At 42.5% G+C, this 72,089-nt stretch overlaps 1 protein-coding gene across 1 annotated transcript; it reads right to left on the bottom strand.

Moving 5' to 3' along the window:
• Positions 1–43,566: 43,566 nt before the first annotated feature.
• Positions 43,567–50,872, bottom strand: LOC134579169 (keratin, type II cytoskeletal cochleal-like). Its single transcript, XM_063438400.1, has 9 exons — positions 50,361–50,872; positions 49,867–50,075; positions 49,675–49,735; positions 49,481–49,576; positions 46,307–46,471; positions 45,583–45,708; positions 44,399–44,619; positions 43,822–43,856; positions 43,567–43,715 (listed from the first exon to the last, which is right to left on the bottom strand). The coding sequence occupies exons 1-9, from the start codon at positions 50,844–50,846 to the stop codon at positions 43,567–43,569; spliced, it is 1,548 nt and encodes a 515-aa protein (XP_063294470.1). The 5' UTR covers positions 50,847–50,872.
• Positions 50,873–72,089: the final 21,217 nt, after the last annotated feature.

The following is a 72,089-nucleotide window of genomic DNA, read 5'->3' as shown; positions in this document are numbered from 1 at the left end:
ACCAGATATGAGTGGCAATGTGCACTGTAACAGTTCTGGAGAGCACACACTGTAGGCCTGACAGAGCCGCTTGAAGGACACTGACTGGCTGCTATTAGCTTACACTGGAAACCTTTTTTCTTTGTAAAAGCACACTATCGAGACACCAGATATGATTGGGAATGTGCACTGGAACAGTTCTGCAGAGCACACACTGTAGGCCTGACAGAGCCGCTTGAAGGACACTGACTGGCTGCTATTAGCTTACACTGGAAACCTTTTTTCTTTGTAAAAGCACGCTATAGAGACACCAGATATTAGTGGCAATGTGCACTGTAACAGTTCTGGAGAGCACACGCTGAAGGAAGGACTGACAGAGCCGCTAGAAGGACACTGACTGGCTGCTATTAGCTTACACTGGAAACCTTTTTTCTTTGTAAAAGCACGCTATAGAGACACCAGATATGAGTGGCAATGTGCACTGTAACAGTTCTGGAGAGCACACGCTGAAGGAAGGACTGACAGAGCCGCTTGAAGGACACTGACTGGCTGCTATTAGCTTACACTGGAAACCTTTTTTCTTTGTAAAAGCACGCTATAGAGATACCAGATATGATTGGCAATGTGCACTGGAACAGTTCTGGAGAGCACACACTGAAGTAAGGACTGACAGAGCCGCTTGAAGGACACTGACTGGCTGCTATTAGCTTACACTGGAAACCTTTTTTCTATGTAAAAGCACGCTATAGAAATACCAGATATGATTGGAAATGTGCACTGTAACAGTTCTGGAGAGCACACACTGTAGGCCTGACAGAGCCGCTTGAAGGACACTGACTGGCTGCTATTAGCTTACATTGGAAACCTTTTTCCTTTGTAAAAGCACGCTATAGAGACACCAGATATGACTGGCAATGTGCACTGTAACAGTTCTGGAGAGCACACGCTGAAGGAAGGACTGACAGAGCCGCTTGAAGGAAACTGACTGGCTGCTATTAGCTTACACTGGAAAACTTTTTTCTTTGTAAAAGCACGCTATAGAGACACCAGATATGATTGACAATGTGCACTTTAACAGTTCTGGAGAGCACACACTGTAGGCCTGACAGAGCCGCTTGAAGGACACTGACTGGCTGCTATTAGCTTACAATGGAAACCTTTTTTCTTTGTAAAAGCACGCTATAGAGACACCAGATATGATTGGCAATGTGCACTGTAACAGTTCTGCAGAGCACACACTGTAGGCCTGACAGAGCCGCTTGAAGGACACTGACTGGCTGCTATTAGCTTACACTGTTAAACCTTTTTTCTTTGCAAAAGCACGCTATAGAGATACCAGATATGATTGGCAATGTGCACTGGAACAGTTCTGGAGAGCACACACTGTAGGCCTGACAGAGCCGCTTGAAGGACACTGACTGGCTGCTATTAGCTTACACTGGAAACCTTTTTTCTTTGTAAAAGCACGCTATAGAGACACCAGATATGATTGGCAATGTGCACTGTAACAGTTCTGGAGAGCACACGCGGAAGGAAGGACTGACAGAGCCGCTTGAAGGACACTGACTGGCTGCTATTAGCTTACACTGGAATCCTTTTTTCTTTGTAAAAGCACGCTATAGAGACACCAGATATGAGTCGCAATGTGCACTGTAACAGTTCTGGAGAGCTCACACTGTAGGCCTGACAGAGCCGCTTAAAGGACACTGACTGGCTGCTATTAGCTTACACTGGAAAACTTTTTTCTTTGTAAAAGCACGCTATAGAGACACCAGATATGATTGGCAATGTGCACTGGAGCAGTTCTGGAGAGCACACACTGTAGGCCTGACAGAGCCGCTTGAAGGACACTGACTGGCTGCTATTAGCTTACACTGGAAACCTTTTTTCTTTGTAAAAGCACGCTATAGAGACACCAGATATGATTGGCAATGTGCACTGTAACAGTTCTGGAGAGCACACGCGGAAGGAAGGACTGACAGAGCCGCTTGAAGGACACTGACTGGCTGCTATTAGCTTACACTGGAATCCTTTTTTCTTTGTAAAAGCACGCTATAGAGACACCAGATATGAGTCGCAATGTGCACTGTAACAGTTCTGGAGAGCTCACACTGTAGGCCTGACAGAGCCGCTTGAAGGACACTGACTGGCTGCTATTAGCTTACACTGGAAAACTTTTTTCTTTGTAAAAGCACGCTATAGAGACACCAGATATGATTGTCAATGTGCACTGTAACAGTTCTGCAGAGCACACACTGTAGGCCTGACAGAGCCGCTTGAAGGACACTGACTGGCTGCTATTAGCTTACACTGGAAACCTTTTTTCTTTGTAAAAGCACGCTATAGAGATACCAGATATGATTGGCAATGTGCACTGGAGCAGTTCTGGAGAGCACACACTGTAGGCCTGACAGAGCCGCTTGAAGGACACTGACTGGCTGCTATTAGCTTACACTGGAAACCTTTTTTCTTTGTAAAAGCACGCTATAGAAACAACAGATATGAGTGGCAATGTGCACTGTAACAGTTCTGGAGAGCACACACTGTAGGCCTGACAGAGCCGCTTGAAGGACACTGACTGGCTGCTATTAGCTTACACTGGAAAACTTTTTTATTTGTAAAAGCACGCTATAGAGACACCAGATATGATTGGCAATGTGCACTGTAACAGTTCTGCAGAGCACACACTGTAGGCCTGACAGAGCCGCTTGAAGGACACTGACTGGCTGCTATTAGCTTACACTGGAAACCTTTTTTCTTTGTAAAAGCACGCTATAGAGATACCAGATATGATTGGCAATGTGCACTGGAGCAGTTCTGGAGAGCACACACTGTAGGCCTGACAGAGCCGCTTGAAGGACACTGACTGGCTGCTATTAGCTTACACTGGAAACCTTTTTTCTTTGTAAAAGCCACTCTATAGAGATACCAGATATGAGTGGCAATGTGCACTGTAACAGTTCTGGAGAGCACACACTGTAGGCCTGACAGAGCCGCTTGAAGGACACTGACTGGCTGCTATTAGCTTACACTGGAAACCTTTTTTCTTTGTAAAAGCACACTATCGAGACACCAGATATGATTGGCAATGTGCACTGGAACAGTTCTGCAGAGCACACACTGTAGGCCTGACAGAGCCGCTTGAAGGACACTGACTGGCTGCTATTAGCTTACACTGGAAACCTTTTTTCTTTGTAAAAGCACGCTATAGAGACACCAGATATTAGTGGCAATGTGCACTGTAACAGTTCTGGAGAGCACACGCTGAAGGAAGGACTGACAGAGCCGCTAGAAGGACACTGACTGGCTGCTATTAGCTTACACTGGAAACCTTTTTTCTTTGTAAAAGCACGCTATAGAGACACCAGATATGAGTGGCAATGTGCACTGTAACAGTTCTGGAGAGCACACGCTGAAGGAAGGACTGACAGAGCCGCTTGAAGGACACTGACTGGCTGCTATTAGCTTACACTGGAAACCTTTTTTCTTTGTAAAAGCACGCTATAGAGACACCAGATATGAGTCGCAATGTGCACTGTAACAGTTCTGGAGAGCTCACACTGTAGGCCTGACAGAGCCGCTTGAAGGACACTGACTGGCTGCTATTAGCTTACACTGGAAACCTTTTTTCTTTGTAAAAGCACGCTATAGAGACACCAGATATGATTGGCAATGTGCAATGTAACAGTTCTGCAGAGCACACACTGTAGGCCTGACAGAGCCGCTTGAAGGACACTGACTGGCTGCTATTAGCTTACACTGGAAACCTTTTTTCTTTGTAAAAGCACGCTATAGAGACACCAGATATGATTGGCAATGTGCACTGTAACAGTTCTGGAGAGCACACGCTAAAGCAAGGACTGACAGAGCCGCTTGAAGGACACTGACTGACTGCTATTAGCTTACACTGGAAACCTTTTTTCTTTGTAAAAGCACGCTATAGAGACACCAGATATGATTGGCAATGTGCACTGTAACAGTTCTGGAGAGCACACGCGGAAGGAAGGACTGACAGAGCCGCTTGAAGGACACTGACTGGCTGCTATTAGCTTACACTGGAATCCTTTTTTCTTTGTAAAAGCACGCTATAGAGACACCAGATATGAGTCGCAATGTGCACTGTAACAGTTCTGGAGAGCTCACACTGTAGGCCTGACAGAGCCGCTTGAAGGACACTGACTGGCTGCTATTAGCTTACACTGGAAAACTTTTTTCTTTGTAAAAGCACGCTATAGAGACACCAGATATGATTGTCAATGTGCACTGTAACAGTTCTGCAGAGCACACACTGTAGGCCTGACAGAGCCGCTTGAAGGACACTGACTGGCTGCTATTAGCTTACACTGGAAACCTTTTTTCTTTGTAAAAGCACGCTATAGAGATACCAGATATGATTGGCAATGTGCACTGGAGCAGTTCTGGAGAGCACACACTGTAGGCCTGACAGAGCCGCTTGAAGGACACTGACTGGCTGCTATTAGCTTACACTGGAAACCTTTTTTCTTTGTAAAAGCACGCTATAGAAACAACAGATATGAGTGGCAATGTGCACTGTAACAGTTCTGGAGAGCACACACTGTAGGCCTGACAGAGCCGCTTGAAGGACACTGACTGGCTGCTATTAGCTTACACTGGAAAACTTTTTTATTTGTAAAAGCACGCTATAGAGACACCAGATATGATTGGCAATGTGCACTGTAACAGTTCTGCAGAGCACACACTGTAGGCCTGACAGAGCCGCTTGAAGGACACTGACTGGCTGCTATTAGCTTACACTGGAAACCTTTTTTCTTTGTAAAAGCACGCTATAGAGATACCAGATATGATTGGCAATGTGCACTGGAGCAGTTCTGGAGAGCACACACTGTAGGCCTGACAGAGCCGCTTGAAGGACACTGACTGGCTGCTATTAGCTTACACTGGAAACCTTTTTTCTTTGTAAAAGCACGCTATAGAAACAACAGATATGATTGGCAATGTGCACTGGAACAGTTCTGGAGAGCACACACTGTAGGCCTGACAGAGCCGCTTGAAGGACACTGACTGGCTGCTATTAGTTTACACTGGAAACCTTTTTTCTTTGTAAAAGCACGCTATAGAGATACCAGATATGAGTGGCAATGTGCACTGTAACAGTTCTGGAGAGCACACACTGTAGGCCTGACAGAGCCGTTTGAAGGACACTGACTGGCTGCTATTAGCTTACACTGGAAACCTTTTTTCTTTGTAAAAGCCACTCTATAGAGATACCAGATATGAGTGGCAATGTGCACTGTAACAGTTCTGGAGAGCACACACTGTAGGCCTGACAGAGCCGCTTGAAGGACACTGACTGGCTGCTATTAGCTTACACTGGAAACCTTTTTTCTTTGTAAAAGCACACTATCGAGACACCAGATATGATTGGGAATGTGCACTGGAACAGTTCTGCAGAGCACACACTGTAGGCCTGACAGAGCCGCTTGAAGGACACTGACTGGCTGCTATTAGCTTACACTGGAAACCTTTTTTCTTTGTAAAAGCACGCTATAGAGACACCAGATATTAGTGGCAATGTGCACTGTAACAGTTCTGGAGAGCACACGCTGAAGGAAGGACTGACAGAGCCGCTAGAAGGACACTGACTGGCTGCTATTAGCTTACACTGGAAACCTTTTTTCTTTGTAAAAGCACGCTATAGAGACACCAGATATGAGTGGCAATGTGCACTGTAACAGTTCTGGAGAGCACACGCTGAAGGAAGGACTGACAGAGCCGCTTGAAGGACACTGACTGGCTGCTATTAGCTTACACTGGAAACCTTTTTTCTTTGTAAAAGCACGCTATAGAGATACCAGATATGATTGGCAATGTGCACTGGAACAGTTCTGGAGAGCACACACTGAAGTAAGGACTGACAGAGCCGCTTGAAGGACACTGACTGGCTGCTATTAGCTTACACTGGAAACCTTTTTTCTTTGTAAAAGCACGCTATAGAGATACCAGATATGATTGGAAATGTGCACTGTAACAGTTCTGGAGAGCACACACTGTAGGCCTGACAGAGCCGCTTGAAGGACACTGACTGGCTGCTATTAGCTTACATTGGAAACCTTTTTCCTTTGTAAAAGCACGCTATAGAGACACCAGATATGACTGGCAATGTGCACTGTAACAGTTCTGGAGAGCACACGCTGAAGGAAGGACTGACAGAGCCGCTTGAAGGAAACTGACTGGCTGCTATTAGCTTACACTGGAAAACTTTTTTCTTTGTAAAAGCACGCTATAGAGACACCAGATATGATTGACAATGTGCACTTTAACAGTTCTGGAGAGCACACACTGTAGGCCTGACAGAGCCGCTTGAAGGACACTGACTGGCTGCTATTAGCTTACAATGGAAACCTTTTTTCTTTGTAAAAGCACGCTATAGAGACACCAGATATGATTGGCAATGTGCACTGTAACAGTTCTGCAGAGCACACACTGTAGGCCTGACAGAGCCGCTTGAAGGACACTGACTGGCTGCTATTAGCTTACACTGTTAAACCTTTTTTCTTTGCAAAAGCACGCTATAGAAATACCAGATATGATTGGCAATGTGCACTGGAACAGTTCTGGAGAGCACACACTGTAGGCCTGACAGAGCCGCTTGAAGGACACTGACTGGCTGCTATTAGCTTACAATGGAAACCTTTTTTCTTTGTAAAAGCACGCTATAGAGACACCAGATATGATTGGCAATGTGCACTGTAACAGTTCTGGAGAGCACACGCGGAAGGAAGGACTGACAGAGCCGCTTGAAGGACACTGACTGGCTGCTATTAGCTTACACTGGAATCCTTTTTTCTTTGTAAAAGCACGCTATAGAGACACCAGATATGAGTCGCAATGTGCACTGTAACAGTTCTGGAGAGCTCACACTGTAGGCCTGACAGAGCCGCTTAAAGGACACTGACTGGCTGCTATTAGCTTACACTGGAAAACTTTTTTCTTTGTAAAAGCACGCTATAGAGACACCAGATATGATTGGCAATGTGCACTGTAACAGTTCTGCAGAGCACACACTGTAGGCCTGACAGAGCCGCTTGAAGGACACTGACTGGCTGCTATTAGCTTACACTGGAAACCTTTTTTCTTTGTAAAAGCACGCTATAGAGATACCAGATATGATTGGCAATGTGCACTGGAGCAGTTCTGGAGAGCACACACTGTAGGCCTGACAGAGCCGCTTGAAGGACACTGACTGGCTGCTATTAGCTTACACTGGAAACCTTTTTTCTTTGTAAAAGCACGCTATAGAGACACCAGATATGATTGGCAATGTGCACTGTAACAGTTCTGGAGAGCACACGCGGAAGGAAGGACTGACAGAGCCGCTTGAAGGACACTGACTGGCTGCTATTAGCTTACACTGGAATCCTTTTTTCTTTGTAAAAGCACGCTATAGAGACACCAGATATGAGTCGCAATGTGCACTGTAACAGTTCTGGAGAGCTCACACTGTAGGCCTGACAGAGCCGCTTGAAGGACACTGACTGGCTGCTATTAGCTTACACTGGAAAACGTTTTTCTTTGTAAAAGCACGCTATAGAGACACCAGATATGATTGTCAATGTGCACTGTAACAGTTCTGCAGAGCACACACTGTAGGCCTGACAGAGCCGCTTGAAGGACACTGACTGGCTGCTATTAGCTTACACTGGAAACCTTTTTTCTTTGTAAAAGCACGCTATAGAGATACCAGATATGATTGGCAATGTGCACTGGAGCAGTTCTGGAGAGCACACACTGTAGGCCTGACAGAGCCGCTTGAAGGACACTGACTGGCTGCTATTAGCTTACACTGGAAACCTTTTTTCTTTGTAAAAGCACGCTATAGAAACAACAGATATGAGTGGCAATGTGCACTGTAACAGTTCTGGAGAGCACACACTGTAGGCCTGACAGAGCCGCTTGAAGGACACTGACTGGCTGCTATTAGCTTACACTGGAAAACTTTTTTATTTGTAAAAGCACGCTATAGAGACACCAGATATGATTGGCAATGTGCACTGTAACAGTTCTGCAGAGCACACACTGTAGGCCTGACAGAGCCGCTTGAAGGACACTGACTGGCTGCTATTAGCTTACACTGGAAACCTTTTTTCTTTGTAAAAGCACGCTATAGAGATACCAGATATGATTGGCAATGTGCACTGGAGCAGTTCTGGAGAGCACACACTGTAGGCCTGACAGAGCCGCTTGAAGGACACTGACTGGCTGCTATTAGCTTACACTGGAAACCTTTTTTCTTTGTAAAAGCACGCTATAGAAACAACAGATATGATTGGCAATGTGCACTGGAACAGTTCTGGAGAGCACACACTGTAGGCCTGACAGAGCCGCTTGAAGGACACTGACTGGCTGCTATTAGTTTACACTGGAAACCTTTTTTCTTTGTAAAAGCACGCTATAGAGATACCAGATATGAGTGGCAATGTGCACTGTAACAGTTCTGGAGAGCACACACTGTAGGCCTGACAGAGCCGTTTGAAGGACACTGACTGGCTGCTATTAGCTTACACTGGAAACCTTTTTTCTTTGTAAAAGCCACTCTATAGAGATAGCAGATATGAGTGGCAATGTGCACTGTAACAGTTCTGGAGAGCACACACTGTAGGCCTGACAGAGCCGCTTGAAGGACACTGACTGGCTGCTATTAGCTTACACTGGAAACCTTTTTTCTTTGTAAAAGCACACTATCGAGACACCAGATATGATTGGGAATGTGCACTGGAACAGTTCTGCAGAGCACACACTGTAGGCCTGACAGAGCCGCTTGAAGGACACTGACTGGCTGCTATTAGCTTACACTGGAAACCTTTTTTCTTTGTAAAAGCACGCTATAGAGACACCAGATATTAGTGGCAATGTGCACTGTAACAGTTCTGGAGAGCACACGCTGAAGGAAGGACTGACAGAGCCGCTAGAAGGACACTGACTGGCTGCTATTAGCTTACACTGGAAACCTTTTTTCTTTGTAAAAGCACGCTATAGAGACACCAGATATGAGTGGCAATGTGCACTGTAACAGTTCTGGAGAGCACACGCTGAAGGAAGGACTGACAGAGCCGCTTGAAGGACACTGACTGGCTGCTATTAGCTTACACTGGAAACCTTTTTTCTTTGTAAAAGCACGCTATAGAGATACCAGATATGATTGGCAATGTGCACTGGAACAGTTCTGGAGAGCACACACTGAAGTAAGGACTGACAGAGCCGCTTGAAGGACACTGACTGGCTGCTATTAGCTTACACTGGAAACCTTTTTTCTTTGTAAAAGCACGCTATAGAGATACCAGATATGATTGGAAATGTGCACTGTAACAGTTCTGGAGAGCACACACTGTAGGCCTGACAGAGCCGCTTGAAGGACACTGACTGGCTGCTATTAGCTTACATTGGAAACCTTTTTCCTTTGTAAAAGCACGCTATAGAGACACCAGATATGACTGGCAATGTGCACTGTAACAGTTCTGGAGAGCACACGCTGAAGGAAGGACTGACAGAGCCGCTTGAAGGAAACTGACTGGCTGCTATTAGCTTACACTGGAAAACTTTTTTCTTTGTAAAAGCACGCTATAGAGACACCAGATATGATTGACAATGTGCACTTTAACAGTTCTGGAGAGCACACACTGTAGGCCTGACAGAGCCGCTTGAAGGACACTGACTGGCTGCTATTAGCTTACAATGGAAACCTTTTTTCTTTGTAAAAGCACGCTATAGAGACACCAGATATGATTGGCAATGTGCACTGTAACAGTTCTGCAGAGCACACACTGTAGGCCTGACAGAGCCGCTTGAAGGACACTGACTGGCTGCTATTAGCTTACACTGGAAACCTTTTTTCTTTGCAAATGCACGCTATAGAGATACCAGATATGATTGGCAATGTGCACTGGAACAGTTCTGGAGAGCACACACTGTAGGCCTGACAGAGCCGCTTGAAGGACACTGACTGGCTGCTATTAGCTTACACTGGAAACCTTTTTTCTTTGTAAAAGCACGCTATAGAGACACCAGATATGATTGGCAATGTGCACTGTAACAGTTCTGGAGAGCACACGCGGAAGGAAGGACTGACAGAGCCGCTTGAAGGACACTGACTGGCTGCTATTAGCTTACACTGGAATCCTTTTTTCTTTGTAAAAGCACGCTATAGAGACACCAGATATGAGTCGCAATGTGCACTGTAACAGTTCTGGAGAGCTCACACTGTAGGCCTGACAGAGCCGCTTAAAGGACACTGACTGGCTGCTATTAGCTTACACTGGAAAACTTTTTTCTTTGTAAAAGCACGCTATAGAGACACCAGATATGATTGGCAATGTGCACTGTAACAGTTCTGCAGAGCACACACTGTAGGCCTGACAGAGCCGCTTGAAGGACACTGACTGGCTGCTATTAGCTTACACTGGAAACCTTTTTTCTTTGTAAAAGCACGCTATAGAGATACCAGATATGATTGGCAATGTGCACTGGAGCAGTTCTGGAGAGCACACACTGTAGGCCTGACAGAGCCGCTTGAAGGACACTGACTGGCTGCTATTAGCTTACACTGGAAACCTTTTTTCTTTGTAAAAGCACGCTATAGAGACACCAGATATGATTGGCAATGTGAACTGTAACAGTTCTGGAGAGCACACGCGGAAGGAAGGACTGACAGAGCCGCTTGAAGGACACTGACTGGCTGCTATTAGCTTACACTGGAATCCTTTTTTCTTTGTAAAAGCACGCTATAGAGACACCAGATATGAGTCGCAATGTGCACTGTAACAGTTCTGGAGAGCTCACACTGTAGGCCTGACAGAGCCGCTTGAAGGACACTGACTGGCTGCTATTAGCTTACACTGGAAAACTTTTTTCTTTGTAAAAGCACGCTATAGAGACACCAGATATGATTGTCAATGTGCACTGTAACAGTTCTGCAGAGCACACACTGTAGGCCTGACAGAGCCGCTTGAAGGACACTGACTGGCTGCTATTAGTTACACTGGAAACCTTTTTTCTTTGTAAAAGCACGCTATAGAGATACCAGATATGATTGGCAATGTGCACTGGAGCAGTTCTGGAGAGCACACACTGTAGGCCTGACAGAGCCGCTTGAAGGACACTGACTGGCTGCTATTAGCTTACACTGGAAACCTTTTTTCTTTGTAAAAGCACGCTATAGAAACAACAGATATGAGTGGCAATGTGCACTGTAACAGTTCTGGAGAGCACACACTGTAGGCCTGACAGAGCCGCTTGAAGGACACTGACTGGCTGCTATTAGCTTACACTGGAAACCTTTTTTCTTTGTAAAAGCACGCTATAGAAACAACAGATATGATTGGCAATGTGCACTGAAACAGTTCTGGAGAGCACACACTGTAGGCCTGACAGAGCCGCTTGAAGGACACTGACTGGCTGCTATTAGTTTACACTGGAAACCTTTTTTCTTTGTAAAAGCACGCTATAGAGATACCAGATATGAGTGGCAATGTGCACTGTAACAGTTCTGGAGAGCACACACTGTAGGCCTGACAGAGCCGCTTGAAGGACACTGACTGGCTGCAATTAGCTTACACTGGAAACCTTTTTTCTTTGTAAAAGCCACTCTATAGAGATACCAGATATGAGTGGCAATGTGCACTGTAACAGTTCTGGAGAGCACACACTGTAGGCCTGACAGAGCCGCTTGAAGGACACTGACTGGCTGCTATTAGCTTACACTGGAAACCTTTTTTCTTTGTAAAAGCACACTATCGAGACACCAGATATGATTGGCAATGTGCACTGGAACAGTTCTGCAGAGCACACACTGTAGGCCTGACAGAGCCGCTTGAAGGACACTGACTGGCTGCTATTAGCTTACACTGGAAACCTTTTTTCTTTGTAAAAGCACGCTATAGAGACACCAGATATTAGTGGCAATGTGCACTGTAACAGTTCTGGAGAGCACACGCTGAAGGAAGGACTGACAGAGCCGCTAGAAGGACACTGACTGGCTGCTATTAGCTTACACTGGAAACCTTTTTTCTTTGTAAAAGCACGCTATAGAGACACCAGATATGAGTGGCAATGTGCACTGTAACAGTTCTGGAGAGCACACGCTGAAGGAAGGACTGACAGAGCCGCTTGAAGGACACTGACTGGCTGCTATTAGCTTACACTGGAAACCTTTTTTCTTTGTAAAAGCACGCTATAGAGACACCAGATATGAGTCGCAATGTGCACTGTAACAGTTCTGGAGAGCTCACACTGTAGGCCTGACAGAGCCGCTTGAAGGACACTGACTGGCTGCTATTAGCTTACACTGGAAAACTTTTTTCTTTGTAAAAGCACGCTATAGAGACACCAGATATGATTGGCAATGTGCAATGTAACAGTTCTTCAGAGCACACACTGTAGGCCTGACAGAGCCGCTTGAAGGACACTGACTGGCTGCTATTAGCTTACACTGGAAACCTTTTTTCTTTGTAAAAGCACGCTATAGAGACACCAGATATGATTGGCAATGTGCACTGTAAAAGTTCTGGAGAGCACACGCTAAAGCAAGGACTGACAGAGCCGCTTGAAGGACACTGACTGGCTGCTATTAGCTTACAATGGAAACCTTTTTTCTTTGTAAAAGCACGCTATAGAGACACCAGATATGATTGGCAATGTGCACTGTAACAGTTCTGCAGAGCACACACTGTAGGCCTGACAGAGCCGCTTGAAGGACACTGACTGGCTGCTATTAGCTTACACTGTTAAACCTTTTTTCTTTGCAAAAGCACGCTATAGAGATACCAGATATGATTGGCAATGTGCACTGGAACAGTTCTGGAGAGCACACACTGTAGGCCTGACAGAGCCGCTTGAAGGACACTGACTGGCTGCTATTAGCTTACACTGGAAACCTTTTTTCTTTGTAAAAGCACGCTATAGAGACACCAGATATGATTGGCAATGTGCACTGTAACAGTTCTGGAGAGCACACGCGGAAGGAAGGACTGACAGAGCCGCTTGAAGGACACTGACTGGCTGCTATTAGCTTACACTGGAATCCTTTTTTCTTTGTAAAAGCACGCTATAGAGACACCAGATATGAGTCGCAATGTGCACTGTAACAGTTCTGGAGAGCTCACACTGTAGGCCTGACAGAGCCGCTTAAAGGACACTGACTGGCTGCTATTAGCTTACACTGGAAAACTTTTTTCTTTGTAAAAGCACGCTATAGAGACACCAGATATGATTGGCAATGTGCACTGTAACAGTTCTGCAGAGCACACACTGTAGGCCTGACAGAGCCGCTTGAAGGACACTGACTGGCTGCTATTAGCTTACACTGGAAACCTTTTTTCTTTGTAAAAGCACGCTATAGAAACAACAGATATGAGTGGCAATGTGCACTGTAACAGTTCTGGAGAGCACACACTGTAGGCCTGACAGAGCCGCTTGAAGGACACTGACTGGCTGCTATTAGCTTACACTGGAAAACTTTTTTCTTTGTAAAAGCACGCTATAGAGACACCAGATATGATTGGCAATGTGCAATGTAACAGTTCTTCAGAGCACACACTGTAGGCCTGACAGAGCCGCTTGAAGGACACTGACTGGCTGCTATTAGCTTACACTGGAAACCTTTTTTCTTTGTAAAAGCACGCTATAGAGACACCAGATATGATTGGCAATGTGCACTGTAAAAGTTCTGGAGAGCACACGCTAAAGCAAGGACTGACAGAGCCGCTTGAAGGACACTGACTGGCTGCTATTAGCTTACAATGGAAACCTTTTTTCTTTGTAAAAGCACGCTATAGAGACACCAGATATGATTGGCAATGTGCACTGTAACAGTTCTGCAGAGCACACACTGTAGGCCTGACAGAGCCGCTTGAAGGACACTGACTGGCTGCTATTAGCTTACACTGTTAAACCTTTTTTCTTTGCAAAAGCACGCTATAGAGATACCAGATATGATTGGCAATGTGCACTGGAACAGTTCTGGAGAGCACACACTGTAGGCCTGACAGAGCCGCTTGAAGGACACTGACTGGCTGCTATTAGCTTACACTGGAAACCTTTTTTCTTTGTAAAAGCACGCTATAGAGACACCAGATATGATTGGCAATGTGCACTGTAACAGTTCTGGAGAGCACACGCGGAAGGAAGGACTGACAGAGCCGCTTGAAGGACACTGACTGGCTGCTATTAGCTTACACTGGAATCCTTTTTTCTTTGTAAAAGCACGCTATAGAGACACCAGATATGAGTCGCAATGTGCACTGTAACAGTTCTGGAGAGCTCACACTGTAGGCCTGACAGAGCCGCTTAAAGGACACTGACTGGCTGCTATTAGCTTACACTGGAAAACTTTTTTCTTTGTAAAAGCACGCTATAGAGACACCAGATATGATTGGCAATGTGCACTGTAACAGTTCTGCAGAGCACACACTGTAGGCCTGACAGAGCCGCTTGAAGGACACTGACTGGCTGCTATTAGCTTACACTGGAAACCTTTTTTCTTTGTAAAAGCACGCTATAGAAACAACAGATATGAGTGGCAATGTGCACTGTAACAGTTCTGGAGAGCACACACTGTAGGCCTGACAGAGCCGCTTGAAGGACACTGACTGGCTGCTATTAGCTTACACTGGAAAACTTTTTTATTTGTAAAAGCACGCTATAGAGACACCAGATATGATTGGCAATGTGTACTGTAACAGTTCTGCAGAGCACACACTGTAGGCCTGACAGAGCCGCTTGAAGGACACTGACTGGCTGCTATTAGCTTACACTGGAAACCTTTTTTCTTTGTAAAAGCACGCTATAGAGATACCAGATATGATTGGCAATGTGCACTGGAGCAGTTCTGGAGAGCACACACTGTAGGCCTGACAGAGCCGCTTGAAGGACACTGACTGGCTGCTATTAGCTTACACTGGAAACCTTTTTTCTTTGTAAAAGCACGCTATAGAAACAACAGATATGATTGGCAATGTGCACTGAAACAGTTCTGGAGAGCACACACTGTAGGCCTGACAGAGCCGCTTGAAGGACACTGACTGGCTGCTATTAGTTTACACTGGAAACCTTTTTTCTTTGTAAAAGCACGCTATAGAGATACCAGATATGAGTGGCAATGTGCACTGTAACAGTTCTGGAGAGCACACACTGTAGGCCTGACAGAGCCGCTTGAAGGACACTGACTGGCTGCAATTAGCTTACACTGGAAACCTTTTTTCTTTGTAAAAGCCACTCTATAGAGATACCAGATATGAGTGGCAATGTGCACTGTAACAGTTCTGGAGAGCACACACTGTAGGCCTGACAGAGCCGCTTGAAGGACACTGACTGGCTGCTATTAGCTTACACTGGAAACCTTTTTTCTTTGTAAAAGCACACTATCGAGACACCAGATATGATTGGCAATGTGCACTGGAACAGTTCTGCAGAGCACACACTGTAGGCCTGACAGAGCCGCTTGAAGGACACTGACTGGCTGCTATTAGCTTACACTGGAAACCTTTTTTCTTTGTAAAAGCACGCTATAGAGACACCAGATATTAGTGGCAATGTGCACTGTAACAGTTCTGGAGAGCACACGCTGAAGGAAGGACTGACAGAGCCGCTAGAAGGACACTGACTGGCTGCTATTAGCTTACACTGGAAACCTTTTTTCTTTGTAAAAGCACGCTATAGAGACACCAGATATGAGTGGCAATGTGCACTGTAACAGTTCTGGAGAGCACACGCTGAAGGAAGGACTGACAGAGCCGCTTGAAGGACACTGACTGGCTGCTATTAGCTTACACTGGAAACCTTTTTTCTTTGTAAAAGCACGCTATAGAGACACCAGATATGAGTCGCAATGTGCACTGTAACAGTTCTGGAGAGCTCACACTGTAGGCCTGACAGAGCCGCTTGAAGGACACTGACTGGCTGCTATTAGCTTACACTGGAAAACTTTTTTCTTTGTAAAAGCACGCTATAGAGACACCAGATATGATTGGCAATGTGCAATGTAACAGTTCTTCAGAGCACACACTGTAGGCCTGACAGAGCCGCTTGAAGGACACTGACTGGCTGCTATTAGCTTACACTGGAAACCTTTTTTCTTTGTAAAAGCACGCTATAGAGACACCAGATATGATTGGCAATGTGCACTGTAAAAGTTCTGGAGAGCACACGCTAAAGCAAGGACTGACAGAGCCGCTTGAAGGACACTGACTGACTGCTATTAGCTTACACTGGAAACCTTTTTTCTTTGTAAAAGCACGCTATAGAGACACCAGATATGATTGGCAATGTGCACTGTAACAGTTCTGGAGAGCACACGCGGAAGGAAGGACTGACAGAGCCGCTTGAAGGACACTGACTGGCTGCTATTAGCTTACACTGGAATCCTTTTTTCTTTGTAAAAGCACGCTATAGAGACACCAGATATGAGTCGCAATGTGCACTGTAACAGTTCTGGAGAGCTCACACTGTAGGCCTGACAGAGCCGCTTGAAGGACACTGACTGGCTGCTATTAGCTTACATTGGAAAACTTTTTTCTTTGTAAAAGCACGCTATAGAGACACCAGATATGATTGTCAATGTGCACTGTAACAGTTCTGCAGAGCACACACTGTAGGCCTGACAGAGCCGCTTGAAGGACACTGACTGGCTGCTATTAGCTTACACTGGAAACCTTTTTTCTTTGTAAAAGCACGCTATAGAGATACCAGATATGATTGGCAATGTGCACTGGAGCAGTTCTGGAGAGCACACACTGTAGGCCTGACAGAGCCGCTTGAAGGACACTGACTGGCTGCTATTAGCTTACACTGGAAACCTTTTTTCTTTGTAAAAGCACGCTATAGAGATACCAGATATGAGTGGCAATGTGCACTGTAACAGTTCTGGAGAGCACACACTGTAGGCCTGACAGAGCCGCTTGAAGGACACTGACTGGCTGCAATTAGCTTACACTGGAAACCTTTTTTCTTTGTAAAAGCACGCTATAGAGACACCAGATATGATTGGCAATGTGCACTGTAACAGTTCTGCAGAGCACACACTGTAGGCCTGACAGAGCCGCTTGAAGGACACTGACTGGCTGCTATTAGCTTACACTGGAAACCTTTTTTCTTTGTAAAAGCACGCTATAGAAACAACAGATATGAGTGGCAATGTGCACTGTAACAGTTCTGGAGAGCACACACTGTAGGCCTGACAGAGCCGCTTGAAGGACACTGACTGGCTGCTATTAGCTTACACTGGAAAACTTTTTTCTTTGTAAAAGCACGCTATAGAGACACCAGATATGATTGGCAATGTGCAATGTAACAGTTCTTCAGAGCACACACTGTAGGCCTGACAGAGCCGCTTGAAGGACACTGACTGGCTGCTATTAGCTTACACTGGAAACCTTTTTTCTTTGTAAAAGCACGCTATAGAGACACCAGATATGATTGGCAATGTGCACTGTAAAAGTTCTGGAGAGCACACGCTAAAGCAAGGACTGACAGAGCCGCTTGAAGGACACTGACTGGCTGCTATTAGCTTACAATGGAAACCTTTTTTCTTTGTAAAAGCACGCTATAGAGACACCAGATATGATTGGCAATGTGCACTGTAACAGTTCTGCAGAGCACACACTGTAGGCCTGACAGAGCCGCTTGAAGGACACTGACTGGCTGCTATTAGCTTACACTGTTAAACCTTTTTTCTTTGCAAAAGCACGCTATAGAGATACCAGATATGATTGGCAATGTGCACTGGAACAGTTCTGGAGAGCACACACTGTAGGCCTGACAGAGCCGCTTGAAGGACACTGACTGGCTGCTATTAGCTTACACTGGAAACCTTTTTTCTTTGTAAAAGCACGCTATAGAGACACCAGATATGATTGGCAATGTGCACTGTAACAGTTCTGGAGAGCACACGCGGAAGGAAGGACTGACAGAGCCGCTTGAAGGACACTGACTGGCTGCTATTAGCTTACACTGGAATCCTTTTTTCTTTGTAAAAGCACGCTATAGAGACACCAGATATGAGTCGCAATGTGCACTGTAACAGTTCTGGAGAGCTCACACTGTAGGCCTGACAGAGCCGCTTAAAGGACACTGACTGGCTGCTATTAGCTTACACTGGAAAACTTTTTTCTTTGTAAAAGCACGCTATAGAGACACCAGATATGATTGGCAATGTGCACTGTAACAGTTCTGCAGAGCACACACTGTAGGCCTGACAGAGCCGCTTGAAGGACACTGACTGGCTGCTATTAGCTTACACTGGAAACCTTTTTTCTTTGTAAAAGCACGCTATAGAAACAACAGATATGAGTGGCAATGTGCACTGTAACAGTTCTGGAGAGCACACACTGTAGGCCTGACAGAGCCGCTTGAAGGACACTGACTGGCTGCTATTAGCTTACACTGGAAAACTTTTTTATTTGTAAAAGCACGCTATAGAGACACCAGATATGATTGGCAATGTGTACTGTAACAGTTCTGCAGAGCACACACTGTAGGCCTGACAGAGCCGCTTGAAGGACACTGACTGGCTGCTATTAGCTTACACTGGAAACCTTTTTTCTTTGTAAAAGCACGCTATAGAGATACCAGATATGATTGGCAATGTGCACTGGAGCAGTTCTGGAGAGCACACACTGTAGGCCTGACAGAGCCGCTTGAAGGACACTGACTGGCTGCTATTAGCTTACACTGGAAACCTTTTTTCTTTGTAAAAGCACGCTATAGAAACAACAGATATGATTGGCAATGTGCACTGAAACAGTTCTGGAGAGCACACACTGTAGGCCTGACAGAGCCGCTTGAAGGACACTGACTGGCTGCTATTAGTTTACACTGGAAACCTTTTTTCTTTGTAAAAGCACGCTATAGAGATACCAGATATGAGTGGCAATGTGCACTGTAACAGTTCTGGAGAGCACACACTGTAGGCCTGACAGAGCCGCTTGAAGGACACTGACTGGCTGCAATTAGCTTACACTGGAAACCTTTTTTCTTTGTAAAAGCCACTCTATAGAGATACCAGATATGAGTGGCAATGTGCACTGTAACAGTTCTGGAGAGCACACACTGTAGGCCTGACAGAGCCGCTTGAAGGACACTGACTGGCTGCTATTAGCTTACACTGGAAACCTTTTTTCTTTGTAAAAGCACACTATCGAGACACCAGATATGATTGGCAATGTGCACTGGAACAGTTCTGCAGAGCACACACTGTAGGCCTGACAGAGCCGCTTGAAGGACACTGACTGGCTGCTATTAGCTTACACTGGAAACCTTTTTTCTTTGTAAAAGCACGCTATAGAGACACCAGATATTAGTGGCAATGTGCACTGTAACAGTTCTGGAGAGCACACGCTGAAGGAAGGACTGACAGAGCCGCTAGAAGGACACTGACTGGCTGCTATTAGCTTACACTGGAAACCTTTTTTCTTTGTAAAAGCACGCTATAGAGACACCAGATATGAGTGGCAATGTGCACTGTAACAGTTCTGGAGAGCACACGCTGAAGGAAGGACTGACAGAGCCGCTTGAAGGACACTGACTGGCTGCTATTAGCTTACACTGGAAACCTTTTTTCTTTGTAAAAGCACGCTATAGAGACACCAGATATGAGTCGCAATGTGCACTGTAACAGTTCTGGAGAGCTCACACTGTAGGCCTGACAGAGCCGCTTGAAGGACACTGACTGGCTGCTATTAGCTTACACTGGAAAACTTTTTTCTTTGTAAAAGCACGCTATAGAGACACCAGATATGATTGGCAATGTGCAATGTAACAGTTCTTCAGAGCACACACTGTAGGCCTGACAGAGCCGCTTGAAGGACACTGACTGGCTGCTATTAGCTTACACTGGAAACCTTTTTTCTTTGTAAAAGCACGCTATAGAGACACCAGATATGATTGGCAATGTGCACTGTAAAAGTTCTGGAGAGCACACGCTAAAGCAAGGACTGACAGAGCCGCTTGAAGGACACTGACTGACTGCTATTAGCTTACACTGGAAACCTTTTTTCTTTGTAAAAGCACGCTATAGAGACACCAGATATGATTGGCAATGTGCACTGTAACAGTTCTGGAGAGCACACGCGGAAGGAAGGACTGACAGAGCCGCTTGAAGGACACTGACTGGCTGCTATTAGCTTACACTGGAATCCTTTTTTCTTTGTAAAAGCACGCTATAGAGACACCAGATATGAGTCGCAATGTGCACTGTAACAGTTCTGGAGAGCTCACACTGTAGGCCTGACAGAGCCGCTTGAAGGACACTGACTGGCTGCTATTAGCTTACATTGGAAAACTTTTTTCTTTGTAAAAGCACGCTATAGAGACACCAGATATGATTGTCAATGTGCACTGTAACAGTTCTGCAGAGCACACACTGTAGGCCTGACAGAGCCGCTTGAAGGACACTGACTGGCTGCTATTAGCTTACACTGGAAACCTTTTTTCTTTGTAAAAGCACGCTATAGAGATACCAGATATGATTGGCAATGTGCACTGGAGCAGTTCTGGAGAGCACACACTGTAGGCCTGACAGAGCCGCTTGAAGGACACTGACTGGCTGCTATTAGCTTACACTGGAAACCTTTTTTCTTTGTAAAAGCACGCTATAGAGATACCAGATATGAGTGGCAATGTGCACTGTAACAGTTCTGGAGAGCACACACTGTAGGCCTGACAGAGCCGCTTGAAGGACACTGACTGGCTGCAATTAGCTTACACTGGAAACCTTTTTTCTTTGTAAAAGCCACTCTATAGAGATACCAGATATGAGTGGCAATGTGCACTGTAACAGTTCTGGAGAGCACACACTGTAGGCCTGACAGAGCCGCTTGAAGGACACTGACTGGCTGCTATTAGCTTACACTGGAAACCTTTTTTCTTTGTAAAAGCACACTATCGAGACACCAGATATGATTGGCAATGTGCACTGGAACAGTTCTGCAGAGCACACACTGTAGGCCTGACAGAGCCGCTTGAAGGACACTGACTGGCTGCTATTAGCTTACACTGGAAACCTTTTTTCTTTGTAAAAGCACGCTATAGAGACACCAGATATTAGTGGCAATGTGCACTGTAACAGTTCTGGAGAGCACACGCTGAAGGAAGGACTGACAGAGCCGCTAGAAGGACACTGACTGGCTGCTATTAGCTTACACTGGAAACCTTTTTTCTTTGTAAAAGCACGCTATAGAGACACCAGATATGAGTGGCAATGTGCACTGTAACAGTTCTGGAGAGCACACGCTGAAGGAAGGACTGACAGAGCCGCTTGAAGGACACTGACTGGCTGCTATTAGCTTACACTGGAAACCTTTTTTCTTTGTAAAAGCACGCTATAGAGACACCAGATATGAGTCGCAATGTGCACTGTAACAGTTCTGGAGAGCTCACACTGTAGGCCTGACAGAGCCGCTTGAAGGACACTGACTGGCTGCTATTAGCTTACACTGGAAAACTTTTTTCTTTGTAAAAGCACGCTATAGAGACACCAGATATGATTGGCAATGTGCAATGTAACAGTTCTGCAGAGCACACACTGTAGGCCTGACAGAGCCGCTTGAAGGACACTGACTGGCTGCTATTAGCTTACACTGGAAACCTTTTTTCTTTGTAAAAGCACGCTATAGAGACACCAGATATGATTGGCAATGTGCACTGTAACAGTTCTGGAGAGCACACGCTAAAGCAAGGACTGACAGAGCCGCTTGAAGGACACTGACTGACTGCTATTAGCTTACACTGGAAACCTTTTTTCTTTGTAAAAGCACGCTATAGAGACACCAGATATGATTGGCAATGTGCACTGTAACAGTTCTGGAGAGCACACGCGGAAGGAAGGACTGACAGAGCCGCTTGAAGGACACTGACTGGCTGCTATTAGCTTACACTGGAATCCTTTTTTCTTTGTAAAAGCACGCTATAGAGACACCAGATATGAGTCGCAATGTGCACTGTAACAGTTCTGGAGAGCTCACACTGTAGGCCTGACAGAGCCGCTTGAAGGACACTGACTGGCTGCTATTAGCTTACACTGGAAAACTTTTTTCTTTGAAAAAGCACGCTGTAGAGACACCAGATATGATTGTCAATGTGCACTGTAACAGTTCTGCAGAGCACACACTGTAGGCCTGACAGAGCCGCTTGAAGGACACTGACTGGCTGCTATTAGCTTACACTGGAAACCTTTTTTCTTTGTAAAAGCACGCTATAGAGATACCAGATATGATTGGCAATGTGCACTGGAGCAGTTCTGGAGAGCACACACTGTAGGCCTGACAGAGCCGCTTGAAGGACACTGACTGGCTGCTATTAGCTTACACTGGAAACCTTTTTTCTTTGTAAAAGCACGCTATAGAAACAACAGATATGAGTGGCAATGTGCACTGTAACAGTTCTGGAGAGCACACACTGTAGGCCTGACAGAGCCGCTTGAAGGACACTGACTGGCTGCTATTAGCTTACACTGGAAAACTTTTTTATTTGTAAAAGCACGCTATAGAGATACCAGATATGATTGGCAATGTGCACTGTAACAGTTCTGCAGAGCACACACTGTAGGCCTGACAGAGCCGCTTGAAGGACACTGACTGGCTGCTATTAGCTTACACTGGAAACCTTTTTTCTTTGTAAAAGCACGCTATAGAGATACCAGATATGATTGGCAATGTGCACTGGAGCAGTTCTGGAGAGCACACACTGTAGGCCTGACAGAGCCGCTTGAAGGACACTGACTGGCTGCTATTAGCTTACACTGGAAACCTTTTTTCTTTGTAAAAGCACACTATAGAAACAACAGATATGATTGGCAATGTGCACTGGAACAGTTCTGGAGAGCACACACTGTAGGCCTGACAGAGCCGCTTGAAGGACACTGACTGGCTGCTATTAGTTTACACTGGAAACCTTTTTTCTTTGTAAAAGCACGCTATAGAGATACCAGATATGAGTGGCAATGTGCACTGTAACAGTTCTGGAGAGCACACACTGTAGGCCTGACAGAGCCGTTTGAAGGACACTGACTGGCTGCTATTAGCTTACACTGGAAACCTTTTTTCTTTGTAAAAGCCACTCTATAGAGATACCAGATATGAGTGGCAATGTGCACTGTAACAGTTCTGGAGAGCACACACTGTAGGCCTGACAGAGCCGCTTGAAGGACACTGACTGGCTGCTATTAGCTTAAACTGGAAACCTTTTTTCTTTGTAAAAGCACACTATCGAGACACCAGATATGATTGGGAATGTGCACTGGAACAGTTCTGCAGAGCACACACTGTAGGCCTGACAGAGCCGCTTGAAGGACACTGACTGGCTGCTATTAGCTTACACTGGAAACCTTTTTTCTTTGTAAAAGCACGCTATAGAGACACCAGATATTAGTGGCAATGTGCACTGTAACAGTTCTGGAGAGCACACGCTGAAGGAAGGACTGACAGAGCCGCTAGAAGGACACTGACTGGCTGCTATTAGCTTACACTGGAAACCTTTTTTCTTTGTAAAAGCACGCTATAGAGACACCAGATATGAGTGGCAATGTGCACTGTAACAGTTCTGGAGAGCACACGCTGAAGTAAGGACTGACAGAGCCGCTTGAAGGACACTGACTGGCTGCTATTAGCTTACACTGGAAACCTTTTTTCTTTGTAAAAGCACGCTATAGAGATACCAGATATGATTGGCAATGTGCACTGGAACAGTTCTGGAGAGCACACACTGAAGTAAGGACTGACAGAGCCGCTTGAAGGACACTGACTGGCTGCTATTAGCTTACACTGGAAACCTTTTTTCTTTGTAAAAGCACGCTATAGAGATACCAGATATGATTGGAAATGTGCACTGTAACAGTTCTGGAGAGCACACACTGTAGGCCTGACAGAGCCGCTTGAAGGACACTGACTGGCTGCTATTAGCTTACATTGGAAACCTTTTTCCTTTGTAAAAGCACGCTATAGAGACACCAGATATGACTGGCAATGTGCACTGTAACAGTTCTGGAGAGCACACGCTGAAGGAAGGACTGACAGAGCCGCTTGAAGGAAACTGACTGGCTGCTATTAGCTTACACTGGAAAACTTTTTTCTTTGTAAAAGCACGCTATAGAGACACCAGATATGATTGACAATGTGCACTTTAACAGTTCTGGAGAGCACACACTGTAGGCCTGACAGAGCCGCTTGAAGGACACTGACTGGCTGCTATTAGCTTACAATGGAAACCTTTTTTCTTTGTAAAAGCACGCTATAGAGACACCAGATATGATTGGCAATGTGCACTGTAACAGTTCTGCAGAGCACACACTGTAGGCCTGACAGAGCCGCTTGAAGGACACTGACTGGCTGCTATTAGCTTACACTGTTAAACCTTTTTTCTTTGCAAAAGCACGCTATAGAGATACCAGATATGATTGGCAATGTGCACTGGAACAGTTCTGGAGAGCACACACTGTAGGCCTGACAGAGCCGCTTGAAGGACACTGACTGGCTGCTATTAGCTTACACTGGAAAACTTTTTTCTTTGTAAAAGCACGCTATAGAGACACCAGATATGATTGACAATGTGCACTTTAACAGTTCTGGAGAGCACACACTGTAGGCCTGACAGAGCCGCTTGAAGGACACTGACTGGCTGCTATTAGCTTACAATGGAAACCTTTTTTCTTTGTAAAAGCACGCTATAGAGACACCAGATATGATTGGCAATGTGCACTGGAACAGTTCTGGAGAGCACACACTGTAGGCCTGACAGAGCCGCTTGAAGGACACTGACTGGCTGCTATTAGCTTACACTGGAAACCTTTTTTCTTTGTAAAAGCACACTATCGAGACACCAGATATGATTGGCAATGTGCACTGGAACAGTTCTGCAGAGCACACACTGTAGGCCTGACAGAGCCGCTTGAAGGACACTGACTGGCTGCTATTAGCTTACACTGGAAACCTTTTTTCTTTGTAAAAGCACGCTATAGAGACACCAGATATTAGTGGCAATGTGCACTGTAACAGTTCTGGAGAGCACACGCTGAAGGAAGGACTGACAGAGCCGCTAGAAGGACACTGACTGGCTGCTATTAGCTTACACTGGAAACCTTTTTTCTTTGTAAAAGCACGCTATAGAGACACCAGATATGAGTGGCAATGTGCACTGTAACAGTTCTGGAGAGCACACGCTGAAGGAAGGACTGACAGAGCCGCTTGAAGGACACTGACTGGCTGCTATTAGCTTACACTGGAAACCTTTTTTCTTTGTAAAAGCACGCTATAGAGACACCAGATATGAGTCGCAATGTGCACTGTAACAGTTCTGGAGAGCTCACACTGTAGGCCTGACAGAGCCGCTTGAAGGACACTGACTGGCTGCTATTAGCTTACACTGGAATCCTTTTTTCTTTGTAAAAGCACGCTATAGAGACACCAGATATGAGTCGCAATGTGCACTGTAACAGTTCTGGAGAGCTCACACTGTAGGCCTGACAGAGCCGCTTGAAGGACACTGACTGGCTGCTATTAGCTTACACTGGAAAACTTTTTTCTTTGTAAAAGCACGCTATAGAGACACCAGATATGATTGTCAATGTGCACTGTAACAGTTCTGCAGAGCACACACTGTAGGCCTGACAGAGCCGCTTGAAGGACACTGACTGGCTGCTATTAGCTTACACTGGAAACCTTTTTTCTTTGTAAAAGCACGCTATAGAGATACCAGATATGATTGGCAATGTGCACTGGAGCAGTTCTGGAGAGCACACACTGTAGGCCTGACAGAGCCGCTTGAAGGACACTGACTGGCTGCTATTAGCTTACACTGGAAACCTTTTTTCTTTGTAAAAGCACGCTATAGAAACAACAGATATGATTGGCAATGTGCACTGAAACAGTTCTGGAGAGCACACACTGTAGGCCTGACAGAGCCGCTTGAAGGACATTGACTGGCTGCTATTAGTTTACACTGGAAACCTTTTTTCTTTGTAAAAGCACGCTATAGAGATACCAGATATGAGTGGCAATGTGCACTGTAACAGTTCTGGAGAGCACACACTGTAGGCCTGACAGAGCCGCTTGAAGGACACTGACTGGCTGCAATTAGCTTACACTGGAAACCTTTTTTCTTTGTAAAAGCCACTCTATAGAGATACCAGATATGAGTGGCAATGTGCACTGTAACAGTTCTGGAGAGCACACACTGTAGGCCTGACAGAGCCGCTTGAAGGACACTGACTGGCTGCTATTAGCTTACACTGGAAACCTTTTTTCTTTGTAAAAGCACACTATCGAGACACCAGATATGATTGGCAATGTGCACTGGAACAGTTCTGCAGAGCACACACTGTAGGCCTGACAGAGCCGCTTGAAGGACATTGACTGGCTGCTATTAGTTTACACTGGAAACCTTTTTTCTTTGTAAAAGCACGCTATAGAGACACCAGATATTAGTGGCAATGTGCACTGTAACAGTTCTGGAGAGCACACGCTGAAGGAAGGACTGACAGAGCCGCTAGAAGGACACTGACTGGCTGCTATTAGCTTACACTGGAAACCTTTTTTCTTTGTAAAAGCACGCTATAGAGACACCAGATATGAGTGGCAATGTGCACTGTAACAGTTCTGGAGAGCACACGCTGAAGGAAGGACTGACAGAGCCGCTTGAAGGACACTGACTGGCTGCTATTAGCTTACACTGGAAACCTTTTTTCTTTGTAAAAGCACGCTATAGAGACACCAGATATGAGTCGCAATGTGCACTGTAACAGTTCTGGAGAGCTCACACTGTAGGCCTGACAGAGCCGCTTGAAGGACACTCACTGGCTGCTATTAGCTTACACTGGAAAACTTTTTTCTTTGTAAAAGCACGCTATAGAGACACCAGATATGATTGGCAATGTGCAATGTAACAGTTCTGCAGAGCACACACTGTAGGCCTGACAGAGCCGCTTGAAGGACACTGACTGGCTGCTATTAGCTTACACTGGAAACCTTTTTTCTTTGTAAAAGCACGCTATAGAGACACCAGATATGATTGGCAATGTGCACTGTAACAGTTCTGGAGAGCACACGCTAAAGCAAGGACTGACAGAGCCGCTTGAAGGACACTGACTGACTGCTATTAGCTTACACTGGAAACCTTTTTTCTTTGTAAAAGCACGCTATAGAGACACCAGATATGATTGGCAATGTGCACTGTAACAGTTCTGGAGAGCACACGCGGAAGGAAGGACTGACAGAGCCGCTTGAAGGACACTGACTGGCTGCTATTAGCTTACACTGGAATCCTTTTTTCTTTGTAAAAGCACGCTATAGAGACACCAGATATGAGTCGCAATGTGCACTGTAACAGTTCTGGAGAGCTCACACTGTAGGCCTGACAGAGCCGCTTGAAGGACACTGACTGGCTGCTATTAGCTTACACTGGAAAACTTTTTTCTTTGTAAAAGCACGCTATAGAGACACCAGATATGATTGTCAATGTGCACTGTAACAGTTCTGCAGAGCACACACTGTAGGCCTGACAGAGCCGCTTGAAGGACACTGACTGGCTGCTATTAGCTTACACTGGAAACCTTTTTTCTTTGTAAAAGCACGCTATAGAGATACCAGATATGATTGGCAATGTGCACTGGAGCAGTTCTGGAGAGCACACACTGTAGGCCTGACAGAGCCGCTTGAAGGACACTGACTGGCTGCTATTAGCTTACACTGGAAACCTTTTTTCTTTGTAAAAGCACGCTATAGAAACAACAGATATGAGTGGCAATGTGCACTGTAACAGTTCTGGAGAGCACACACTGTAGGCCTGACAGAGCCGCTTGAAGGACACTGACTGGCTGCTATTAGCTTACACTGGAAACCTTTTTTCTTTGTAAAAGCACGCTATAGAAACAACAGATATGATTGGCAATGTGCACTGGAACAGTTCTGGAGAGCACACACTGTAGGCCTGACAGAGCCGCTTGAAGGACACTGACTGGCTGCTATTAGTTTACACTGGAAACCTTTTTTCTTTGTAAAAGCACGCTATAGAGATACCAGATATGAGTGGCAATGTGCACTGTAACAGTTCTGGAGAGCACACACTGTAGGCCTGACAGAGCCGTTTGAAGGACACTGACTGGCTGCTATTAGCTTACACTGGAAACCTTTTTTCTTTGTAAAAGCCACTCTATAGAGATACCAGATATGAGTGGCAATGTGCACTGTAACAGTTCTGGAGAGCACACACTGTAGGCCTGACAGAGCCGCTTGAAGGACACTGACTGGCTGCTATTAGCTTACACTGGAAACCTTTTTTCTTTGTAAAAGCACACTATCGAGACACCAGATATGATTGGGAATGTGCACTGGAACAGTTCTGCAGAGCACACACTGTAGGCCTGACAGAGCCGCTTGAAGGACACTGACTGGCTGCTATTAGCTTACACTGGAAACCTTTTTTCTTTGTAAAAGCACGCTATAGAGACACCAGATATTAGTGGCAATGTGCACTGTAACAGTTCTGGAGAGCACACGCTGAAGGAAGGACTGACAGAGCCGCTAGAAGGACACTGACTGGCTGCTATTAGCTTACACTGGAAACCTTTTTTCTTTGTAAAAGCACGCTATAGAGACACCAGATATGAGTGGCAATGTGCACTGTAACAGTTCTGGAGAGCACACGCTGAAGGAAGGACTGACAGAGCCGCTTGAAGGACACTGACTGGCTGCTATTAGCTTACACTGGAAACCTTTTTTCTTTGTAAAAGCACGCTATAGAGATACCAGATATGATTGGCAATGTGCACTGGAACAGTTCTGGAGAGCACACACTGAAGTAAGGACTGACAGAGCCGCTTGAAGGACACTGACTGGCTGCTATTAGCTTACACTGGAAACCTTTTTTCTTTGTAAAAGCACGCTATAGAGATACCAGATATGATTGGAAATGTGCACTGTAACAGTTCTGGAGAGCACACACTGTAGGCCTGACAGAGCCGCTTGAAGGACACTGACTGGCTGCTATTAGCTTACATTGGAAACCTTTTTCCTTTGTAAAAGCACGCTATAGAGACACCAGATATGACTGGCAATGTGCACTGTAACAGTTCTGGAGAGCACACGCTGAAGGAAGGACTGACAGAGCCGCTTGAAGGAAACTGACTGGCTGCTATTAGCTTACACTGGAAAACTTTTTTCTTTGTAAAAGCACGCTATAGAGACACCAGATATGATTGACAATGTGCACTTTAACAGTTCTGGAGAGCACACACTGTAGGCCTGACAGAGCCGCTTGAAGGACACTGACTGGCTGCTATTAGCTTACAATGGAAACCTTTTTTCTTTGTAAAAGCACGCTATAGAGACACCAGATATGATTGGCAATGTGCACTGTAACAGTTCTGCAGAGCACACACTGTAGGCCTGACAGAGCCGCTTGAAGGACACTGACTGGCTGCTATTAGCTTACACTGTTCAACCTTTTTTCTTTGCAAAAGCACGCTATAGAGATACCAGATATGATTGGCAATGTGCACTGGAACAGTTCTGGAGAGCACACACTGTAGGCCTGACAGAGCCGCTTGAAGGACACTGACTGGCTGCTATTAGCTTACACTGGAAAACTTTTTTCTTTGTAAAAGCACGCTATAGAGACACCAGATATGATTGACAATGTGCACTTTAACAGTTCTGGAGAGCACACACTGTAGGCCTGACAGAGCCGCTTGAAGGACACTGACTGGCTGCTATTAGCTTACACTGGAAACCTTTTTTCTTTGTAAAAGCACGCTATAGAGATACCAGATATGATTGGCAATGTGCACTGGAACAGTTCTGGAGAGCACACACTGTAGGCCTGACAGAGCCGCTTGAAGGACACTGACTGGCTGCTATTAGCTTACAATGGAAACCTTTTTTCTTTGTAAAAGCACGCTATAGAGACACCAGATATGATTGGCAATGTGCACTGGAACAGTTCTGGAGAGCACACACTGTAGGCCTGACAGAGCCGCCTGAAGGACACTGACTGGCTGCTATTAGCTTACACTGGAAACCTTTTTTCTTTGTAAAAGCACGCTATAGAGATACCAGATATGATTGGCAATGTGCACTGTAACAGTTCTGCAGAGCACACACTGTAGGCCTGACAGAGCCTCTTGAAGGACACTGACTGGCTGCTATTAGCTTACACTGGAAACCTTTTTTCTTTGTAAAAGCACGCTATAGAGACACCAGATATGAGTGGCAATGTGCACTGTAACAGATCGGGAGAGCACACACTGTAGGCCTGACAGAGCCGCTTGAAGGACACTGACTGGCTGCTATTAGCTTACACTGGAAACCTTTTTTCTTTGTAAAAGCACGCTATAGAGATACCAGATATGATTGGCAATGTGCACTGGAACAGTTCTGGAGAGCACACACTGTAGGCCTGACAGAGCCGCTTGAAGGACACTGACTGGCTGCTATTAGCTTACAATGGAAACCTTTTTTCTTTGTAAAAGCACGCTATAGAGACACCAGATATGATTGGCAATGTACACTGTAACAGTTCTGCAGAGCACACACTGTAGGCCTGACAGAGCCGCTTGAAGGACACTGACTGGCTGCTATTAGCTTACACTGGAAACCTTTTTTCTTTGTAAAACCACGCTATAGAGATACCAGATATGATTTGAAATGTGTACTGGAACAGTTCTGGAGAGCACACACTGTAGGCCTGACAGAGCCGCTTGGAGGACACTGACTGGCTGCTATTAGCTTACACTGGAAACCTTTTTTCTTTGTAAAAGCATGCTATAGAGACACCAGATATGATTGGCAATGTGCACTGTAACAGTTCTGGAGAGCACACACTGTAGGCCTGACAGAGCCGCTTGAAGGACACTGACTGGCTGCTATTAGCTTACACTGGAAACCTTTTTTCTTTGTAAAAGCACGCTATAGAGACACCAGATATGATTGGCAATGTGCACTGTAACAGTTCTGGAGAGCACATGCTGAAGGAAGGACTGACAGAGCCGCTTGAAGGACACTGACTGGCTGCTATTAGCTTACACTGGAAACCTTTTTTCTTTGTAAAAGCACGCTATAGAGACACCAGATATGATTGGCAATGTGTACTGTAACAGTTCTGCTGAGCACACACTGTAGGCCTGACAGAGCCGCTTGAAGGACACTGACTGGCTGCTATTAGCTTACACTGGAAACCTTTTTTCTTTGTAAAAGCACGCTGTAGAGATACCAGATATGATTGGCAATGTGCACTGGACAGAGCCGCTTGAAGGACACTGACTGGCTTTTATTAGCTTACACTGGAAACCCTTTTTTATTTGTAAAAGCACGCTATAGAGACACCAGATATGATTGGCAATGTGCACTGGAACAGTTCTGGAGAGCACACACTGTAGGCCTGACAGAGCCGCTTGAAAGACACTGACTGGCTGCTATTAGCTTACACTGGAAAACTTTTTTCTTTGTAAAAGCACGCTATAGAGACACCAGATATGAGTGGCAATGTGCACTTTAACTGTTTTGGAGAGCACACGCTGAAGGAAGGACTGACAGAGCCGCTTGAAGGACACTGACTGGCTGCTATTAGCTTACACTGGAAACCTTTTTTCTTTGTAAAAGCATGCTATAGAGATACCAGATATGATTGGCAATGTGCACTGGAACAGTTCTGGAGAGCACACACTGAAGGAAGGACTGACAGAGCCGCTTGAAGGACACTGACTGGCTGCTATTAGCTTACACTGGAAACCTTTTTTCTTTGTAAAAGCACGCTATAGAGACACCAGATATGATTGGCAATGTGTACTGTAACAGTTCTGCTGAGCACACACTGTAGGCCTGACAGAGCCGCTTGAAGGACACTGACTGGCTGCTATTAGCTTACACTGGAAACCTTTTTTCTTTGTAAAAGCACGCTGTAGAGATACCAGATATGATTGGCAATGTGCACTGGACAGAGCCGCTTGAAGGACACTGACTGGCTTTTATTAGCTTACACTGGAAACCCTTTTTTATTTGTAAAAGCACGCTATAGAGACACCAGATATGATTGGCAATGTGCACTGGAACAGTTCTGGAGAGCACACACTGTAGGCCTGACAGAGCCGCTTGAAAGACACTGACTGGCTGCTATTAGCTTACACTGGAAAACTTTTTTCTTTGTAAAAGCACGCTATAGAGACACCAGATATTAGTGGCAATGTGCACTTTAACTGTTCTGGAGAGCACACGCTGAAGGAAGGACTGACAGAGCCGCTTGAAGGACACTGACTGGCTGCTATTAGCTTACACTGGAAACCTTTTTTCTTTGTAAAAGCATGCTATAGAGATACCAGATATGATTGGCAATGTGCACTGGAACAGTTCTGGAGAGCACACACTGAAGGAAGGACCGACAGAGCCGCTTGAAGGACACTGACTGGCTGCTATTAGCTTACACTGGAAACCTTTTTTCTTTGTAAAAGCACGCTATAGAGATACCAGATATGATTGGCAATGTGCACTGGAACAGTTCTGGAGAGCACACACTGTAGGCCTGACAGAGCCGCTTGAAGGACACTGACTGGCTGCTATTAGCTTACACTGGAAACCTTTTTTCTTTGTAAAAGCACGCTATAGAGACACCAGATATTCGAGTTTTCTTTTAAAACAAGATTTAATACCCATCATAATGAGATCAAAAAGATATTCCGTAAACATTGGTCGATTTTACAATGTGACCCTGTTATGGGACAAGTACTACCTAAAAACCCCACTATGATTTTTAGAAAAAATAAGAATCTTAAGAATATGTTAGCACCAAGCTACATCAAACCTATTGAGCAAGCGCCCCCTGTAGTTACCATCAAAGGCTTTAGGAGTTGTAGAAGTTGTGTGGCGTGTAGGACAGCTTCTTTACCCGACTCTAGTACTTTTCAAAGCAACATAACGGGAGAATCTTTCTCAATTAAATCATATGTTGGCTGCCGCACGGACTTTGTGGTTTATTTACTACAGTATCCGTGCGGTAAGCAATATGTGGGACGTACTAAAAGATTATTAAAAGTGAGAATTATGGAACATCTTAACAATATAAAAAAGGGTCTCACCACTCATTCGGCCCCAATGCATTGTCAATCATGTCCCCTGTTTGACTTTAAGAAATTCATTTGTAGGGGTATTGAATATGTTTCCCCCCATTGGAGAGGGGGCGATAGACTCAGGAAATTGTGTCAAAAAGAGACTTATTGGATACACCGTCTTCAAACATTGGAACCGAAGGGTTTAAATGTAGACATAGATTTAGTTTGCTTTCTCTGAAATTGTATATATACTGAGATAACATATATATTGTTTACTATTAGGAAATATGGAGTTTTTATATTTTGTACATATGAATTGTTATATGATATTGATTATGAATTGATTCAAATGTGAAGAGTACCTATGAATAGTTCGATATGATATTTGATGTTTTACTATTTCATTTTGGGATCCCGTAGAGGGTCTTTTTTACTGATTTATTTGTGTCCTTTTACTGACATTATGTTTTGCTTCTAGTGTTGCAAACTAATGGTTTTACGTTTTTGAGGATTTTTTCATAAGTATTGAGATCTGTTTTATCACGCATGCGCAAGACAGACCATATGCATTCACGGCAATGAATACCCTTTGGACGTAATGATACCGTTGGAACGCACGGAAGTGCTAGGTGGAACGCTGACATCACTTCCTGGAACGTTGGAACGCACGGAAGTGCAAGGTGGAACGCAGACATCACTTCCTGGTGATGTTGGAACTATCTGAAAGCGGGAAATTTAAGACGATCAGCTGATATGCGGCAGGATAATGATCGATCCGGAACACACCCACCACACTACCAATAGGAAGGAGAGTTCTCCTATATATTGGGACTGTGGGAAGAGGGAGGGTATAGTGGGGATTTGTCCTGTATGAAGATTGTTCACATTGTATGATTTTTTTAAAATTAAGAGGTCCCTGATGAAGTTCTAATCGAACGAAACGCGTTGGACCAGTGCCTTATTTTACTAATAAATTATCTGAATCATACTACTTGTTCCTGCTTTCCTTGGTTTCCGGACCTGTGGACCGAGTACATCCAGCGGTCCCAGTGTTGCATATTCCCCCTCCAGCAATAGGGGTGACGTCCTGAATGCGCATTACTTCTGACATCTTGTGAGTGTATCTGCTAGCGTGTCTTGATAACATGCTCATGACGATCTTCACTATGTATTGTTAATTTTTTCTTATAGGTATAGACACCGATTTTCTTCTACCTTTTGTATAAATGTGCACTGTAACAGTTCTGGAGAGCACACACTGTAGGCCTGACAGAGCCGCTTGAAGGACACTGACTGGCTGCTATTAGCTTACACTGGAAACCTTTTTTCTTTGTAAAAGCACGCTATAGAGACACCAGATATGATTGGCAATGTGCACTGTAACAGTTCTGGCGAGCACACGCTAATGGAAGGACTGACAGAGCCGCTTGAAGGAAACTGACTGGCTGCTATTAGCTTACACTGGAAACCTTTTTTCTTTGTAAAAGCACGCTATAGAGACACCAGATATGATTGGCAATGTGCACTTTAACAGTTCTGGAGAGCACACACTGTAGGCCTGACAGAGCCGCTTGAAGGACACTGACTGGCTGCCATTAGCTTACACTGGAAACCTTTTTTCTTTGTAAAAGCACGCTATAGAGACACCAGGTATGAGTGGCAATGTGCACTGTAACAGTTCTGGAGAGCAAACACCGTAGGCCTGACAGAGCCGCTTGAAGGACACTGACTGGTTGCTATTAGCTTACACTGGAAACCTTTTTTCTTTGTGAAAGCACACTATAGAGACACCAGATATGATTGGCAATGTGCACTGTAACAGTTCTGCAGACCACACACTGTAGGCCTGACAGAGCCGCTTGAAGGACACTGACTGGCTGCTATTAGCTTACACTGGAAACCTTTTTTCTTTGTAAAAGCACGCTATAGTGATACCAGATATGATTGGCAATGTGCACTGGAACAGTTCTGGAGAGCACACACTGTAGGCCTGACAGAGCCGCTTGAAGGACACTGACTGGCTGCTATTAGCTTACACTGGAAACCTTTTTTCTTTGTAAAAGCACGCTACAGAGACACTAGATATGAGTGGCAATGTGCACTGTAACAGTTCTGGAGAGCACACGCTGAAGGAAGGACTGACAGAGCCGCTTGAAGGACACTGACTGGCTGCTATTAGCTTACACTGGAAACCTTTTTTGTTTGTAAAAGCACGCTACAGAGACACCAGATATGTGTGGCAATGTGCACTGTAACAGTTCTGGAGAGCACACGCTGAAGGAAGGACTGACAGAGCCGCTTGAAGGACACTGACTGGCTGCTATTAGCTTACACTGGAAACCTTTTTTCTTTGTAAAAGCAAGCTACAGAGACACTAGATATGAGTGGCAATGTGCACTGGAACAGTTCTGGAGAGCACACGCTGAAGGAAGGATTGACAGAGACGCTTGAAGGACACTGACTGGCTGCTATTAGCTTACACTGGAAACCTTTTTTCTTTGTAAAAGCACGCTACAGAGACACTAGATATGAGTGGCAATGTGCACTGGAACAGTTCTGGAGAGCACACGCTGAAGGAAGGATTGACAGAGCCGCTTGAAGGACACTGACTGACTGCTATTAGCTTACACTGGAAACCTTTTTTCTTTGTAAAAGCACGCTATAGAGACACCAGATATGAGTGGCAATGTGCACTGTAACAGTTCTGGAGAGCACACGCTGAAGGAAGTACTGACAGAGACGCTTGAAGGACACTGACTGGCTGCTATTAGCTTACACTGGAAACCTTTTTTGTTTGTAAAAGCACGCTACAGAGACACCAGATATGAGTGGCAATGCGCACTGTAACAGTTCTGGAGAGCACATGCTGAAGGAAGGACTGACAGAGCCGCTTGAAGGACACTGACTGGCTGCTATTAGCTTACACTGGAAACCTTTTTTCTTTGTAAAAGCACGCTATAGAGACACCAGATATGATTGGCAATGTGCACTGGAACAGTTCTGGAGAGCACACACTGTAGGCCTGACAGAGCCGCTTGAAGGACACTGACTGGCTGCTATTAGCTTACACTGGAAACCTTTTTTCTTTGTAAAAGCACGCTATAGAGACACCAGATATGATTGGCAATGTGCACTGGAACAGTTCTGGAGAGCACACACTGTAGGCCTGACAGAGCCGCTTGAAGGACACTGACTGGCTGCTATTAGCTTACACTGGAAACCTTTTTTCTTTGTAAAAGCACGCTACAGAGACACCAGGTATGAGTGGCAATGCGCACTGTAACAGTTCTGGAGAGCACATGCTGAAGGAAGGACTGACAGAGCCGCTTGAAGGACACTGACTGGCTGCTATTAGCTTACACTGGAAACCTTTTTTGTTTGTAAAAGCACGCTACAGAGACACCAGATATGAGTGGCAATGCGCACTGTAACAGTTCTGGAGAGCACATGCTGAAGGAAGGACTGACAGAGCCGCTTGAAGGACACTGACTGGCTGCTATTAGCTTACACTGGAAACCTTTTTTCTTTGTAAAAGCACGCTATAGAGACACCAGATATGATTGGCAATGTGCACTGGAACAGTTCTGGAGAGCACACACTGTAGGCCTGACAGAGCCGCTTGAAGGACACTGACTCGCTGTTATTAGCTTACACTGGAAACCTTTTTTCTTTGTAAAAGCACGCTACAGAGACACCAGGTATGAGTGGCGACTGTCAAAGTACGCTGGCACAGGTCTGCAGAGCACATGCTGAAGGAGGCCTGACACCCAGACGCTTGCAGACAACTAACTGCTCTTCTATTACTGTGAATTTTTATTTTTTTTAAATCTAAAGCTTAAGCTATTGTCACAACAGATATGAGTGGTGGCACTGACTGTGCAAATGGGCACAGCATCCAGCCTGACACAGATGATGGCAGGCAGGCAACTGCTCTTCTATTACAGTGAAAAAAATATATATTTTTTTAAATCTAAAGCTTAAGCTATTGTCACAACAGATATGAGTGGTGGCACTGACTGTGCAAATGGGCACAGCATCCAGCCTGACACAGAAGTTGGCAGGCAGGCAACTGCTCTTCTATTACAGTGAAAATGTTGTATTTTTTTAAATCTAAAGCTTAAGCTATTGTCACAACAGATATAAGTGGTCCACTGTGAGCCTCACACAGAAGCTGGCAGGCAGGCAGGCATCTGCAATTACATTACACAGAAAAAATAAATAAAAAAGCAGCCTGTTGTTCTAGCCCTAAAAAGGGCTTTTTGGGGTGCTGTCCTTACAGCAGAGATCAGATGAGTCCTTCAGGATTGTAGTGGACACTGAATACCCTAGCCTAGCTATCAATTTCCCTATCTAATCAGCAGCAGCTAAACTTTCCCTCCTCTCACTAAGCATGCAGCTTCAGAATGAATCGAAAATGGATGCTGGGAGGGAGGTTGGAGGGTGTGGAAGGGAGGGAGTGCTGCTGATTGGCTGGAATGTGTCTGCTGACCGAGAGGCACAGGGTCAAAGTTTGCTCAATGATGACAAATAGGGGGCGGATCGAACCGCGCATGTGTCCGCCCGCCGCAGCGAACGCGAACACGTTAAGTTCGCCGGGAACTATTCGCCGGCGAACAGTTCGGTACATCACTAATTATCATTTAATGCAAACTGTTGTGACAGCCACTTATGACATAAACATGACAATCTCTCACAAACACATGTATGAAAGACTGTCTGAGTATGTCTAGTAATGTTATAAGTGGCTTTAAAATATGACATGTTATATCGTTTGTGCAATATATGTGCATTTGAGGGTGTCTGTATGTAAAAAATAATTGAATGAATGCAAATGCAATAGCATGTATTGTTTGTGAAGAGTGTCACTGCGTAGTTTTGTTTATGTATGTACACAATGTTAGTTTGTTTGTATGTTGGTGTTATTGTGTGTGCAGAATCAGTATTTACATAGAAACATAGAATGTGACGGCAGATAAGAACCATTCGGCCCATCTAGTCTGCCCAATTTTCTAAATACTTTCATTAGTCCCTGGCCTTATCCTATAGTTAGGTTAGCCTTATGCCTATCCCACGCATGCTTAAACTCCTTTACTGTGTTAACCTCTACCACTTCAGCTGGAGGCTATTCCATGCATCCACTACCCTCTCAGTAAAGTAATACTTCCTGATATTATTTTTAAACCTGTGTCCCTCTAATTTAAGACTATGTCCTCTTGTTGTGGAAGTTTTTCTTCTTTTAAATATAGTCTCCTCCTTTACTGTGTTGATTCCCTTTATGTATTTAAATGTTTCTATCATATCCTCCCTGTCTCGTCTTTCCTCCAAGTTATACATGTTAAGATCCTTTAACCTTTCCTGGTAAGTTTTATCCTGCAATCCATGAACCAGTTTAGTAGCCCTTCTCTGAACTCTCTCTAAGGTATCAATATCCTTCTGAAGATACGATCTCCAGTATTGCGTACAATACTCCAAGTGAGGTCTCACCAGTGTTCTGTACAATGGCATGAGCACTTCCCTCTTTCTACTGCCAATGCCTCTCACTATACAATCAAGCATTCTGCTAGCATTTCCTGCTGCTCTATTACATTGTCTGCCTACCTTTAAGTCATCGGAAATAATCACCCCTAAATCCCTTTCCTCAGATGTTGAGGTTAGGACTCTATCAAATATTCTGTACTCTGCCCTTGGGTTTTTACGTCCAAGATGCATTATCTTGCACTTATCCACTTTAAATGTTAGTTGCCAAAACTCTGCCCATTTTTCTAGTTTACCTAAATCATTAGCCATTTGGCTTATCCCTCCTGGAACATCAACCCTGTTACATATCTTAGTATCATCAGCAAAAAGACATACCTTACCATCAAGACCTTCTGCAATATCACTAATAAAAATATTAAAGAGAATGGGTCCAAGTACAGATCCTTGAGGTACCCCACTGGTGACAAGCCCAAGCTTTGAATATACTCCATTGACTACAACCCTCTGTTGCCTGTCACTCAGCCACTGCCTTACCCATTCAACAATATTGCAATCCAAACTTAAATATTGCAGTTTATTGATAAGCCTTCTATGTGCAACAGTGTCAAAAGCTTTACTGAAATCTAGGTAAGCAATGTCTACTGCACAACCCTGATCTATAATTTTAGTTACCCAATCAAAAAAAGTAAATCCATGTTGTCTCTGATCTTGAAATCCATGTGTTTTTAGATGTTCAACAATCCTATCCTTTAACATGGTTTCCATCACTTTCCCCACTACTGAAGTAAGGCTTACTGGCCTATAGTTGCCCGCCTCCTCCCTATTACCTTTTTGTGAATGGGCACAACATTCGCCAACTTCCAATCTTCTGGGACTTCTCCTGTTATCAATGATTGGTAAATAAATCTGTTAATGGTTCTGCTAGTACACCACTAAGCTCTTTTAATAGCTTTAGGTGTATTCCATCAGGTCCCATTGACTTATTTGTCTTTACTTTTGAGAGTTGAAATAGAACCTCTTCCTCTTTAAACTCACATGTAATAAATGACTCATTTATCCTTTTTCTTAACTGAGGTACCTTTCCTTCATTTTCATCTGTAAATAACGAACAGAAATAGTCATTGAGGCAGTCAGCTAGACCTTTATCCTCTTCTACATACCTTCCTTCTTTTGTTTTTAATCTAACTAATCCTTGTTTTACTTTTCTTTTCTCATTTATGTATCTAAAAAAAGTTTTGTCCCCCCTTTTTACTGACTGTGCTATTTTCTCTTCTGTGTGTGATTTGGAAGCTCTTATAACTTGCTTAGCCTCTTTCTGCCTAATCTTATATATCATTCTGTCTTCCTCACTCTGGTTTTTTTTATAATTACTAAATGCTAACTTTTAGTTTTTTACTATTTTGGCCACATCTGCGGAGTACCACAGTGGTTTCTTGAGTTTTTTGCTTTTACTGACAAACCTAATGCAATTTTCTGTTGCCTTCAATAGTGCAACTTTTAAATAATCCCATTTCTCTTGGACTCCATTTAAATTGCTCCAGTCTGATAATGACTTCTTTACACATATTCTAATTTTAGAAAAGTCTGTTTTTCTAAAGTCTAAAACTTTTGTTTTTGTGTGGTCTGACTCAGTCACTGTTCTTATATTAAACCACACTGACTTATGATCACTGGATCCTAAACTTTCACCTACAGTAATATCGGATACCAAATCTCCATTTGTTAACACTAAATCTAGTATGGCCTCTTTATGAGTTGGCTCCTCAACGACTTGTTTTAGAGACAATCCCAGTAGGGAGTTTAGAATATGTGTGCTCCTGGCACAAGCAGCTATTTTTGATTTCCAATTCACATCAGGAAGATTAAAGTCACCCATGATGATAACTTCCCCCTTCATTGTCATTTTAGCTATTTCATCAACTAGTACATTATCTAACTCTTCAATTTGTCCTGGGGGCCTATAAATCACACCTACACGAGTTACTGTGTGATTACCAAATTCTAACGTAACCCAAACGGACTCTATGTTCACCTCACTAACTTTTGTTAGGCTAGATTTTATGCTATCCTTCACAAACAGGGCCACCCCTTCCCCTTTCCTGCCTTCCCTGTCTTTTCTATATAAAGAGTACCCTGGTATTGCTATGTCCCAGTCATTTTTCTCATTATACCATGTCTCAGTAACAGCGACTAAATCTACACTATCAGTTGCCATTATTGCCACAAGTTCAGGGATCTTATTCCCTAAACTGCAAACATTTGTAGACATGACTCTAAGCTTATCATTTTTTTAACACACTTGCACGTTGATATTCCAATGTCGATAGGATAATACAGCAATGTCAGTATGTGTACTTAGGTATTTTTGTGTGTGTGTGTTTGTATATATGTAATGTAATGTAATGGATGTCTTTATGTTTATATATTTCCAAACCAGAACCAGCTTATGAGACCCACAAGGTTGAAACTGCTGTCCATGGCTAGTTTCTGGCCACTGATCCTTTTGGATTACCACCCATGCTTTTTTTTTTTTTTTAATCTGTGTTTATTTGTAAGGGTATCTGCAGAAATGCAATGTGAAGTCTGAAACACAATCCGTGTCTGTACTCATTTAGATGTAAAGCTGGGAACTCTAAAATAGTTACGGAAACATTATTTTTGATTTTCTATGCCCCCCAAAAAACCCTTGAAGTCCATCATGAGATGTGCAGGTGATGCATAACAGTAATTTATTTGTATGTATATATTATTATATATGTGTGTGTTGTGTGTGTGTGCATCGGCTTATGTGCAATGTCTAGTCAGATGTCAAATAATGTGCAAATTCCATGATGATCAGCCAGTTTTATCAGACAATACATGTGCTTTGTAACATTATGCTCAGTATACTATACCGACTAACTAGCATTGCAGGGATGACTATGATACCCACCTAGACTTAAGTGTTGGCCAGGCATTGTGGGCATTACATATCACATATATTTTAAATAACCTCCTAACTGAGCTTCTAGTTTTGACAGCATTTCTTCCCCTATTTTCCTTCTCTCCTTCACCTTTCCTCCCACCTACCCTCTCTTTCATCTATACATCACATTTATAGCTCTTCTACTCTCCATTTATGGGTTCCATCCATAATTTAGCACTAACTAAAAAAAAATCACTCTAATCATTTTTCCAATTGGTGACATAGTGTCTACAGATGCAGGTTTAAATTCCAATGTGTTTTGATTTGTTTCACACACTGTGTTCCTTCAACCCCCTATGCAGTTCATATTGCTATTACTGACAGTATCATACTTTTGTAGTGTGGCAGAGCTTACATAACTTTCCCTCTGTGTCTTCTGCTCATGTTCAACATACACACATCCCATCGACTCACGGCAGTCAGTAAAGTAATCTTCCCACCACTGTTTCACTGCCAACAGTCATGCATGTTGTGGTAGAGCATGAGGCACCTAGACAATGGTGATGACTGCTTGGCCAATGCTACTAAAGATACTGAGCAGGCAACCAGAGCTAGAGGATATGGATGGGCAATCATCTAGGCTGATTATGATCATTATGATCAAAGCTATAGCCATCTCTGATCATAACAGAGGAACTAGAGAGAATGTAAGACCTTATCTACCTATTACAAGACTTCGAGAGGCGGTAACCAGGACAGGATTGTTGAAGGACCCCATGACCCGGGAGCATGATAGTTCAGTTCTAATTAATTCAATCTGATCTATCCAAATGGTATATACTATGATCCCTATTTTCTGCTGTTTCATTATTTATATGGCTAATATTCAATCTGAAATATGTAACATCCACTAATGCAAAGCAGCAAGATCACAACTGGGTCATTCTAATCCTCTCATTTTAAGCATTAATTGTGAGCAAATGAAGTGGCTCAGCAATGTGTGAGTGGGCATTCATACATGTTCCTTTTTGTTGTACATTTGTTCTAACGTAACAATATTGCACTAGGAAAGAAAGAAAGAAAGACATTTTGCATTGTGTGTGCCTTCTAGAAGGTACATGAAAAGGAAAGAAATGTCAATGTACTCTTTCTAGTAAAACACTAAATTGAATAATGTAAATGTAATAACTACAACAGCAACATATTGTGAAGCAAATGCATAAATTGCAGTTTATTGACCAAACTGAAGGAACACAAAACAACAGAACCGGGAAATTAGAAAGCAGTAATACATATTTTGCAGGAATATGACACTATATATTTTTTCAAGCACGTAGTTTAGCATTTTGAGGGGTAAGGGACACTATTTAGTGTTAAACCCTTAAAGTATCAATGTATATATAGTTATATATTGAGTATATATAATCCTTGTATAAGTTATGCATATACCTTTTGGTTTAATGGACCAATTTTCTATCTATGTTAGTATGCCTGATAGTATGTTTCTGCTAATAATATCTACTAGTATCAGGAAAAAAGAGTTTTGAGGAAAAGTTAAAAGTACCCACTCAACCTTGAACATAGAGTTCAGTTTAACATATGAATAACTATGGCTAGCCTAGATTACTGCTCATATACTGACAGCTTCAACAATCACTTGTATTATATATCTCAAATACATGCTTACATTAAACATTCATCTACCATTTAAAACTTTCATTAAAACATTCATATACTTTAAAACATGTTTAATCATCTTACATGTGCAAAACTCCTCAATTCGTTTTAATTATATTGGGGATTTTAAACCTGGTAGAATAAAAAAAAAAAAAAAAACACAGCTTTGAGATGATTCCACAAAATTAAAGGGTTTTTCACTAAAGTGAGAATTCATTGTAAATTTCAAATTTAAGGTCAAATCACCTTCCAGCTCAGCTACTTTGCTTTTAAATTTGAAATTCACTTTAAATTCTCACTATAGTGACTACCCCTGTGTGTCTGAAAATTGTACTCTACGGTGGATTTTCAATTTAGAATCTCAATATGCATTTATTAATGTAAAAGACAAGATCATCACTACTATGTATTGAAGCTATCAATATAAAACAAAATCTGTTGTTAACCATTAATTCTTCGGTCAGCTTTTTCAGCATTTTGGAAGCTGAATTAGAGGTGTATCCAGTCCAGAGCAACTATAATTGCCTCTGCATGTTGATCCTCCACTACCGTAGAATCCACCACCTCCTATGGATCCACAGCTATTGTATGCTCCTCCACAAGTTGAAGTTACAACAGCTAACAAAAAATAAAGTCAAAGATTTAATATTCAATGCATTTAAACACACTGCATTTTCAACATTAGTGTGGACTATTTTAGTCCTATAAATATCATCTTACTTACAGATCTTAACCGAATCTGATCCTTCTCCAGCGAGCCTAAAAATAAAATGACAGACTTTATTTTATTATTAAAAGGTAAAATTTATCAAGCACGTTTTAACTAATTTACTTGTTGGTGTGTGTCATTTTTTTCAGCAGTACTGAATTTTCTCAAGTACACAAGGCTCATAATAAAGATAAAATCTCCATATCATTGGTAAGTGATAGAATAAAATGGATGCAATAATAAGCCAACATCTCTAGACTAGAACAGAGAAGAGTTGAGTTGATTAATTTTTCAAAGTACGTTATTGTTGCCTACATTTTGTTGCCTACTTATTTTCATATTTTAATTTGCCACGGTTTGGAGATTATTAAATAAACCACACAGTACTAGTTTTAAATACAATAGTCATCAAATTCAACCTCTGATACCTTCAGATTGTACTAATTATAACATACACTTTTCATCTTTTTAGTATATGAAAAAAATAAAAGCATAGGGGTAATTTAAAACATAATATATTCATGATTTCCCCCCACTGACGTTAATGTGTTCTAATAATATATTTTCATTGCAAATTCTACTTTGTGCAAACCTGCACTCCTCTCCTTCCAGGAGTTTCCTGTAGGTGGCGATCTCAACATCCAGAGCCAGTTTCACATTCATCAGCTCCTGGTATTCTCGGAGTTGGCAAGCCATGTTCTGCTTGGCTTTCTGCAGGGCATCCTCCAATTCACAAAGTTTGTTCCTGGCATCTTTGACAGCGGCTTCTCCGCGTTCTTCTGCCTCAGTTATAGCAGCTTCCAGTTTACAACGCTAAGAAGTCAAAAGAAAATGTAATAATGACTTTTCTTTAATGAAATAAATAAAGAAATGAAAGTTATCTTTGCATCATTGACAGCCATTTCCCCACGATCCCCTGCTTCTGAAATTGCAGCTTCAAGTTTGGTACGCTAAAATAGTTTTAGACAAGAGGAGTGGACGGTGTATAAACCAAATGGTTTTACATTTCCATTATGCTTTTTTTTTTTTATTTTAACCATAATACAAATGTTTTAAAAAAAGCTTATTCTAAAATATTCTAAATATTTCAAAAATATATCTATAGAATTACTTTAAATATGTTCTGCATTAAGATACTTTAATTTCATCTTAATTGTCTCCGCATTCATTGTTGTTTTGCTGGTCCAGTAATGAATGCTTTCATTCACTGTTGGTTTATGTACTGGCACTACCCTGAAATCATGGCACTAATACTAGTCTGCAACAAAGCTAGATTAATCATGTTTCAAGACACTAAAAGGAAAGATTAAAATGTCGGTGCCAGGATGTTTCCATATCTCATTTTGCTCTTAAAGGATTACAAATGAATTTTATAAACTGGATAGAAGTAACACTCTATTTAATTCTAAAGTTTGTAGAATATTATGTTTTCAGAATGAATCAAATATTTGTTGTGCATATCTTCTATCCATATTATGTTATTTTGTATTAATTAATAGAATTAAAATACTGTTTTTGTTTTCTGATAATTCCTTCTTGACTAATTAAAGGGAAAATGATATAAATATATTTAATCAATATGTGAATTGATATTATTCCAATATAACTGTAATGGCAGAAGATTACTTACGTACAAGAAACATACTAAATTTTAGTATAATAAAACAGTGGTCATAAGTCAAATTATAACACTGTCACATGACAGACTGTAAATAATTTGTGACATAACTTTTTCTCCACTTCTCCTAATGATCTCTTTAAATATTGTGACTTTACCTGTGCTCTGGCATTATCGATCTCCCCCTTCAATCTATTAATGAGTCGGTTCAAATCAGCAATTTCATTTTTGGTGCATCTTAAATCTTCTCCACGTTTGCCTGCAGCTACCTTTAACTCTTCGTACTGTGGGGAATTGAATATATTAACGCAGGAAAGTTTTTATGTTCCACAGTAGAGATACAACAAAGACAGTTACTATGGAGGTTTAAAAAAAACATTTGTTTGACTAAATATATTTTGCAGCTTTCAAATACTCAAAAATACAAAGAACCAAAGACCAGCAAGTGCTGTATGATTTTTATTATTTAGGACAAGCATTGCCTTTTCTTGCTACCAATCTCCATAATTTTCAGAAATGCTCTCCCTAACACCTCTGCAACTTAATCAATTATATAAATGCCCAGTATGTTTGTTTTTCTTATGCCAGTGGTGGCCAATGGTTGATTCTAAGCTAGTATTTTACTTAAACTCCCATGATGCTTTGCCAGTGTTCATTGGAGGGAAGGGCTTCTTCGGCAACAAAACACAAAATGTGTATACGTGCTTGACATTTTTTTAAAAGCATCTGCAGGGTTGAAGGGTGCTTGCTTGAACACTTACATGTTATGATTTGTGACCCACCATTTGTAAAAGAGAAAGTTATAACTAAATGTAGCTTTCCATGAGCTGTGTATTGATTGTTTGAGAGAAATGTGTTCTAAGTGAAGGTAATAAGACCTACTTTTGATTGATACCAGCACTCAGCTTCAGCTCTGCTCTTCCTAGCAATGTCTTCATACTCAGCTTTAACGTCAGCAATGATTCCATCCAGATTCAGATCTCGGTTGTTATCCATGGTCACAGTCACTGAAGTATCTGAGATCTGAGACTGCAGCTGGCATATTTCCTGCAAAAACACAAGCCGTATCACTTTTATTACTTTTTACCACTAGATCCAAAATCCTGCAAGAAGTGTCTAGTGTTTAATAATTTTAACTTTTTCATTTTTTTAGTATCATATTTAAAAGACTGTCTGTGAGATTCTAACAGTGCTCTGTTCTAAACCAAGTTCTAAAGTACTAAAACTAAGACAATTACCATATAAACCAGTGCATCCGGCAGGCACATTCCATGGCCTGCTACTCAATGTTTACATTTTTGCACCACGTTTTAGAACAGGGCACTTTAACAAATTTCACGATGCTTTTTCATTAGTCAAAAACTGAAAAAGGTCAATTTATTTTACTCTAGGCTCCAAAGGCTACACACCATAGATTGTTCTAGAAGCAAACGTTGGTAGTCAAATAACCAGATTGGTTGAAAAATGTGATCAAATATATGGTTCTGAAAATGCCCTAGAACATTTTATGTTCATCTTTTGAATTTACTTATTGTAAGAAATGCTAGACACACCACACCATTTATAATTTAATAGCATGTTTTGTACATAATAAAAGTAAACAAAGTGTATGTCATCTTTTGGCAAATAAAATGGTTTCTCATACACAATTTAAATGATGAGTTAGTATCCAGTACATCTTTAGGTGCCAACCTTTGGAGTCCTTGTACAAGTGTGCCAGTTTGGGACTTCAATATAATATGATGCACTCTTCATTTAATTTAGTTTTGCCTTGTTTGAGTTATCTGATATTGCATTATATTCGATTTAGAGCAGTGGTTATAAAACCAGTCCTCATGGCCCACCAACAGTCCAGGATTTATGTATTATGTTTTATTCCAATGGAGATACTAACCAAACCTGGACTGTTGGTTGGTCTTGAGGACTTGTTTGAGAACCACTGATTTAGAGGTTCAGATAAATCTGCATCACCAAAACATACATCTCAGTGAGCCTGATTTCTGAAATCAGGGTACAATTCCTTATGGTTACCAGTTATTAGAATCAAACAATGCAGCAACAACTATATACTTGTCTTTAAGATGGGCATCAATACCTCGCCAAAAGAAGAATACAATAAAGTAAATGAATGTGATCATGTTAAAACATATCAAGAATTACTGAAAATCATTTTACTATGTGCAGTTTATAATGGAAAGGAACATGGCATATAATGATGGTAGAAAAAAAGAGATTATTTTAAATAGTTAAAACATTTTTTTCAAAATAATTACCACCAGTGTTTGCAAAAGTCATGCAGTAGTAAGGCAATGGGACCTGATGGAATACACCCAAGTTATTAAAAGAGCTTAGTGGTGTACTAACAAAACCATTAACAGATTTATTTAACCAATCATTGTTAACAGGAGTAGTCCCAGAAGATTGGAAGTTAGCGAATGTTGTGCCCATTCACAAGAAAGGTAGTAGGGAGGAGTCGGGCAACTATAGGCCAGTAAGCTAAGCCTTACTTCAGTAGTGGGGAAAGTAATGGAAACCATGTTAAAGGATAGGATTGTTGAACATCTAAAAACACATGGATTTCAAGATCAGAGTCAACATGGGTTTACTTCAGGGAGATCATGCCAAACTAATCTTATTGATTTTTTTGATTGGGTAACTAAAGTAATAGATCAGAGTGGTGCAGTAGGCATTGCTTACCTAGATTTCAGTAAGGCTTTTGACACTGTTGCACATAGAAGGCTTATCAATAAATTGCAATCTTTAAGTTTGGATTGCAATATTGTTGATGGGTAAGGAAGTGGCTGAGTGACAGGCAACAGAGTTTTGTAGTCAATGGAGTATATTCAAAGCATGGGCATCTCAGGGATCTGTACTTGGACCCATTCTCTTTAATATTTTTATTAGTGATATTGCAGAAGGTCTTGATGGTAAGTTATGTCTTTTTGCTGATGATACTAAGATATGTAACAGGGTTGATGTTCCAGGAGGGATAAGCCAAATGGCAAATGATTTAGGTAAACTAGAAAAATGGTCAGAGTTGTGGCAACTGACATTTAATGTAGATAAGTGCAATATAATGCATCTTGGACGTAAAAACCCAAGGGCAGAGTACAGAATATTTGATAGAGTCCTAACCTCAACATCTGAGGAAAGGGATTTAGGGGTGATTATTTCTGATGACTTAAAGGTAGGCAGACAATGTAATAGAGCACCAGGAAATGCCAGCAGAATGCTTGGTTGCATAGGGAGAGGTATTAGCAGTAGAAAGAGGTAAATGCTCTTGCCATTGTACAGAACACTGGTGAGACCTCACTTGGAGTATTGTACGCAGTACTGAAGACCATATCTTCAGAAGGATATTGATACTTTAGAGAGAGTTCAGAGAAGGGCTACTAAATTGGTTCATGGATTGCAGAATAACACTTACCAGGAAAGGTTAAAGGGTCTTAACATGTATAGCTTGGAGGAAAGACGAGACAGGGGGGGTATGATAGAAACATTTAAATACATAAAGGTAATCAACACAGTAAAGGAGGAGACCATATTTAAAAGAAGAAAAGCTACCACAACAAGAGGACATAGTCTTAAATTAGAGGGGCAAATGTTTAAAAATAATATCAGGAAGTACTACTTTACTGAGAGGGTAGTGGATGCATGGAATAGCCTTCCAGCTGAAGTGGTAGAAGTTAACACAGTAAAGGAGTTTAAGCATGCGTGGGATAGGCATAAGGCTATCCTAACTATACGATAAGGCCAGGGACTAATGAAAGTATTTAGAAAATTGGGCAGACTAGATGGGCCGAATGGTTCTTATCTGCCGTCACATTCTATGTTTCTATGTTTCTATGTTGCTAACTGAATGGTACCTAGAAAGCACACATATATGCCAAACTAATGCTTAGTGATTCATCAAGTTATTTAGAGATTTAAATAAGATATTCAACCCTACTTTGTCATGACTACAGGTTACTATATTTCCTCTAGAATTTTTTTTTTAGTATTTATTCATATTTACAAGTAAATATTTAAACAGAAAAAAAAAGTATATATTTTTACCATTTCATATATAGACCGCAAGAAGGCAATTTCATCACTCAAACAGTCCACCTTTGACTGTAATTCAGTTTTCTTGAGAAAAGCAGCATCAACGTCCTGTAGATCAATTTGGAGAAAAAAAAATAATATTAAGAAAACATTCAATTTGATTTTAGAATTTCTTGTTCATATTCTTGTTCATTCTTCCTAAATACCTTTTTAAGTGCTACAAATTCATTTTCAGCAGCTGTCCGCTTATGGATTTCCTCTTCGTATCTGTTGAATTAATTTAAGAACTCTGTATTCTTTGTTTTTTTCACAATGTTTAGTGCACGCTAATGTTAACAAATAATTATTAATGATTAATTAATAAGTAATAATTAAGTCATGGTAAAGAATATGCATACTTTCTCTTGAATTCATCTACTAAATCCTCCATAGTTTTCCTTTCTCCTTCTAGTCGAGCTTTCTCACATTCTAAGAAATCGAGCTGTCTTCGGAGGTTGCACAAATATGCTTCAAATAGCGGCTCAAAATTAAATTTGGCTGTTTTTTGCTCTTGCAGAAAACACCACTTCGTCTCAAGCACCTTATTCTGTTGCTCCAAAAATCGTACCTAGAACAACAATCACATTGACACATGCATCCATATTAACATATCTTCATTTGAATTATTACTACTTTGTTGTTATTTTTTCTTAAAATAAGCTAATTGTTTAATTTATATTATACAAAATACTATGTTTTCGTTATAAACATCAAGAGAAATTAAACATTATATAAAACACAATACTTTTACTAGTAGTTGAAATATAGTACTGCTTAAATTACTCAATCTAAGGAGGACTTAGGAAATGTGTTCATCCTCAACTCAAGTGTGAGTATATCTACTATATCTTACCTTGTCAATAAATGATGCAAATTTGTTATTTAGAGTCTTGATTTGTTCTTTCTCTTCTTTTTTAAGTCTCTGGATGGCTGGGTCAACATCTAATTTGATCGGTGCTAGAAGGCTTTTGTTTACAGTTACTGGTGTAATGCATCCTTGAGGAAATGCTCCGCAAGGTCCAAAGCCACGACCGCCAAGGCTTAATCCAGCACCCAATCCAATACCAGACCCAAAACCACAGCCAGAACTGGATCCACCATATCCACATCCACTCATTCCAGCTTGACAACTTCCAAATGACATCCTTTGAGCTCCTCCAACACCGACATTGCAGGCACTTCTGCTGCTGAAATTTGGTAACAGTTGAGCACCACAACTGCCCCCTCTTCTTGAAGAGACAGAGCTGACGCTGTATCTGCACACATTCTTGGGTAAACAGGCTGAGGATGAGCTAAAATTTCTGTATCCACAGCCGCTACGAATGGAGTGGAGTGGCATGGTGTTTGGTGACAAGTGGGGTTATGATAAAGGCAACTTTAGCAGATGCTCAAATGTAGACCTTCTGGAACACTTTCAGCTTCCCCTTATATATTTTAAGATAAGGTGTGTCAATTTTATTGAATAAAAAGAGACCCTATCATTGCTTTTTATTAGTTTCAAACGCTGGCACTGCAGTGCCAAACACCGAAACAGCAACACACCTACAACAATATTAAAGTAAGTAAGTGTTTAAAGATGGCTATTTTCATATCTATAAAAACTAAAATTGTTTGCTAGTCTATGAGGAAGAAATAAAATCACAATTTGGAAATTTCATCATTCTACTTGTCAGAAATGTTGACAGGTGCTGGATCTCAGAATTACCTTCTCTTGGAATTTTGTACTCTGTAATTAAACACCTTCTATAAACATTTTTATTTACGTGCTCTTTTGCTAATTAATTTGTTAGCCTAGACTCTGTTGTAGAAATGATTTTTCTGTGTGATGCAAGTTTTCCATTAAAACCAAATCACTACTCTCAATGTAAAAGTAGCCACATGCATGTTACAAAATGACTGTGAGCTTTCTGTATTACTTATAGTAAAAAAGTACTTTGAAGTACTTTGAAGAGCACCTGACAACCACTGAAATGTGAGACATCTTACCCATTTTCAGATAGGTTCCATACAGGGCCGGCACAACCATAAGGTGGCTGCCTGATTTTATCCCCGACAGGCGCACTGTCGTGTGGGGCACAAGATCTGTTTGACCAGCAGGAGGACAGACCATAGCACCCCCCCCCCCCTAAGCCAGTCACTCCATGTAGCATGGCTGAGCAGCTCGTTAATGCTACCTAGGGGAGGTGAGCAGGCACAGGATTGGAGAAAAGAGACCTCAAAGGGGGGACAAAGAGGCACACAGAAGCTGGGGAAGTGGGAAAAGAGACAGACAGGGGCATGGAGGGAAAGACACCCAGAGGAGCTAGGGGACAAAAAGATACACAGAAAGGCTAGGGAAGGGGCAAAAGAGACATACACCTCTGCCTGAAAAGGTGGTTTTATCAGAGTCCATACAGATGTTTAAACTGCAATTGGATGAATACTTGCAAAAACATAACATACAGGGATATAATTTCTAATTAGTGGGGTAATAGCTGCTTGATGCAAGGAGACATCTGACTGCTATTTTGGGGCCAAGAAGGAATTTTTTCCTAGTTTGTTGCAAAATTTAAAGCACTTCAGACTGGGTTTTTTGCCTTCTTTTGGATTGTTGTGCTATTTGGTGCCCCATAATTTTTAATATTAAAAGAAAAACAATGTGGATGCTGGTGAACTTAGCCTGGACATTATGTAATGCTGTTTCAACACAGGTCAAAGGAACTTTGTATTTTGTAACCTTAAGAAGTAAACAGGAGGATTACATATCTACATTTTAATTTGTGAGCTAAATGTGTACAAGGGTAACGAGAACAATGGTTTATTACTTAATGGGACTTTACAATCCGAGATACTTAAACTCACAGAGCTTCAAAGGGGTATACAAACTATCAATTGTTTGTGCATAATCATCACAGGCAATCCAGAGTGTTTGTCAGCCATACAAACCAAAAGTCTGAGGTCGCTTCCATATATCAGGATAATAGAACTTAAATGAATCTATTGGAATCATGCATGATATACAAATGTAAATTAAATGTGTGATTGCTACAGTAATGTCTAAAACTGCATCCTTGACTGATTTAGGGGTAAAAGGTAATATAGATATACTAATATAATTAGATTCTATTTTTCTTTGTAAATATGAATGTATCAATCAGTTATTCACAGAGGTTAGATGGATTTTTAAATTTGAAAATTTTGAGCTACATTTGCTAATTCTCATTTCAATTAGAAAGTAAGCTCCTACGTTTTTAACTGGAACTATATATAAGCATGGTGTATTCATCAAGTCTGCTACAATATACCAATTTGAAACCTGGATCATGATTACACCGAATCATCTGGTCATGGAAGTAGGTTATGATATCAATAAATAGCAAAATATTAATCACACACAGCTTTCAGTAACTGGCATGTTTGATAAGCATACTACTTAGAAGAGTATGCATGAAGTAATTACTGAACTCAAATTAGAACAGTTAAGAAATTATAGATTTAAATGTCTCACGCCATCAAAGTGCAATCACAGTCACTGCTGGATTGGCTGACATTAACAAGCCATTAGAAATTCGATGTACTATTTCAGGAATCAAACTTTGACAGTAGAGACTTAAAGGATAACCCTGCACAAATAATTGAAGTTCAATTGTCTTTAAAAAATATGCAGTTGCAGCAATAGACAGCATTTGTTCATGTGGGCAGTTCCTATATTTTTTTAAATATAAGATATAACACCACGGCATTCATTTAATCAACCTCAGATAAGTTGGCCATGCTGAAATTTGAATCTATGATTTTGTGACTTAAGATTGCTATGGCAGTTTTCCAAATAGCTAACTGTACTATCTCACTCAGATTGGGCAAACTGATTGCAAAGTAATTGAGGGTTGTGAGGAGGGACAATGCAAATTTTGCAACTGCTGACATTGCACTCAAGGAGCCTGAAGACTCCAATGACATTTCGGAATTACTTACGCCTTAATATGGGTTTATTTCATAGGCTCTATGGGTTGAAGGATGTAGGGAAGACCACTCTATATATTAGAAAATAATAGGGGGATTTCTATGATTGGATAACACCAGGAAACCAGCGTAACACTGCGTGTGTCCTGAGGTGTGTCCACAGTCACAGAAAGGGTACACCAGTGAGACACTCCATACATGCATCTGTACCTTATCTAATAAGAAACCTGACATTTTGATTCCGGCTTTTTGACAATATGGGCACGGTGCTTAATTATCTCACTTTGGCACTAATTACATGCTTGGTTACATCCAAACACTTTTAATCTCATGTTCACTGGTTGATCAATATGCTAACTGACTAACCATCTTTTTCTTTTCCTATTACCTATCCAGTTAGATTTTCAGGGAGAAAGGCTTATCTTTGGCTTTCCTTCTCTCACTTTCTCCTGTCTTTTGATGCATTCGATACCTATAATGATTTGATTTGATTTACTCTGACTAATTATTATTTGATATGTATTCTTTCTTCTTTTTGCCATGTTATCTCCTATTACATGGCATTGATTACGAGACGGCTTACATTATTAGTAATTTAGACTATCTTTATCATTAGGTTTATCTTTCATCGTGAGTTTTAGCTCACTTTGGACAGGAGTCTGTATAATTTACACATATCTACCTCATATTATGGCCATTTTGGCAATATGCAATAAAGCCAGGTATGTGCACCAATAGGTAGACTTGCAGTGCAAGGTATAGGAATGCCTTATAAGGCTAGGATGTTTTCTGTATAGAGTTAGTTTGAAAATAGTTCCAATTTTGCTTTGTTATTACTACCTTTTTTGTCATTATTTTTTACCAGTCTGTACTATAGGATTCTGTTTTTGAGAAAACACTGGCTCTTTATTTTTCTTTGTTTTCGACTCTATATATTAAGCTCTAAAACTCCATAACTCAGAGCTCAAGAAAGATCAGGGACAGACACAAGCGTGGTTAGAGGAATTGGGACTAGAGTTCAGCGGACACCTGGATGTTCGGGTCCGGCGGGTTCGGCCGAACTTTGAAAAAAAGTCCGGGTTTGGGCTCGAACTTGACCCTGAACTTGACCCCGAACCCGAACCCCATTGAAGTCAATGGGGACCCGAACTTTTGGCTACAAAAATGGCTCTAAAAAACTCTAGAGGCTAGAGGGCTGCAAAAGGAAGTAAAATGGGGGTAAGAGTAGGACAAGTGCCCTGCAAACAAATGTGGATAGTGAAATCAATTAAAAATAAGATAAAATAAGCAGCCGCTTATTCACATGGTATTAGTGAGCTATCTACCAAAATACTGAAAGACCTAATTTACTAATACTAGGTAAAGATTACTTAGTATTAGTAAATTCAGCCCCTACTCGCTATACCACGAGTAGGGGCATGTCTAGTAAACAGTGAGCAGCCACTGGCCGTAAATAAAAATTGGGGGGACCTAATGTCCTTCCCCCTGGCCCCCACTCCTGCGTGGTGGGTGGGGGCCCTAAATAACAATAAGGGGGGGATCTAATGTCCTCCCCCCAGCCCCCACCCCTGTGAGGCTGGGGGCCCTAAATAACAATAAGGGGGGGACCTAATGTCCTCACCCCCGGCCCCCACCCCTGAGCGGGGTGACAGGTAAGTCTCTACATTTACCTGTCACAGCTCTCTGATTGGTTGGCTTGAAATCCAAAGAATTCCAAAGAACTTTCCCACGCTGTGTAAAATGACACAGAGCACTCTGATTGGTTAGCTTGAAATACAGCCAATCAGAGTGCTCTGTGTCATTTTACACAGCGTGGGAAAGTTCTTTGGAACTTTCCCACGCTGTGTAATTTGACTCATAACACTCTGATTGGTTACTTAATCCACCAATCAGAGTGCTCTGTGCCATTTTACACAGCGTGGGAAAATTCCAAAGAACTTTCCCAAGCTGGGTAAAATGACACAGAGCACTTGATTGGTGGATTTCAAGCCAACCAATCAGAGAGCTGTGACAGGTAAATGTAGAGACTTACATGTCAGTCTCTTCATTTACCTGTCAGAGCACTCTGATTGGATGGCTTAAACCCACCAATCAGAGTGCTCTGAGCCTAATTGCAGGGCGGGGCAAGGCTTTATAAACCTTCCTCCACCGTGAAGAGCTCAGTCTCCATGGGTGAAGAAGGATTATTATTTATTTGCGCTTGATTTTTTGTTTGTTTTTTTATTGCGTCGGTTATTCTGAATTTTTATTTGGCCTTTTTGGGGGCTGAAAAAAGAAGGTATTACAGGTATTTAGACAAGGGTCCCCCCTCATTATTTTTAGGATGAGGGGGGTAAGTAGGGGTAATTTTTTTGGGGGGAAGGGGGTGACTAGGGGTTTGGGGACTCACCTGGGGAGGATTTTTATTTATGGCCCCCACCCCTGAGCGCAGGGGTGGGGGCCGGGGGGAGGACATTAGGTCCCCCCTTATTGTTATTTAGGGCCCCCACCCGCCATGCAGGGGTGGGGGCCAGGGGGAGGACATTGGGTCCCCCCCAATTTGTATTTATGGCCCCCACCCACCGCTCAGGGGTGGGGGCTGGGGGGGAAGACAGTAGGTCCCCCCTATGGTTATTTAGGGCCCCCACCCGCCACACAGGGGTGGGGGTTGGGCGGAGTACATTAGGTCCCCCCCTATTTTTATTTATGTCCTCCACCCACCGCTCAGGGGTGGGGGCCGGAGGGAGGACAAAAGGACCCCCCTTATTGTTATTTAGGGCCCCCACCCGCCGCTCAGGGATGCGGGCTGGGGGAGGACAAAAAGACCCCCTTATTGTTATTTAGGGCCCCCACCCACCACTCAGTGGTGGGGGCTGGGGGGGCAATAGGTCCCCCCTTAAGTTTAAAAGCTCCCACTCGTGCATCACGGTGGGGGCTCAGGAGGGGGGAATTCTTTCATTTTTAACAGTGAGCAACCACAGACTGCTCACTGTTTAATAGACACGCCCCTACTCGCGGTATAGCGAGTAGGGGCATAATTTGCTAATATTAAGTGACCATCTTCTATAGAGGCTAGGTCACTTGCTGCACTGGCCAATCACAGCCATGCCATTAGTAAACATGGCTGTGATGGCTTCTAAGGACACACAAGTCAAACGCTTGTTGATTGGCTGCCCTGCAGCCTTTCAAATCGCGTAATTAAATCGACAAACTCCGAACTCCAACCCGAACATACAGTGATATGTCCGTGTTTAGGTCCGGGGTCCAAAAAAACGTAATGTTTGGTACGAACTTTTCAGTTCGGGTTCGCTCAACTCTAATTGGGACCAAGGCAGAGCATCCCCCAGATAGCTAACTATGATGGCATTATAGTAGGGTTGCGATATCTGCCACGTTTTCTGGGACAAACATAATTTTATCATGTTGACTGGCAGCATCTGAAAATGTTTCTCTGTGTTATGAATAATGTATATGTTGCCAAATTCCTGATTGATGTATCACCTGATTTATTATCTGACACATTTGACTTCTACTTACTTTAGGGCAGCACTTTCTGTATTTTGCCCATGAATTTGTATAAATGATTTGTGTCTCTGAAAACATGGTGGATATAGTATACCTAATTATAAGGGACATTAAATAATTATAATTTAAGATTCACCAACTTGTTTACTCTTCATCACTGATGCCTGTCTATATATAATATAATATAAACGCTATATAAAGGTTATTTTTAAACATACTGAAATGTAGATATTTTGAGAGTTTGCATTTGCTAACTTGTTTTTCTTGCTGTTAATACCTAGCAGAAATTTGAGTGAGATAGTGACCGCATTTATTGGAGTGGAAACCAAGTGTTACATAGAAACATAGAATGTGACGGCAGATACAAACCATTCGGCCCATCTAGTCTGCCCAATTTTCTAAATACTTTCATTAGTCCCTGGCCTTATCTTATAGTTAGGATAGCCATATGTCTATCCCACGCATGCTTAAACTCCTTCACTGTGTTAACCTCTACCACTTCAGCTGGAAGGCTACTACTTTGTGTTACTTAGAATTTATTTTGGGAACTATGGGAAGCAATAAAAATGTTAGCAGCTGTTAATTACCAATTGTTAAAGATTTTAAGATTTTTTTTTATATTTATTCATATATTTAACTATATACCCTTAAGGACCAAACTTCTGGAATAAAAGGGAATCATGACATGTCACACATGTCATGTGTCCTTAAGGGGATATACTTGTATTGCTATTTAGCTAAATAATAATCTGTATCCTTTGGTTTAAGAATGGAGCCTTGGTTTATTTTTTATGGCAATATGTTTAACATTTTATTATCTTTAGTGTTAACAGAGTTATTCACTACACTAAATGATTTAGCTACGTTGGCCTAGAATTTCAAATTCAAACCAATAAAGTTATAATTTGCTTTGTGAATTTTTGAGTTATTTCATAATACATACAGAAATATTTTTTTATGTTTTCTTTTTATACCTCATTTTATATCACGCACTAAGCTCTTATCAGAGTTTAATGTGGTTATTTAGAGTTATATATTGCTTTGTTATGGACAGTAAAATGTTATTAAGTGATTTAAGCTCCCATCTAAGATACATGGGATACATGGATTCAAAGTATTTTTTAGATTAAGATTGGTTTTATTGTGTTTATTTTATTTGATTTATATAGTTTTTCAAAGGCATACTCATTTTTTATTACAAGCTAATTTTAACCTTGAAATGAACATAAACATTTGTGTATGTTTTATTAGTGTGGATAAATGGATTGGAACCCATTAGAGGTATTAAAGGGACACTATAGTCACCTGAACAACTTCAGCTTAATGAGGTTGTTCAGGTGAGTGCTACAGCTCCCTGCAGCCTTTTTCTTGTAAGCACTGTATTTTCTGAGAAAATTCAGTGTTTACATTCTAAGCTTGGAACACCTCCAGTTGCAGTCAATCAGACGCCCACCAGAGGGACTTCCGAGTTCAGAAGCCCTAAAAAGGCCTCACGTCTGACGTATTCACGCATGGGTGAATACTACAGACTGAGCTTTGTATCCTGTGTCAGCACTGCGTGGGAGTGGCTTGAGCTGACAGGTCTGAAAAGGCTGAAGACCGAGGAGGAGAGCATTCAAACAGCAAGAAAATTTATTTAGTGAGTGTGGGTGAGTGGGTGAGGATGGATGATGGGAGTGGATGGATTTGGATGATGGGAGTGGATGGATGATGGGAGTGGATGGATTTGGATGATGGGAGTGGATGGATGATATGGATTATAGGAGTGGATGGATGGATTTGGGAGTGGATGGATGATGGGAGTTGATGGATTTGGATGATGGGAGTGGATGATGGGAGTGGATGGATGATATGGATGATGGGAGTGGATGGATGATGGGATTGGATGGATTTGGGGATGGATTTGGATGATGGGATTGGATGGATTTGGGGATGGATTTGGATGATGGGAGTGGATGGATGATATGGATGATGGGAGTGGATGGATGATGGGATTGGATGGATTTGGATAAACTGCATATACTGTTTTTTAAACATATGTGCAATATTATATATATATATATATATATATATGTATTAAGGCCGTTTGGCCTGTATTTGTGGGAAGGGCTTAAATTAATTCACTCCCCTATATAAGGGACACCCCTTACCTGACTCATATCGCTTGAGGTCAGCATCAGAATGATTTCCCCTTCCGGGTCATCCAGACGCCATTTTACCTGATTACTCCATGAGGTTTTCTAAGCAGAGCTGTGTCAGGAATCCAGCCACAGGCTTTTCCGGCCTACCACCTTCTTTCTTCAATCCATCGCCGTGGATGGTGTCCAAGTGACTCTCAAACTGTAAGTCGACCTACCCGTTATGCCAGGCATCAGTCCCACGGCACCATGCACGGGTCAGGTACTCACTTTATGGCTGCATTTTGTCTTGTGGTGGAAGCTCGGTAGAAATTAAATTTAGTAGGCCAGGATTGCCACGTGGCATGTGTTTGTGCATATGTTGGTGTATCAGTTAGTCAGGTACACGTAGCTAAGATACAATCAACAGTGTACTGAGCAAGTGCAGGAATGCAGGAACTGAAAACACTTCCCCTCCTCCATTGTTCTGGGTGAGCCATGTGATCTAACAGGTAAGGGAACTTAAGCTTTGTTCAGCTGATTGGGTAAAGAGTATATGTGGGTAGAGTTAACTATAGGAGGAGCTATATGTCTATATCATGCATTTACACAGTCATTTCTTGGCTCAGATCTTTGCTGTTTTTGGTGACATAAGTCCCTCTGAGTCCCGGTCGGTGAATCGGATAAAGAACTCTTCCTTCCTGAAGAAACCTGTGTCCATATCTCTGTGCTTGGCCTCCGTCAGTTTCCCGGTAACATCTTTGGTGCATTGGCCAGGAATCTCATCGTTAACGGTGGCTAGGAAGCAGAGGCGTGAGACGGTCTATCTTTGCCCACGTTCTCTACGGCTGCACCCCTGAACTTCTGCGTGGACCTCCCTTCGTCTCGGCGCCACTGGTCTGTTGTCCAGGAGATCATCGGTCTCTACGTAGTAAGTGCTTGGGTGTCCCCGTCGATGAGTGTGAACTCAGGTTCAGGAACGAGGAGGTAAGACGACTACTGTTTTAGATGGTGGACCCACTAGGGGTATTGGATACCGATGGTGCGGTAGGCCCATAAGGGGTTTGAATTGGAATTGTATATGGAATTGGCCCCCTCCAGTGGAGGGAAGGAGCGAAGGCGCACCACTCATAATTTAAACACCCTGTAGTCAGCCCGTTTAATCTTGGTTTGGAGTCAGGCTGGGTCCTGTGTAAATAGCCCAAGCCGGACACCTGTGTCTTGTCTAGACTAGCGTATCTAGGGTGTACATTTCGTTCGCTAGGTCGGAGGGACCGGGAGACTAAGCAGACTCTGGTGTACATTATCGTTTGCTAGCTCTCAACCTATCTTGGCTAAGTGGGAAGGCGTGTAAATTTGGAACCCACTAGACTATTGATAGAGTAGATAGACTAAAAGGGTATTTGTTGTAAATTCCGCCCTCTGGTTCGCTATATGTGGTGCTTGGGCAGCGACGGCTAACCAAAACGGATGTAAATAGTTTTAGGTAGTCCTTCGAGGTACTGTCCAATAGATTAGTTGGGGAACTGTAAATGTGTTAAAATTTATTGTAGTAGAGTGTATATCTTGCTAGATAGCGTGAGCTCTGCCGTCTAGCGAGAGTGTGAATAGTGTGTAACTGTATAATAGCGCACGGTACCATAACCATGTATTATAATTACTGATACTGTAAATAACCACTAACAACTGTCGTTTATGTTGTATGTTTAACACCATAACTACTACTAACTGACCTGTGACTTTAAAATTGTACTTTAACCAATGCTAACCGTACTATAACTACTGTTTGTAAAGACGATGTTACTAGGGTGTGTTATAGATGGGTAATTTGAAAATTTAGAATTATAGCGTGGGTAATTGTATAGTTTCACCAAAAGTACAGTAATAGGTATTTAGTGTTTGGTGTAACAGCTGTGTGTATATGGAAATTCCCTGTATGTTTTGGTGTATGAGTTTGACCTAGTAACTGGTGCTGTTGCCAAGGAAACGAGTGTGACTGTTGGAGGTGTGTTTGTTGTGTTTCTTTGAATTAGACGCTCCGTTTCTAAGTATGGGTGCGCCGGATTCAAAGATTGTTGATCCCTTAGAATGTATGCTAAATAACTTTAAAAAGGGATATAATGTGTGTGATTTTGGGGTTAAATTGGCTCCAAATCACCTTATGTAGTAGAGAATGGCCTCTGTGGTAATCTGTCTTGATTTAAATCTAGTGCAGCGTGTACATGTGGCTGTATCTATTATGCTTGAATTCTATGACCAGTTTCCATATTTTGACTGTTAACCCCTTAAGGACCAAACTTCTGGAATAAAAAGGAATCATAACATGTCAGACATGTCATGTGTCCTTAAGGGGTTAAACAGTTTGTGTTACTAGATGGTTACCAAAACTGGTTTGTCCATCCCCAATGGAATCTGACCCATCTGACCATCCCTCGACTAAATTATTTAGCAAGAACTGGTATAGCTGGTATGTCCACCTGTGCTCTATTGTCCCTGGCTCTCAAATGCCTGTCCCCTTGCTTTAAGCTCTCCTATTTATGTGCCTACCTACCCCCCCCCCCCCCAACTGGTTCTTTGTACCCTGAGGCCCTTTTTGGTGGAAGGGTATTTTAGTGTTTTTTTTAATTATTGTTCAGTTTTATTATTAGCAGTCAAAATTGTGAGGAGAATTCTTAATAACAGTAACTGAGTCCACTGAATCAGATAATTCTCAGCAATTACACAATACCATAACCATTGACTATACCATAACCATTGACTATACCATAACCATTGACTATACCATAACCACTGACAATACCATAATCACTGAAAACACCATAACCACTGATAATACCATAACCACTGAAAACACCATAACCACTGACATAACACTATAATTACTGAGCCTTGTGTGTCTTTAGTAACAGTAAATTAGTTTTGAAATACAACTGGATGAAATGGTCAATGGTATAGGATGCTTTAATACACTTTTACCATTTTTGGTTACTGGTCAGGCTCCTCCTAGCCCTGTCCGAAACATTTTGTTAACCGAGTTACTGACCAGTAAAATTAATTTATCCATTTCCACCTACCTCACCACTCCCCGACCGGAACCTATAACTAAACAACCCTATCTTAGTCCCACCCTAACCTGACAAATGACCGGTGCCCTCCAACTTTGACATTTACAAATGCCACTGCAGCTTACCCCTGGTCCACCACACATTGATATTAATGGTCAATTACAGTTGGCAGACCCTGTATTTGTTTATGTCCCTTTCACCATGACTGATTTGTTTAATTGGAAGACCCATAATTCCTCTACGAAAACCGACGAGTCACCTAGTGCTTTCTATGAGAGATTGCTGGAGTCATATAGATTATATACTCCTTTTAATCCAGAGGCCCCTGAGAACTCTCGAATGAACAACTCAGCATTTGTCAGCCAGACCCAAGGTGATATCAAAAGAAAATTGCTAAAGTTAAAGGGATTTGTAGGAATGTCCATATCACAGTTAATGGAAATTGCAAGTCAGGCGTCAGGGAGATTGAAACAAAGCAGGAGGAAGAACGTAAAATGAGGATGAAGGCAGATATGCTAGCAGTAGCTATCATAAGTGTAGAGAGACAGGGAAGGGAGGTGAATAGAGGAGTTGAGAATAGGCTAAGGGAGGTAGTAAGGGGAGTAGGAAGAGTAGGAGAGTAAGGGAGGAAGTAGGAATCACTGTGCGTATTGTAGAGAGGAAGGATATTGGAAAAGTGACTGCACACAGAGGGAATATAAAGCAAGTTATAGATAAGACAAGAGAGATGGTTACGAGATGGTTATAGAGGTGGCTATAGAGAAAGTCTTGGAGGGAATGACAGTAGTAACAGAGGAGGTGTTCAGGGAAGTAGATACTATTCCCCTACCTAGAGATTAAGGGATAGAGAAGATAGAGATTTTGTCGGTCTGGCTGACACTGTCATGGAAGACTATTGATACCGACTGGGCTCCATCCCCCTTTAGCCGAGTGCAGCCTATGGTCGATGTATCAATAGAGGGAAAGAGGAGCTCTTTCATGATTGACACTGGTGCTGAGTACTCTGTGGTAACTAACCTAGTTGCTCCTCCTTCAGGAAGACTATAACTATGATAGAAGCTACTGGGAAAAGCGCTGCTAGACCAATTCTCAGGAGTCATACTTGTATTCTAGGAGGCCATTTTGTTAAGCACCAGTTCCTATATATGCTGGAGTGTCCAGTTCAGCTTCTAGGATGAGATCTATTATCAAAGCTTCAAGCCCAGATAACTTTTAAACCCAACGGATCAACGTCTGTGAAGCTTAATAGATCACCAGGCATAATATCAGTATCGGTGCAAAGGGAAGAAGAATGGCACTTCTACTCTATAATAACAAATACAGACCCTAAGAGTGATGAATCCTTATTTGACATTTCAAGAATATGGACAGAGAATAATCCTCCAGGACTTGCTCGCAATATTCCACCAATACACATTGAATTAAAGCTTGGAGCGTATCCTGTTAGCCTTAGTTAGTACCATATATTATAGAGGGCTAAGAAAAATATACAAACCTATGTGGATAAGTGTGTAAAGTATGACATCCTAAAATTCTGTACCTCCCCTTGGAACACTCCATTATTACCTGTTCAGAAGCCGGGATCAGATGAGTATCATCCTGTACAAGATCTAAAAGCAGTTAATAATGCAGTAGTTAATATACACCCAGTGGTACCCATCCCCTATAATCTGCTTGCTTTAATACCAGGTGGGGCAACCTACTATACCTTCCTAGACCTCAAAGATGCTTTCTTTTGTTTCTGGGGTACTGCTGAAAAATTATGTATGGGCATCTACCTTCCATACTCAGTAATTTAGGAGGAGATTTATGTCAGTTTGATGATGGAATTACTCGGCTGTAGGTGGCTGAGTTGAGTAAAACTATGATGAAGGTACAGAAATAGGTGCAAGATAGGTTACCTGTGAGCATATATCCACCTGTTCATTCTTACCATCCAGGGGATCAAGTGTGGATAAAAGAATGGAACACTGTTCCATTAGGTTCCAAGTGGAGAGGTCCCTATGTTGTTCTTTTATCTAACCCAACAGTTGTAAAGGTTGTAGAAGTGACTCCGTGGATTCATCACTCTAGGGTAAAAACCAGCGGCAGATTCCTGAGAAGCTACCATAGATCCAGAGAATCCTTGCAAGATCCGGTTGAAACGTGTGACCCAGTTGGGTTAAAAGTGTTTTTTGCGAAGAGAATATTGTTAAAAGGGAACATCAACAAAGATCTACAAGTAGGTGTTTTGATGGCCACAATAAAGCCTGACCACCTACCAACGTTAAGCCAGAGGAAAAAAACCTCTGTGAAGAACAGTGAGGATCAGAAGGACTCCATTCCCTGCAGCCCTCACATACCTGGAAGCTGAGGTGCCGTTGCACGGTCGAAGAGCTAGGAAGAAGATGTCAGGAGTGATGTGTTTGATAATGTATTTATGTGTATTTTTTATTATTCAGGAAGGTAGAGGTACCGACACACCAGGCTGCGAGGTTTGCATTAAGACTACGAAAACAGGCAATCACATTTCCCTCTACCCTTATTTGGCATTCACAGTATGAGTGTAAAGGACATGTATCTAAGTGTAGATACTTAGGCATAGATTATAGTGTATGCCATTTAGGAGCAGGAGAACCTAAGTGTTTTAGCCCTGAGTATCAACCTCGTAAAATTTGGTTGACTATTCGGAATGGAGACTCACAGGGGACCCTGATAAATAAGACCATACTAGAAACCATACATTCTCCAGGTGTTTTGCTATTTGATGCATGTAAGGCGATATCAGGTGGTAGAAAACCGTGGAATGTATGTGGCGATCTTAAATGGGAAAGAACGTATGGGTCTAATGATAAGTATATTTGCCCCAGTAGTAAGTATAAATATATAGATCCAAAATGCCCAAATAAAGAATACAATTATTGTCCGTATTGGTCCTGTGTGGGGTGGGCAACCTGGGGACAGACAGTAGATAAGGATATGATCGTCACTAAGTTGCCTACCAAGCCATATTGTCTAGGGAGTGTAACCCAGTCCATATACTTATCAATGACCCAGAACGATTCATAGATAGGTTTGGGAACTTATTTGGGTTCCAGATATATGGAACAGGTTTGGATCCTGGGACAATATTATTTATAGGAATAGAGACCGATACTGTGGCAACCCAGACTCATCAGGTCTTTCATTCCTTCTATGAGGAGATGAGTGTGGAAAATAAGATCCCCCATAATGCGAAAAACGTATTTATAGATCTAGCCGAAAGCATTGCTGGTAGTCTTAATGTAACCAACTGCTATGTGTGTGGAGGTACTAATATGGGAGACCAATGGCCATGGGAAGCAAAGGAGGTAATGTATTCTGGTTCTGAGACAGTTGAACAGTTAATATCTTCTCAAACTGATTATCAAGTGAGTGTTAGAGGTAAATCTGAGTGGCGATTAAAGACCTCCATTATAGGTTATGTTTGCATAGCAAGGAAAGGAATAATGTTTAATACATCTGTAGGAGAATTGAGTTGTCTAGGGCAAAAAGCTTATAATGATAGTACAAAAGATACAACTTGGTGGTCAGCTTCAAATGTCTCAGAACCACCTAATCCGTTTGCAATTTATACCAATTTAAAGGATGTGTGGTTTGACCTATCTGCTACATCTAGTTGGAATGCCCCAGCAAATTTGTACTGGATCTGTGGTAAGAAAGCCTATTCTGAATTACCACAGGACTGGGAAGGGGCATGTGTATTAGGTATGCTCAAACCATCCTTCTTCTTGTTGCCAATTGAAACAGGAGAGACCTTGGGAGTTTAGGTTTATGATGTGAATCATAAAAAGAAGTTGGCATCCTTGAATGTAGGTAGCTGGGAAGATAATGAGTGGCACTGGCTACCTTAGCGCGCTTCATTGCCAATAAGAGGGATGTAATATGTGAGGGCACTGGTTAACAGCCAAACTGTATGCCCATGAAGTGTTATTGTATTCTAATACAGGGATTCAAGCCTCATTCTACCATTAGGCAATTATGGATTCCTCTGTAAAGCACATAGCCTTCTTACCAGGTAAACCAGTTGGGCTGTTGATAAAGTCCTCCATTCACTTCCAGTGCAAATAGAAGGAGGTGTATGTGGAAAGTTCAATCTCAGCAACTGTTGTCTGCACATAGATGATGAAAGGCAGGCAGTGGCTGATCTCACAAGCCACATGGCTAAACTGACGCATGTACCGACTTAACCCCTTAAGGACACATGACGTGTGTGACATGTCACGATTCCCTTTTATTCCAGAAGTTTAGTCCTTAAGGGGATAAGCCTGGAACGGGTACAATTCTAGTAGTTGGTTTGGAAGTAGGTACGAGCAGCTTGGAGGGATCAAGACATTGGTAGGAGGAGTCATGTTGATTATAGTGTTGTGTCTCTTTCTACCATGTTTGGTTCCATTGGTAATCAGGTCCATACAGAGTGTCATAGAGAGCACACAGAATGGAAAACAGCTGCACATGTAATGGCTGTTTGCAAGTATGAACCCTTAGCCCAGAGAGAATATATTCAGGATGAGGAGTGCTGAAGGAATTTGTAATGACGCTAAGATGCTTACGAGGTCTGTTCTGATTCATGGCAACTTGAGGTGTAAGTAAGCGATGATTAGGTGATGCATCTGGAATTATTATATATATCAGAAGCATCAAAGGGGGGAATGTGGTGGAAGCTCGGTAGAAATTAAATTTAGTAGGCCAGGATTGCCACGTGGCATGTGTTTGTGCATATGTTGGTTTATCAGTTAGTCAGGTACACGTAGCTAAGATACAATCAACAGTGTACTGAGCAAGTGCAGGAATGCAGGAACTGAAAACACTTCCCCTCCTCCATTGTTCTGGGTGAGCCATGTGGTCTAACAGGTAAGGGAAGTTAGGCTTTGTTCAGCTGATTGGGTAAAGAGTATATGTAGGTAGAGTTAACTATAGGAGGAGCTATATGTCTATATCATGCATTTACACAGTCAGTTCTGGGCTCAGATCTTTGCTGTTTTTGGTGACATAAGTCCCTCTGAGTCCCGGTCGGTGAATCGAATAAAGATCTCTTCCTTCCTGAAGAAACCTGTGTCTATCTCTCTGTGTTTGGCCTCCGTCAGTTTCCCGGTAACAGTCTAATTCTGTTCTAAAACCATTGCATGTTCATGCATATCATTTGTTTAAACCCCCTACCGGTCTTTGGGTGTACTACAGGCTTCTTAGACATTATCGCATTTCATGTACAAACCACTGAACCACTGCATTTTGGCCTACACACTGACCCCTACCGGTCATTCGGTGTACTACAGGCTTCTCAGACATTATTGCATTTCATGTACAAACCATCGAACCACTGCATTTTCGCCTACACACTGACCCCTACCGGTCATTCAGTGTACTACAGGCTTCTCAGACATTATTGCATTTCATGTAAAAACCAACCTTGCTTCATTTAAACGATTGTCATTTCGGTTTGTTTTCTGGTCGGCACTTATTCATAGTATATTCTATGCACGATTGCTGTTCACATTAAAATGCATACGGTTATGCTATTCATGCTAACTTCTGTTTCCCTTCATACTAAGATTCGGTTATTCTGCTATGTATTCACATAGATCTTTTTCGTGAGTTACATTTCATCATTTCATGTATTTACATTTGGTTAAAAAGTTGCTTGGTTAAATAGACAGACCATTTTCATGCTATTTTTAAGGTATCACTTATTACATCAAGGGTATGAAACCAGCTAACATTTCTGTATAGACATTGGACTCCCACGCTTACTGGAGTTTTTTTTATAATTATCCATTTCATTACAATTAATTCCTTTTCATGCATACTCGGGTTGAATCACACGTACTGATCCAACCAATCATACGTTTCCTGCTCAGTAATATACATATATATATATAACTTACATTTTATGTTCCCCTTACTCACCATTATTATATAACACATATGTTGTTGGTACATAGGCCACGGCCTCCCTCAGATATCTTATTAAAGCCATGCCAACATTTCTGAGTAACACATATCTATTGCATAGTATCAACATTTTATTTGCATTCATACGCAAGCAAACCTTAAAACATTGCTGCTACAGGCTATAAGTCTGTTTTCTTTCCAACAATCCACTTACTACCAGGTACGTACACCTGCTCATATGGTATTTCTACCATACATTTCATTTCAACCCCTAGGTTAGAGTGCTGGCAATAGGGTCACAGGCATCCCAATAGGTATTTACCCCATCTTGGCAATCGCCATCAGTTAGTGGTCCCGCGAGGCCAACACCCCGCCTCAAACGTTTCAGAGGCAAACACCCATCGGGCCATACATTAGCTAGCCGCCTCGCATGTTGCATAGAGAGGGCCTCACCTGTCACTCCCTTCCCCTGTTTTCTGTCTTACAGTCACCGAGAGGCCTAAAACTCCTACCACTATGACGAGTGGCCTCAATAACCCCTCGCGCCAACGCATAGAGCCTCTCAAGCCGCTTGGCAATTAGCAGGGCCTCATCTGTCACCAAACAAGTATAATGTTTTCGTCATCCGGCCTAGCTAGCCTGCCAGTACAATTTGTTGGTTTCCTATACTAATTAATTGTTTTGTGTATAGTATGTCTCAGGAAGGGGTAGAGGATTTCTCCCTGCCTAGCACCCCGGCTAGAGCTGTCACTCCCACACAAGGAGGAGAGCTAGCCAGTCCAGCATCGATCAGATCCTGGACGATCCCACGTATAACCACGGAATTGAGGAGACGACAAATCCCCTACCCCGCTACAGCAAGGAAAGCAGAACTTTTCAAACTGCTACGCACATGGATGCCGGGGAAGGACCTAGCCAGTCCAACCTAGGAGATATACATGCCATGTTATCCTCACTCATGGCGTCCATGAGCAATGTCAACTCCAGGCTGGAGAAACTTGAGTCGGTCACCACGGCCCTTACTCTAGCAGGGCCACCCGCTGCTGCTTCACAAGCACCAGCCGACTTGCCATTAGTTGCTCCAGCCATCACCCTGGATGACCAGGAAGTTAGCCCAGCTCATATGATACCTGAGCATATAAAAAGGGATATCCTGGAAGGTAAAGACGTCAACCTGGCTTCCCTGTTGATTGCCTCCCAGGATATTGTTGAGAATAAAACGTATGCTTATGATGATGTATCTGTTGTTGTCAGGTCTGGGGATGCCCACCTAAACAGGAAACTGACTATCCCTGAATTTGTATTAGCTTTTGGTATTTACAGGGATGTCATCTGTGCGGTCTATCCCAACAGAAGAGAGGAGTTTGATCTCTATATGCACAAGCTGGTAGACCTGGGCAACAAATATGGTGGTTCAGCCTTCTATGACTACCATAGGTCTTTTTCTGCAAAAGTGTCTGGAGCCTTCTCCCAGTACGGAACACGATCCAACTGAGGAAGGATTGATACCGTCATTTTTTGCAGACACTTTGCAGGTCTAAGAACACCAGCTTGTGCATACTGCTCCTCCACAGCCCATACTACAAACTTTTGTCCCAACACGGCAGACGAACATGCCTCCACGCAAGGAGCTAGTTCCTCTGTTGTTCCAGAGAAGTTGTCACGAGACAAACTGGGACGCCCAATCAAGTTTCTGGGCAAGTCCCAGATATGTAATAATTTTAATGTTGGGTCTTGTAATTACAGTGGTTGTAGACTATTGCATGTCTGTTCAAAATGTTTTAGGGCACATGCAAAGACCATGTGTCCTAATAAAATGTATTCCAAGCCTTACCTAACTTCCATTAATATGCCAGTATTCACTGTATTTATGTCTCAGCACCCATCTAGACACCTAATAGACTTTCTTATCTCTGGTTTAACAGAAGGTTTCCATACAGGTATCCTACACTTACCAGTCGGAACTCTGGAATGCCCTAATCTACAATCCGCCCAACACAACCCCACAGCGGTTGACACCCTCATAGCTCAAGAAGTGGCTGAGGGCTTCGTATTGGGGCCTTTCAAAACTCCCCCATTCACAGAATGGCGCACTAACCCCATTGGTATTGTCACAGGGAAATCTTCCCAAAAACAGAGACTCATTCTTTACAAACTTATCAGATGTTAAATTTCCCATGCAATTAAACTGTTTGCAATTCCATATTATATTATTTGTGAGTGAGAGAGTGGGAGTGAGAGAGTGGGACTTATCGGCACCCCACTCATCGGCCAACCCCAGTCTTAATTCCCTCATCCCCTCTGAGGAATTCTCCCTGCAATACACCACCATAGATCACGCCATTACCGCTATCATACAAGCAGGGGTTGGAGCCTGGCTCAGTAAGACCGACATTACCAACGCCTTTAAATTACTACCAATCCACCCCACACTGTGGCACCTGCATGGCATCAAGTGGTCCGGGAACTACTATTTTTTCTTCTGGTTAACCTTTGGGTCCAAAAGTAGCCCAGCTATTTTTGACACATTTGCCGAAGCATTATGCTGGTTACTATTGAACATAGCCAGATGCCCTACGGTATTACATTACCTGGACGATTTCCTACTGGTTGAGGAGAACACTTCCCCTCCTACTAGTCTCAAAGCTACCACTAAGCTATTTGAGCAACTAGGTGTACCTATCTCCCCTAAGGAAACAGAAGGGCCAGACACGGTTATCACTTTTCTGGGTATCCAATTAGACTCAGCCACAATGCAAGCGAGCCTACCACATGACAAGATAGAGAATATTCTTACTTACATAAACAGCTACCTTCTGCTCTGTACATGCAACCGCAAAGAGCTAAATTTTGCTATGCGCATCATACCTCAAGGCCGCTCCTTTATATCACGACTATTGCATCTTTTTTCACTTTTCCTACATGACACGCACAGGTTGTCCTTAGATACCCGAGCTACGGCAGATCTAAACATGTGGAAGAGATTTTTATCCACTTGGAATGGTAAAAGTATGTTCCTCCCTCAATTGACTGACTCATCTCCCACCATTTGGTCAGATGCGGCATCTACCACTGGTTTTGCAGCAATTTTTGGGAACGAATGGCTTTGGGGCAGCTGGCCTTCAGCAGTTCAGGATTTGGAAGGTTTTTCCACTACATCAGCTCTTTTTGAGATCTATCCCATCGTGGCGGCTGCCGTAGCATGGGGTCATTTATGGGCAAACATGCCAGTTCTTTGCTACTCAGATAACCAGGCAACCTGTCACATCATCAACAAAGGTCGTTCCAAATCCCTTACGATCATGAGATTTCTGAGGAAACTCACTTGGTTGGCAGCTTGTCATATTTTTTTCCTATGTTGTTTCCATGTTCCAGGTGTATGTAACACAGCTGCTGACAATTTGTCTCCCTTTAAATTTCAGGCATTTCATCAAGCACTCCCGTCAGTGGCGCCCACAGCCACCATCACTCCAACATTTCAACAACTCATACTGGACTAGAAACCATCATGCAGCATAGCAGGACATTGTCCCAAATGGCACTTTCAAACAATACACACAAAACATACAACTGAGCTTTCACACTATTCAAAAGATTCCTTCTGGAACATAACATCATGCAACCATTTGTTATGACATCTTTTTTGGGGTTTGCTTCCTTTTGCCACCTTAGACTTAAAATGTCACATAACACCATCAAACTCAAGATTCCGATTTGCAGTAGAATTCCCTTTTGATACATCTCCGGACGTGATGATGACGTAGGCGCGTGGGCGCGTGTGTGAGCGTCAACGGAGGAGGAGGGGCGATGTGTTGAGGGGTGACCGGCGGGAGCTTTCTTGGCGGCTGGTAGGAACGCTCGAGAGGACGATACCTGCAGCAACCGCAATATCACAACGACCGGGGTCTCTGTTTAGTGCTCGACACATGTGCGACAGCGTTCAACATTTTTTTTTCTTGGAGGACGGAATGCTGCTGACTGAGCTGGTTTCTGGGAGCCCCTGGTTTGGAGATGCACTCAGGTCTTGAGGAGGAGTAGGGAGCC

This window comes from Pelobates fuscus, chromosome 1 (assembly GCF_036172605.1).
Source record: "Pelobates fuscus isolate aPelFus1 chromosome 1, aPelFus1.pri, whole genome shotgun sequence".
NCBI classification, from domain to species: domain Eukaryota; kingdom Metazoa; phylum Chordata; class Amphibia; order Anura; family Pelobatidae; genus Pelobates; species Pelobates fuscus.
The sequence above is the reverse complement of the archived record's forward strand: the minus strand, read 5'-3'. Positions and strand labels throughout refer to the sequence as shown.

Coding starts and splice junctions, on each gene's coding strand:
- LOC134579169 (XM_063438400.1), bottom strand. CDS start 50,846: ATGCCACTCCACTCCATTCGTAGCGGCTGTGGATACAGAAATTTTAGC. Junction 50,076..50,360: donor TTGCATCATTTATTGACAAG/GTAAGATATAGT, acceptor TTGTTGTTCTAG/GTACGATTTTTGGAGCAACA. Junction 49,736..49,866: donor GTAGATGAATTCAAGAGAAA/GTATGCATATTC, acceptor TTAATTCAACAG/ATACGAAGAGGAAATCCATA.